The 72,089-nt window shown below is 38.9% G+C and overlaps 1 protein-coding gene and 1 pseudogene across 1 annotated transcript; both read left to right on the top strand.

Moving 5' to 3' along the window:
* Nucleotides 1-41,827: 41,827 nt before the first annotated feature.
* Nucleotides 41,828-43,825, top strand: LOC127129014 (DNA-directed RNA polymerase subunit beta''). The gene has a single exon (XM_051058346.1). It carries the CDS (start codon nucleotides 41,884-41,886, stop codon nucleotides 43,408-43,410), a length of 1,527 nt encoding a protein of 508 aa, XP_050914303.1. The 5' UTR covers nucleotides 41,828-41,883; the 3' UTR covers nucleotides 43,411-43,825.
* On the top strand, nucleotides 43,485-44,599 carry LOC127101301 (DNA-directed RNA polymerase subunit beta''-like; annotated as a pseudogene).
* The last annotated feature ends 27,490 nt before the right edge of the window (nucleotides 44,600-72,089 follow it).

Below are 72,089 nucleotides of genomic sequence, written 5' to 3'. Positions count from 1 at the left end.
GAATGTCATTTAGAGAAACTTTTCTCTTGGAATCATTTTGATATGGTGAAAATTGTAGGAGATAGGGTCTAGGGAGACCCAATTTTGATCACATGAATCCATCTGGCCAACCACCATCAACCTACTTGCTAACCTTCAATTCTTTCGGATTTCTTGGCTCATGGTAGATCATATATGCATAAGATGATGAATTTTGAAGTTTCCCTTAAGAAATTTGATCAATTGGTGAGATAGCTTGTTGGAGAAGTTACTCAAGATACCTAGTCAAACTAGGGTTTCCAAGGCCAATCACCCTCAAACTCTTGAAGAAAACTTGATCAATATGAAATGTAGTAATCAATGGAACTCATATATGATGCTCATAACCATTCTTGGATCAATTAATGGTTGTGCTCTTTGTCATGAGGGTCTCAAACCCTAGATATGAACTTGGAGATCATGCCTTACCTACAAAGGAGTTAGGCAAATGCAAAGACATATTTTTGTATTTTGGTTAGTAAATGATGATATACAAGTATGATACAATCACATAGTGCTTGGTGATCTCTCCTAAAGCAAACCAAATGAAATAGGGGTAATGGGGATGCCAAGGTATGATCCCAATGCTAATGCATATGATGAAATTGCATGAGGGATCTTAGGGTCAAAATTGGGGTCTTACAGCTGCCCCTATTTAAGGACATTCTAACTGAGGAGGCGAAGGTTAAAATCTTCATGTCGACTCACTAGAATGGGCTTAAATAACAACATATAGAAACAAATTTTGGTCCCTAAGATACCTCATGATGCATATGATATGAATGCAAAAGTTAATTCCTTGTGGGGAAATATTGTCACAGAGGAAAAGAAATCAGAGAGACCAAAAGTCTGCAGGAGTATAATGTATTCCGTAAGGAAAACTCACTAGGGAGACAGATACTCTGGCGGAAAAAGGAGTTATACGTAGGCCAGGCTATGGCTTAAACTGTTGGGGGACTAGAGGAATTCCATACAAACATGGAAAAGACTAAGCCTGGGAACAACAACATATGCAGGGGATACGAGTAAGTCAGGATAAAATTGAAATACTTGAATCATGAAGGGGAAGCGGTTTCACTAAGGAAATGCGCACTCAACTCAATTGGGGAAGACATAACCTTCAACACAGGAGGAGCAAAAATCTATTATCTACTACATGTTACTGGGTGAGGAGATAATAAAGATATGACAGAGAGGACATCCATCATCGATTAGGATGAAGATATCAAGGATGACTCACTGAGAAAAGCTAGGAGGGAGTATTTATTACCGGCTACTGGGTAAGAATAACCTTGTTGGGGAAAACTACAGCAAAAATAGGATTTACAACTACCAATTACTGGGCAGAAGACCAAAGGTGAGAATATCCGTCATCAGTTAAGATGAACATATAAAGGATAGACTTGCCTGGGACTGTCAAGGAGGATACCCGGCATCGGTAAAGATGAACATATCAAGGATAAACCAACTGAACAACAAGTAGGAAATACATCTATTGGATGCTGGATAGAAGACCATCAAATAGAAAATCCGTCACCGGTTAGGATGAACATATCAAGGATAGACTCTGTGAGGGGAGAAAATAGGAATTACATCTATCAGTTACTGGATAGAATACCATCGAAGAGAAAATCCATCACCGGTTAGGATGAACATATCAAGGATAAACTATGCGGGAAAATGTAAGGTTTACAACTACCGGTTACTGGGTAGGATATGTTGGTGTAAGCCCTAGAGGCCAAAACTTTTGGTACTTGTATCGAATTATTTATTAATAATAAAAGGCATTTTCTTTATGATGGTTGATTAATAAAGTCCCTAGAATAGATAGTCCGTTTAATGTATTAAGTGTGACTTAATCAAGAGAACACATTAAACATAAGGGCATTGTTCTTAAAGTATCCGTAGTCGAGCTTTAATGTGAAGTGGGATAACATTAAAGCATTAAGACTATTATGTTTGTAGACTGATGATCACATCTCATGGATCATGGATAAAGAGTTATCAAGTCTTAAACATAGGTATGAATATTAGGAGTAATATTTATACCGGATTGACCCGCTATGAGAATACTATATAGAAAGTTATGCAAAGTGTCATAAGTTATTCTCATGGTGATAATAGTGTATACCACTCTTCGACCTGAAACCACTATGGATCCTAGATTTAGAGTCGAGTGCTTTATTGCTGATCCAACGTTGTCCGTAACTGGATAACCATAAAGACAGTTGATGGGTACTCCACGAAGCATGCTGAGGGACATGAGTGTCCTAGATGGAATTTGCCAATCCTGCGTAACAGGATAAATGTCTATGGGCCCAATATTGAACTGGACAAGGGTGACACGGTCTATACCTTGTGCTCAATATAGACATAAGGGCAAAGGGGTAATTATACACATAATTATTATCACAGGAGGTTTTGTCAGATCACATGACATTTTCGTGACTTGGGTAGCAGTGATGTGTTTCTAGATACCGCTCACTGTTTATTATGTTAAATGCGTGATTTAATATAATTGCCAACACCGTGAAAACCTATAGGGTCACACACAAAGGACGGATTGATGAGAGATAGAGTAACTAAGGAACACCGTAAGGTACGATGCACTTAAGTGGGAGACGAAATATGGTAAGGTACCAAATACTTAAGTGATTTTGGGCATATTATAAGATATGGACCAAAATACACTTAAGTGGGCTTTTTAGCTTGAAGCCCACACAAGTGGTTCTATAAATAGAACCCCTTGGGTAGAAGCATTGTCACTCCACTCCACTCAGAATGAAATTCAAGTAGAGACTTGGAATTTTGTTTCCCTCTTTCTCTCACTTAAAGCCTTCATTCATAACAGCTAGCACTGCGATTGAAGGAATCTGTTCGTGTGGACTGAGTAGAGACGTTGTCATCGTTCAACGTTCATGATCGCCCCGTGGATTTGTATCAAAGGATGATCAAAGGGAGTGTACTAGGGTTTAAACCTGCCAGACATGTTCTACCAGAGGTTCCCATAATCATCGTCCCATCTTTCGAATATTATCGGAGGAACGAATACTCGTATTCCAAAGATATTCTCAAGAGAGACTCTTATGAGTGTAGTATCACGTAACAATCGCATCAGATCTGACATCTGAACGACCTCCGCACTACGTCCTAAAAAATAGGCCAAGATGGGCTTGGTAAACTACGGTCCTTGGCTTCTAAGGCACATGATTGAAAGAATAATGCCTAACCACAAATAACTTGTGTGACATTATTAATCCAACATGACCTCCACCAAGTGAATGGACTCGCAAGTCAACTGGCTAAGGAATACTCCACACCAGTCAACAAGACTATGCCATTCTCCTATCCTAGAGTGCACTCGAGTTCGGGTATAGAACTCATCTCACAGAGATCACCAAAGCAAACAACAATTGTATATCAAGCAATTCAAATATTACAATCAATACAGTTATCCCAAATTGTACAAAAATATGTCAAATAACAAATAAACAAATATCATACAACAAGGGTGAAAAGTAGGCAAAACCACCAAGGAAGGTCTAATGTTCGATCCCCAGCAGAGTCGCCACTTTTCTGTAGCGGTGTATTCGTCGCTATATGATTTATTGATTAAACCATAAGCAAAGCATACAAAGAAATCGAGTCGCCACTGCACTTTTATTTATCCAAAGGATTGGCTAAAAAGCGAACAAAAGCCTAAGAAGTTTTACACATAGAAAACTAATGAAAAGATCAGAGAATCTGGGTAAGGGGTAAATTACGCAATGGGAAGGTGTTAGGCACCCAAAACGTCCTAGGTACTCCTAGGGAGCCCTTTTCACACTTGTTGTATAAGAAAAAGTTTATTTGTTTATGACATATTGTGCAAACATGATTGGGAAGATGAGAAAAGAATGTACAAGTTATTATTTTTGTGTTTGAACGGATGAACCCGTTGCCTACGTACCTTTCCATGAAAAGGTAAAGGATCAAAACGCCGTAGTTCGGCTAAAAGATTTCCAAAATATGAGTGGGTTCATTTTAAAACAAGAGCACTAAGGCTTTTCATTATCAACGGGAGAAAACTCAACCAAGACCAACAATCCACCATGCAAGGATAGCTTCAACATACTAGTGAGGGGTTAACCTTATAATAAGTATGGAAGACTTACAATCAACTTACTAAGGATGTGGTGAGATTTACATCAACCACTATGAGAATTGAAACCTATGGCTGATGTATGAAAACATATCAACAATGGACAAAGCCACCAAAACAATTGAATGGGTGAAGTTAATTGATTATGAGTATTCACAAAAGGATGGTCTAAGTATGATTAGTATTCAATTCAGAAAGAAGTGTTATGAAAATGAAGTTTGAAAAGTCAAGGACTTAAGGTCCAGGTTTCTAATTTGAAAAGAAATGAAAATGTTTGCACAATAGTTCAAAGTTTTGAATTAAGAATGTGAAAAGGGAGTTTTTTGGAAACAAAAGGATGTGGATGAAGGAGTGTAAAAATTCCTAGAAGTTCACCTCTTGAGATCATATAGAAGATGATTCAAGTGTGTCCTTTGGAATAAGCAATAATGCAAGTAAGCAAATAAAAAGCAAGGTGATATCGGATGCCAATCAATGGACTTACACCAATCTCACAAACAAAGGTGGATACCGGATACCAATCAATGGATTTACACCGATCTCCTAAAACAAAACAATGATACCGGATGCCAATCAATGGACTTATACCAATCTCACAAACAAAAAGCGGATATCGGATACCAATCAATGGATTTACACCAATCTCCTAAAACAAAACAATGATACCGGATGCCAATAAATGGACTTATACCAGTCTCACAAACAAAACAAAACATGGATATCAGATGCCAATCTATCTGGGCTTATACCAATCTCCAAAGGATGATCATAGGAGTACAAATGCCAACAACATGGACTTACAATTGCATCCTCACATACAACAAACAAACAAAAGTACTAAGCAAAGAGGACATAAGTGGCCAATGAAATGGTCTTACACTCAATCCCTTCCAAATCATAGGAACAATAGCCAATGAATGGACTTACAGTTGATTCCTCAATGGACAAACAAAGATGTCACAGAGATATGAAATGATGATCATGCAATAATGAATAATTAATGACGATAAATGCACAAAGGCAAACAAGCAAACATGTACAGATGAACCAAATAGCAATCAATGATTCAGTTAGCACACACTATATACAAGCAATTAGGCTCATGCAAGGGTTAGACTTTAAGTCAACTGGAATGGGGTAAGTGGTGCTCTTAACCTTAACATTGAGAGTTAAGGTGAAGCAGATGAAAGGATATGAGGGGTGTGCCTCATGGCTCTTATCCCTGGTTAGGGAAAGCTTCAAATGATAGAAGATGTGGGAGTTCAGAAAGTTGGAACTCTCTCCACAAGTTAATGACTCTATAGATCTTGGGTTAAGATCCACAATGCCTCAACATGTAATGTGAGCAAAGGGATGACACACAGAATAGTAGGAGATGGACTACACATCTCTTTTATCTACCAATTTCCTTATCAAAAGGACTTTTCCTGCTTGGGGACAAAGATAAACAATCACAAACATTGCCTCTTAAGGAGGACTTCAGACAGGTGCCTGGCCACATAACAAGCCAGGTCTTCCAAACTACATGAAGAAGAGAAATTATACCTAATTGGTTAAGAAACCAAGCAAAAGCAAGTTCAAAATGAACTTAAGCAACTAAGGTACCTGAAAATAATCCAACTCAATCAGTACTCAATTCAAAAAGTCAAACATATAATCCAACAGTCAACAGACAATGCACAATCAAACAAGTAAGGCCACAATGTGCAAGGCACAAGCTTAACTCAAATGAGCTAAAAGCATCCTGCAAAACAATTCAATGTTAGTCAATAACAATCAAATAAACCAACTCAAGCAATGTGAATTAATCTCCTTAAGGCCATGTGCTTTTTAACCTGAAAACAAGCTCAAACATGAGAAGCAAACCACTAGGACAAGGCCTAGGGTCAAAGAAGGAGAAATAATCCAAAACAGAACATGAAAATTGACAAGAATCAAGATTAATCAATAAAGAACACAATCCAAGTGGTCTCATGTCAATATCATTCATCAAATTCATTTCATAAAGAAATCATGTCAAAGCATGCAAGTTGAAAGCTCATTGAAGCAACAGAATGAACAAAGGCATATTAATTAAAAAATGGCTCAATAAATCTCCAGAAAAATCAAGGCTAAACAGCACACATCAAATGATCAACACACCAAAAATCAAGGCATTTGGAGAAGTTTAAGCATGCCAAAGAAATTCCATAAGGCAATGTAAGCATAAACAAGCTCAAAGGAGGCACAACTTGATACATCAACTTAAGGCAATCCTAAAACAGAGAGGACAAATGATAAATGACTCAATCCAAAGCCAAGACAAACTTCAATGTGTCTAGAAAACATGTGTAAAATTTCAAGTTCATATGATAAACATCAAGCATTTCACAAATCATCTAAGTTCAACACTCATCAAAAGTTCAAACATGACTAACCAGCAAAGAAAATCTCAAACAAATCAGAAATGGATCCAAAAATTCCACAAAAATTCATGATCAATCCTGACATCCAGAATTAGCATCATGCAAAAAATCACATCATTTGGCATTTGTTTGACATGGTAAATAAAATTAGCAAATCAAGCAAGCAAAGGTGTGACACACATTCTGCACCAAAGGTTTGAATCGTCACAAGAGGTAACGATTCTATCACTGATCATGCCCATTCGTAAGGATCACTAAATGGAGAAATTTTTAAATTCTGTTGCGCCTTGGATGGCAATTTTCCAACAGTGGTATCAGAGCCACTTACGAAACCATGAATCTGATATCTGTTTTTTTATGTAATAATATGATTAAAACAGAATGAATCAAAGGTTAAATTGAGATCGATCAAGTTACATATATGTGATATATATGATCTTGATGCAAAATACATTATATATGATATAGTGTTCTCGTTTCGTTCATTCAAACCCTCGATGATTGTTTTCCTTTGAGCGATCAATGGTCGTTTGCTTCTTGATCCGACATTAGTATGGTGAAGCAATGACGTGTTGATCAATCATACTGAATTAACAATCGAGATGTGTTTGACGGTCTGGAATTGGTGCATCAGGGTTAGTGACGGCACAAGGGTTGTGTTGTTAGAGAGTTATGCGATTGGGATTTGAACGCACAAGAGTTATGCTTCCTAAACACTTTTTGGAACAGTGTTAACCGGTTAACGCGTATGGTTAACCGGTTAACGCAATGCGAAATTAAAATTTTTAAGTTTTCAAACAGTGTTAACCGGTTAACGCATTTGGTTAACCGGTTAACGCAAGGCGGAAAACAGTTTTCCAAGACATTTTCAAACAGTGTTAACCGGTTAACGCATTTGGTTAACCGGTTAACGCAAGGCAGAAAACATTTTTTTTTTAATTTCAAACAGTGTTAACCGGTTAACGCATATGGTTAACCGGTTAACGCATATGGTTAACCGGTTAACGCAAGGAAATTTTCACCCATTCGGCTAACTCAGTGCTTTAAAAGTGTCAAGTGTTGATACGAAAAGCGACATTGATTTTAAATGAATTGTTCATTAAAATGTGATGATCGGTCGTCGAAATTTAATTTGATTTTAATTAATTAAAGGAATTAATAATAATAATAATAATAAAGTGTTTATTATTGTCTTGTGGTGATCGGTTATGGCCTTAGTTTTCCTTTGTTTTGTTTTGGGTTTTTAAAATACGACCTGCGTGTCGTGCCTCTCTCTTAATCTCCCAAATGTAACTTCTTTTCTCATCTCACTCCCTCATATGTAAAACGAGTTTCTTTCATGTAATGTATTGATATGAAGAAAGCAAAGAAGTCAGTGTCAAAGGAGGACAACCTTGAAGATCTTGCTTGGAGAAGCTTAGATCGTTGTAGGTTAGCTTAGGTTCTCTCATTGGCTTGGGAGAACAATTGCGCTAGGGGCCATAACTGTTTCATTTTTTTTGTATGTATGTTGATGCATGTGAATGTATGTTGATGCATGTGAGAGACGGTTTATATGATAAACAAGCCGGTGAGATCAGAAAAATTGCAATTCCCTCAAAATAAATATTAAGTTTATGCTTTCCAAGTTTTAACACTCATCAAGACTAATAATGGATAATGTAGGTTTCGCCTACGCGAGGTGCATGATCTATATATTAGTAAGGTGCGATGGGATAATTGTAATATCCAACTGTTAAAACAATGGGTCAAACTTAACTAAACAAATTATAATAAGATTATATATATGTTTAGAAGCAAGAGTTGGGAATAATCCATATGATGGATTGGAATAAGGAGTTATTCACCCAACTGAAATTTTCAAGAGTTGTATGAGATACAAATTGAAGGAGTTCCTACCTAAATAACCTAGTTTTGTGTAATTCGCCTACGCGGACTTAGAACGAAGTGAAATATGGATCTCGACCCACTAGAAAATCTTCCAACGGGATTTTCCGAATCAAATGATGAGGGTCATTTGTTTTGAGTAAAATAGTGGGAGCATATTTAATTAAAGGCCTAATTGAATATGTCAATGATACTTATATTTTCATTAATCCTTATGTAGATTACCATGACAGCAAACACCTCTAACAATATCCTGCGATCAATCCTTGATAAGGAAAAATTGTCTAGGACAAATTTTCTGGATTGGCACCGAAACCTGAGGATTGTCCTCAAACATGATAAAAAGTTGTATGTCTTGGAGACACCTGTTCCTGAAGAGGAACCTCCTAGTTCTGCACCTAAGGCAGAAAGAGATGCTTATAAGAAGCATGTCGATGATGCCAATGAAACTGCTTGTCTCATGCTGGCTACCATGAACTCAGAATTGCAAAAGCAACATGAGAACATGTCAGCGTTCGATATGGTCGAACACCTGAAGTTGCTCTATCAAGAGCAAGCAAGGCATGAGAGGTTTGAAGTTTCAAAAGCCCTTTTTCAAAGCAAGTTAGCTGAGGGAGCCCCTGTAGGTCCCCATGTACTCAAGATGATTGGGTATGTGGAAAACCTTGAGAGATTGGGTTTTCCCCTCGAAAAGGAACTTGCAACTGATTTGATCTTGCAATCGTTGCCAGATAGTTTCAGTCAATTTGTCCTAAATTTCAATATGATTGATATGGACAAATCTCTTCCTGAACTGCTCGCCATGTTAAGAACTGCCGAGCAGAATCTGAAGTCAAAAGGGAAGTCCATTCTGATGATCGGAAATGGAAAGAGACAGAACAAAAGGCCCACTAAGCAGAGTGATAAGGGGAAGGGCAAGGAAGTTGCCAATCCCAGACCCACTGCTGCTTTGAAACCTAGTGGAGGCATAGCAAAAGAAGGCACCTGCTTCCATTGCGGTAAGACCGGACACTGGAAGAGGAACTGCCCAAAGTACCTGGAAGATAAGAAGAATGAAGTAGAGACTTCAACTTCAGGTATTTTTGTTATTAATTTATCTACTTCTGCATCATGGGTATTAGATACTGGATGCAGTTCTCACATTTGTACAAATGTGCAGGAACTAAAAGGGAGTAGAGATTTGGCAAAAGGTAAAGTCGACCTACGAGTTGGCTATGAAGCAAAGGTTGCTGCTTTAGCCGTAGGAATTTTTGTATTGACTTTACCTAGTGGTTTAATAATTCAGTTAGAGAACTGTTATTATGTACCTGCAATTAGCAGGAATATTATTTCCATTGCTTGTTTGGACAAGTTTGGTTTTTCATTTATAATAAAGAACAATTGTTGCTCAATTTATTTGAATGATATATTCTATGCTACTGCACAAATGAACAATTGACTATATGTCCTTGATCTTGAAATGCCTATTAATAACATTAATACAAAAGGGTGAAACCTAACGAGTTAAAACCAACTAGGTAAGAATATTAAAACTCTTCGATCAGATCGAAGTGGTGAGTATTTAATCCTAAAGTTTGATGACCATCTGAAAGAGTGTGGGATCCTATCCCAACTTACTCCTCCTGGCACATCCCAATGGAAGGGTGTACCTGAGAGAAGAAATCGAACCCTGTTGGACATGGTCCGATCCATGATGAGTCACACCAATCTTCCAAACTCCTTTTGAGGATATACACCATTGACATCAGCTTACACACTTAGCCGTGTTCCATCCAAAAGGTTGAAAAGACACCATATGAGATATGGAGTCGTAAGAGACCACATATGTCTTACATGAAGATTTGGGGTTGCGAAGTTTATGTGAAACGACAAATTTCAACTAAGCTTGAGCCCAAATCTGACAAATGCTTATTTGTGGGGTATCCTAAAGAAACAAGAGGATATTATTTCTACAATCCTTCTGAGGGCAAAGTGTTTGTCGCTCGAACTTGAGTTTTCCTAGAAAGGGATTTTATTTCCAAAGGAATCAGTGGGAGGAAAGTAGAACTTGAAGAAATTCAATAATCACAAAGTATTGATACACCTATGGAGGAATTAGAGCAGGAAACACAAGTAGTTGTGTAAGAGCAACCTGCTCAAGTAGAACAAGACCAGCGTAGGTCAGGCAGGATACGTCACCTACCTGAGATATATGGATATCTGATCTAGGTGATGTATTACTCATGGATCAAGATGAGCCTGTGACCTACTCATGGAATCTTCGTTCTGATGAAACAGTAAAACTGTATGGATTCATCAAGAACGAAGATGAGCCTTATGTCTACAAGAAGGTTAGTGGGAGCATGATCGTATTCCTGGTATTATATGTAGATGACATATTACTCATTGGAATCGATATCCCTACCCTGCAACAAGTAAAGTCTTGGTTGGGGAAATGCTTTTCTATGAAGGACCTGGATGAAGCAGCCTATCAGAATCTATAGAGATAGATCATGAAATGCTTGGCCTAAGTCAGAGTACATAGACAAAGTGCTGAGACGCTTTAATATGAATGATTCCAATTTGGTTATGTGTTTTGCTTAAATGGTGGCACTGTGAGCTTGAAAAGTTCAACGCAAGATGCAGTTGTTGATTCTACAACTGAGGTCGAGTATATTGCTGCCTTAAGTGCAGCAAAGGAAGCTGTTTGGATAAATAAACTTGGCATAGTCCCTAGCATTGTGGATCCCATTGGTCTCTATTATGATAACAATGGTGTTATCGCACAAGCTAAGGAGCCTAGATCTCACCAACGATCCAAACACATACTTAGACGTTGTGTGAAAATATGTAAAGTACCTACACTTGACAATGTTGCTAACCCACTGACAAAGCCTATTGCGCAGCAGAAGCATGATGGCCATACTAGATCAATGGGCATACGGGGTATGCCTGATTGGCTCTAGTGCTAGTGGGAGATTGTTGGTGTAAGCCCTAGAGGCCAATACTTTTGGTACTTGTATCGAATTATTTATTAATAATAAAATTCATTTTCTTTATTATGGTTGATTAATAAAGTCCCTAGAATAGATAGTCCGTTTAATGTATTAAGTGTGACTTAATCATGAGAACACATTAAACATAAGGGCATTGTTCTTAAAGTATCCGTAGTCGAGCTTTAATGTGAAGTGGGATAACATTAAAGCATTAAGACTATTATGTTTGTAGATTGATGATCACATCTCATGGATCATGGATAAAGAGTTATCAAGTCTTAAACATAGGTATGAATATTAGGAGTAATATTTATACCGGATTGGCCCGCTATGAGAATACTATATAGAAAGTTATGCAAAGTGTCATAAGTTATTCTCATGGTGATAATAGTGTATACCACTCTTCGACCTGAAACCACTATGGATCCTAGATGTAGAGTCGAGTGCTTTATTGCTGATCCAACATTGTCCGTAACTAGATAACCATAAAGACAGTTGATGGGTACTCCACGAAGCATGCTGAGGGACATGAGTGTCCTAGATGGAATTTGCCAATCCTGCGTAACAGGATAAATGTCTATGGGCCCAATATTGAACTGGACAAGGGTGACACGGTCTATACCTTGTGTTCAATATAGACATAAGGGCAAAGGGGTAATTATACACATAATTATTATCACAGGAGGTTTTGTCAGATCACATGACATTTTCGTGACTTGGGTAGCAGTGATGTGTTGCTTGATAACGCTCACTATTTATTATGTTAAATGCGTGATTTAATATAATTGCCAACGCCGCGAAAACCTATAGGGTCACACACAAAGGACGGATTGATGAGAGATAGAGTAACTAAGGAACACCGTAAGGTACGGTGCACTTAAGTGGGAGACGAAATATGGTAAGGTACCAAATACTTAAGTGATTTTGGGCATATTATAAGATATGGGCCAAAATACACTTAAGTGGGCTTTTTAGCTTGAAGCCCACACAAGTGGTTCTATAGATAGAACCCCTTGGGTAGAAGCATTGTCACTCCACTCCACTCAGAATGAAATTCAAGTAGAGACTTGGAATTTTGTTTCCCTTTTTCTCTCACTCAAAGCCTTCATTCATAACAGCTAGCACTACGATTGAAGGAATCCGTTCGTGTGGACTGAGTAGAGACGTTGTCATCGTTCAACGTTCATGATCGCCCCGTGGATCTGTATCAAAGGTTTTGATCATTATCAGAGATCTGCACCAAAGGTTTGAATCGCCACAAGAGGTAACGATTCTATCACTGATCATGCCCATCCATAAGGATCACTAAATGGAGAAATTTTTAAATTTTGCTGCGCCTTGGATGGCAATTCTCCAACAGGATACCATAAAGAGAAGGAAAACCGTCATCGGTTAGGATGAACATATCAAGGATTAACTCTCTCGGGAATACAATAGGGATTACAACTACCTTTTAACTGGGTAGAACACCAAAGATGAGAATATCCATCATCGGTTAGGATGAACATATCAAGGATAAACTCAGGAAGGGGAGAGAAAGATATCCATCACCGGTTAGGATGAACATATCAAGGATATACTTCCTGGGGAATCTGAAACAAATGAATCCATTTTGGATATCAACCAAGTGGTATGATTCAACATATACTGACGTAGACGCTTAGCAGCCCAAGCCAATGCGCAACAAGTTTTCTCAAGCATAGAATACTGAGTCTCACAGTCAGTGAATTTCTTACTGAGGTAGTAAATTGCAAATTCTTTCTTTCCAGTCTCATCTTGCTGACCAAGAACACAACCCATATTGTCTTCAAGCACAATCAAATACATGATCAACGGTCTTCCTTCAACAGGTGGAGACAAAATTGGAGGTTCAAGGAAATATTCCTTGATACTGTCAAAAGCTTTTTGGCAGTCTTCGGTCCAATCACAAGACTGATCTTTCCAAAGAAGCTTGAATATAGGCGCACATGTGGCAGTCATGTGGGAAATGAATCTGGAGATATAATTCAAGCGGCCGAGAAAACCTCTGACTTGCTTCTTAGTTTTGGGCGCAGGCATCTCTTGTATTGCTTTGCCTTGGCAGGATCAACTTCAATACCTCTCTCACTGATAATAAGCCCAACAACTTACCATAACGAATACCAAAAGTACACTTGTTGGGATTCAAGCGGAGCTTATATTTCCTCAAACGCTTGAAAAGCTTCAACAAATGCTCAACATGTTCCTCTTCATTAATTGATTTAGCAATCATGTCATCGACATATACTTCAATCTCTTTATGCATCATATCATGAAAAAGAGTAGTCATTGCTCTTTGGTAAGTTGCACTAGCATTCTTTAGACCGAAAGGCATCACTCTATAACAGAATGTTCCCCAAGTTGTAACGAATATGGTCTTCTCCATATCTTCGGGTGCCATCTTGATCTGATTATATCCAGAAAATCCATCCATAAATGAAAAGACTTTGAACTTAGCAGTATTGTCTACCAACATATCAATGTGTGGCAGAGGGAAATCATCTTTCGGACTGGCTTTATTCAAATCTCTATAATCGACACACATGCAGACTTTTTCATTTTTCTTTGGCACAGGAACAATATTGGCCACCCATTACGGATACTCAACGGTCACGAGGAAACCAGTGTCAATCTGCTTATGCACTTCCTCTTTGATCTTCACAACCATGTCAAGATGCGTTCTTCTCAACTCTGCTTGACTGGCGGGCATTTTGGATTCAACGACAATCTATGCTCCACAATCTCAAAATCCAAACCAGACATGTCTTGATAAGACCAAACAAACATATCTGAATACTCTCGAAGAAGATCAATCAACCCCTTCTTGAAATCTGGACACAGGCGAGACCCAATCTTGACTTCCTTCATATCATCCTCGGAACCCAAGTTGACTAACACAATTTGCTCTTCGAACGGCTGAATGGTCTTTTCATCTTGCTCAAGAAGACGAGATAATTCATCACTCACTTCTACATCACTTTCCTCCTCGGCTTCAAACACAGGGAATTCAAAATTTGGAGAAGGAGAATGATCATTGTATTCAATGGGGTTAGGAACCAACCTGCATAATGATTTGATATTTTTATTTTAGAGAAGTGAATTTGTGACCAAATATTATGCAGATGGATAATTATATTGTTTATTTATGTTTTTTTTGGGAATACCATTTTCAGAATAAAGCAAAAAGTAAAAACAAAACATCATAGATGTGGATGAATATAATTAATTTTATTAATGATCAATTTGAAAATGCCCAACCATGTTCACTTCTCCCTTAGGCATGGGAGAAGGATTTTTAAAACATATAAACGCAATTACTTAGATCGATGCAAAATAACAGGAATATCAACAGCAGTCCAATTATTGCAAGCCTTTCCATGTGTCACAAAATTGGTGCAGTCTTCCTCTTCGTCATCCTCTAGCACAGCAACTAAGTGTTATTCATTGCCATGAATGAACCCTCCGCTACGGAAGCTAAGTTGCATATCTTCAGACCTTGCAGCTGATGAACCTTTCTGGAACCCCAAACCGGTTCTGCCTTTGTTATCGGAGACCTCTACCATGCGCCCCCACTGATCAACATCGCCTCTTTCCATAATCTTCTTAGCATCTTTCAATGAGGACATTGGTGCCCCAACTCTCTTTTCAGCAGCAATAGATAAGACTTGGAACGGAGTTCCAACCTCATCTTCAACTTCAACATAAGAGAAAGATGATAGGTGGCTAACTAACATCGCCTTTTCCCCACCAACGATCACAAGCTTGCCATTCTTCACAAATTTGAGCTTCTGATGCAATATGGAAGTAACAACTCCTGCCTCATGAACCCATGGCCTTCCCAACAAGAAACTGTAGACCGGGTGTATATCCATTACTTGAAAAGTAATCTAAAAATCACTTGGACCTATCTTAACTGGAAGGTCCACTTCACCAATAACCGTTTTGCGCGAACCTTCAAAAGCTTTGATGATTACACCGCTATACCTCATAGGCGCTCCTTGATATGATAGCTTTGACATAATTGACTTCGGCAGCACATTCAGTGACGATCTGGTGTCAACAAGCACATTTGACAAAGCATCCTCTTTGCAATTCATGGAAATGTGTAAAGCCATATTATGATTTCTTCCCTCCTTAGGGACTTCTTCATCACAAAATCTAAGATTATTGCAAGTGATGTTAGCCACGATATGATCGAATTGATCCACTGTAACATCATGTTCTACAAAAGCTTGTTCCAGAACTCTTTGCAGTGCTTCTCTGTATGCTTCAGAAATCATGAGCAGAGACAACACTGAGATTTTCGAGGGATTTTGGAGCAACTGCTCCACCATATTAAACTGACTCCTTTTGATTAACCGAAGTACCTCATCATCATTGTTAGCCTTCAAATCGCTGGATTCACCAGACTTACCCTTTGAAGCCCCAACTGGATCTACAACAGGCACTTCTACCTTCTTTTCAACAACTGATTCTTCTTTATCTTTTGGGAACACCGGCCCAAACACTCGACCACTGCGGGTCACCTTGGTAACATCAGCAATGCTCACCACAGAGCTAGTCGTAGGTAACTGGATCTCTTGGCCAGCTTCTATCATTGTAGCATTATACTGATACGTAACAACTTTATCAGATAAATATGGGACTAGGCCCGCTAACTGTATAACCAACGACGATACTGATCTATTGCTGATTGTTACTGTTGATGCTGTCGTACTGGATTACCAATCTCTCTGGTTGTTTGAAAATGGGCACTATGACATTTACATTGTCATCTGCATGACGGGTTTGAACAATCTGAATCATGCCTTCATCCATCAGTCGCTGGATGTCCCTTTTCACAACCTCGCAACCCCTCGGGTTAAAACTACAGATAACACAACTTCCATGGTCGTGTTCACAATCACTTACCAAACAAACATCCCTATGCATCTGCACCAAGGATCTCCGAATAAAACGCACATCAAAAACCTTACACTCGCCAGGATAACCATCCACCGTATTCATAAAAGAGTTCCCATGGGTGGGTAACGAATTTGCTTTCACATTCGGCGCACGGTCCTCGAAGGACACCATTCCACTCTTCATCAGCTTCTGAACCTCATACTTGACCGGATAATAATTCTCGATATCATGTCCGGGTGCTCCTTGATGAAAAGCACAACGGAGCTCAGGCTTGTACCACCAAGGGAGTGGTTCTGGAATTTGCGGCGAGTTTCTCGGTTGGATTAAGTTCTTGAGAACTAAAGAGGGATACAATTATGCATAAGACATAGGAATTGGGTCGAAAGAGACCTTCTTCCTCTCAAATTTTTGTTGATGATGATTATTGATGGTATTGTTGTTGTTGTAGGTGTTTGCTCGTTGTTGCGGCTGTTGTTGTTGACGTTGTGATTGTTGAATTGGTGTTGATTATTGATTAGAAAATACAGTGATAACTGAAGATACTTGATGATGATGTTGACGGGATGGTGGATTCCTTCTGATCTAAGGCCTTCTCTGCCTCCCACTGCTTATCGCATTTGCTTCATTGTCCTTTTTCTTCCCAAAATTGCTGTCATATCTCTTACTCGATGATGCTTCATATTTCGACAAACATCCCTCTCGGACTCCTTCCTCAAGCCTCATCCCCATGTTTACCATCTCGGTAAAGTCACTGGGGGCACTAGCAATCATACGTTCATAATAGAATGAACTCAGAGTTTTCAGAAAGACCTTTGTCATCTCTTTTTCCTCCAAAGGAGGAGTGATCTGGGCAGCCAATTCCCTATATCTCTGCGCATATTCTTTAAACGTCTCCTTATCCCTCTGAGACATAGACCTCCGCTGGTCTCTATCAGGTGCCATATCCAAGTTGTACTTATATTTCTTGACAAAAGTCTCTCCCAGGTCATTGAAAGTGCGAATGCTTGCACTATCCAACCCCATATACCAACGGAGTGCAATACCGGTCAAACTATCTTGGAAGTAGTGAATCAACAGTTGATCATTGTCGGTCTGAGTAGACATCTTACGAGCATACATCACTAGATGACTGAGCGGACAAGTGTTCCCTTTATACTTTTCAAAGTCATGCACTTTTAACTTCACCGGGATCTTGACGTTGGGAACTAAACACACCTCAATAACACTCTTTCCAAAAAAATCCTTACCCCTTAGCGTCTTCAATTTCTTGCGCAACTAAAGAAACTGATTTTTCATTTCATCCATTTTCTCGTAGACATCCGGACCCTCAGACGGCTCGGAGTGATAAATGGTGTCCTCTACATGAGGTAAGGTGTGCATAACGGGAGATGGCACAGACATGACCGGGCTAGATGTCGGCATGGAAGAAAAAGTAGGAGCAAAGCCTTCAGGCATAAAGTTGGACGACATTTGCCACGGGAATCCGGCAGTCATAGTGGGCAAAAAATGAGTGGTAGCATCAGGCATGGTAGAGGTAGCCACCTCTGAAATAACTGTCCTCTAAGGAGGAGGAGTTGCGGGTGTTGGAGAAGATTGTCTCCGAGCAGCAAGAACTGACTCCATCATGGCAGTTAGGCGGGTGATCTCGTCCTCCAGCTCTCTATTCTCTTGCTCTAGATGCTCCATAATTCTCAGATGATTGACGCGGGTGTTCTACCGATGAGTCAGCTTGGCTAAAGCACAGAAGAAACACCAATGAGACATCTGGCAAAAGAGAAACGTGCTTATACAAATGATGCATGAAATGCAATGCTTGATTATTTATTTTTGTTTTCAAGGAACTTACTATATCATTTGCAAATATATATATATATATATATATATATATATATATATATATATATATATATATATATATATATATATATATATATATATATATATATATATATATATATATCAACAATTGCAATAATTTTTATATGACCAAAAATCTCTTTTCATTTATATAATTGGAAGGATTACACTGAGTACAGTTTCAGAAACCAAACGAAAAATACAAGAGAAAAAGAGACTAGTCATCCTAAGGATCCCTAACAACAATGTCAGAAGACCTAGCTGAAGGCGCATACTTCCTTCGAATGCAACGGATCTCGGTCTCAAAAGAAGCTTTCACCTGAGTTTTCTCGAGGACAAGCTGATCAACAATCTTCTTCCAAGCAACGGAAGGCTGAGGCGTGCTAGAAGATGAAACCTTTGGCACTCTCTGTCTCTTTGTCACTCGGTCTTCAAGTAGCTCAATAAGTGCATCTTTGTCCTTCGACTCCAACTGCAACTTTTCATGCTTCTTGCTTAAAGCATGAAAACGCTCTTCCCACATGTCCTTCTCTTGCTTCATCTTGATGAGCGCGTCTTCCAACTCCTCTACATCTTGATTAGGGAGAGTTAATGGCTCAACCACAACCATAGACATAGGTCTTTCATAAGGATAAGGCATTTTCAACTCCAAAGCTCTCTTCTTCACCCAAAGAGTGTAAGCTTCCAAAGCTACACAATTGCACGAACCAAGCTCGGATCTTCCTTTTCTATGCACATTATGCCAAGCATGCACAATCTTATGCTTCAAATGTTGGGGATCTTTACCCTCTTGATAGAAAAGACCTTCTAACAAAGTGTTATTAGGTTTGTCTCTCAAGGGGAACCCAAGTTGACGACGAGCCAAAGCAGGGTTGTAGTTAATTCCTCCTTGTGTACCAATGAGAGGCACACTAGAGAATTCACCACAACTATCAATAATGTCCAAACTTCCCAAAGAAGGATCATACCAAACTATATCATCATTAGTGAGAGACATAAGTCTCTGAGACCACCGTAGACATTGTTTGTTCTCCACAAAAGCAGGTGTCTGAGGCAAGTGCGAAATAAACCACTTGTACAGAAGAGGTACGCAACAGACAATGGTTCCACCACCCTTAGAATTCCTTAGATGCAAAGAGAAATACATATCACCCAACAAAGTAGGCACAATATTCCCAATCAAGAAAAGTCTAATGGCGTTAACATCAACAAAACCGTCAATGTTAGGGAACAAAGCTAATCCATATATGAGAAACACAAAGATAGCTTCAAAAGCATCCACACTACCGGCTTGAGCAAAAGCAGTAGCTTCCTTGATGAGGAAATCAGATGGCAACCCAAACAACCCTCCTTTCTTCACCCAATGAGCCTCTATCTCAGACTTCTTCAAGTGAATAGCTTCAGCAATAAGGTTAGATTGGGGAATCTCTTCCAATCCACTAAAAGGTAGTCTACTAGAAACAGGTATCCCCAAGAGATAAGAATACTCCTCCAATGTAGGCACAAGCTGAAAATCTGGGAAAGTAAAATAGCGGTAGAGAGGATCATAGAACTACACTAATACACTCAAAAGTCCTTCAACCACATCAGCAGACAAGATAGACAAAAGCTTCCCATGACGTTGTTTGAAGTCCAAGGGATCTAATACAAAAGATGGTAGCTTTCTTAACTCTTTCAAGTCGGGACATATGAAACTGTACTTCTTAGTGTTCCTTCATCCATAATCCATGGTCTGAATATATTTGCAAATAATACCTCAGTTCCTTGAAATTTTTCGTGTGTTGAATGTTATGATGTGCATGAATGCATGAATGCAACAATCACAAATAAGGGATCACACACAAGGCAAGCAAACAAAGGTCAAGGGATGAATCAAGTCATCGTCCAGATCAATCATCCATTTTGGTGGATTATGGTTTACACCTTATCAACACCCAACTTCCATTGATATTGACAAGACTTGATTGGATCAACCAAGAATCAAGGGTTTGTTGTAAGTCACGAGCATGGAGTCTGGGTAAGAACCATCCCAAAGGAGTAAACTAAGGATAAAAACCTGTAGATCATGTTTTAAAAAGTTCCCAGAGTCTTAATTCCATCTATCAAATATTACAGGTTATGATGTGTAGTGGGGTATTCGTTACCATTAGAGATATTGACTAAACCCAAGGTAAATCATACAAGTCGAGTCGCCACCGCACTTCTATTTATCCAAAGGAATGGTTAGAAAGCGAACAAAAACCTAAAAGTTTTATCGAATCAAAAACTAGTAAAAATGAGAGATCTGGGTAAGGGGGTTGGTTATGCAATGGGAAGGTGTTAGGCACCCAAAACATCCTAGGTACTCCTAGGGAGCCCTTTTCACATTTGTTGCAAAGGTTATTGTTTTGTGAAAAATTATTTGTGCAAACATGATTGAAGGGATGAGAAAAGCGTGTATGTTTATCTAATGTACTACTTACTAAAAGAAGGGTCAAAAGAAAATGACTCGCACGGACGTCGCATCCACTGCATACGTATCTCATATGAATTTGAGAATCAGAGTCTTCGTAGCTCGGCTACCTATGGGTTAAAGAGGAGTGTGCTCACTAAGACATCGCGTCTTATGCCTACGTATCTCATTTGGGATGAAAATCAGAGCAAAACATAGTTCGACCAACTACGGGGTAAGGGTTGTGTTTTGGGGGGATCGACGTTACTACGCAATCTACCGGATGCTCGACCTTTGGAGAATTACTCGCCTGTAGTAGAAGGAGATAACGTGTTCTTAGGAGAAGAAAAATCAATGAGTTTGGGGTGTTTAGGGATGCTCATGCAAAAAGGCAGTCCTAGATGAAGGAACCGCGCTACCTTAAATGACATGCCACGAGAGGCTATACGAAACCTAAGAAATCGGTAACATGCGAGAAAAGTAAAGGGATCGAGAGATCTACCATACGGATAAAGATCCGAAGTAACAACAATGAGATAAATAAGAAACCCAAAGACTCTTCCAAGCTAAACACCATCAAAGAAAGCGAGTAAGTACAGGTAATTGGAATAGACCTCCAGGTGGTACCCCATAAATAAAGTGGAACACCATGCAAGTTATCCCTACAAGAGTATGTGAGCCCTCACAAAATAAAACTCAACGAACAGGTTAGAGAAACAAGATAGGGTAATCAAGAGTTGCCCCCAAATCAAAATGTAACCACATGAATCATGCCATTAAAATTCACAAAAAAGCTCACAAAAAGCAACCAAGGGTAGGAGGCCTATACCTCTTGTCAAACACATGCATCAAAAGGGTATCAAATTCACCCATAATACCTCATACATTCAGAGCATTCAAATTAAAAGCATAAAGTAATGGGAATAAGGCAAACCTGACTGGAGAGATTGAATGAAATTGAATTGCCCGGTTGGGTTTGCAAAGCAATCTGAGGGTTTATATGAGATGGAATTGGCTCTTTGCAGATGAGTTCCCTTCAGTCTCTAGAGGTTGCTCTGAACTCTGTTAGCTCTTCTCTCACTATCTTTTTCCCTACCAGGGTAATAAGAATAGAATTACTTTTGTTTCACTGAAACTCTGAATTTATAACCTGATTTTTGTGGACCTGTGGGCTCAAATGAGAGAGGCCCAAGTCCAAAATTTTTCTGTTATATTTTATTTATTTATTTATTTTCGTTTTTCGTTTTTTTTTAAACACGTGGGCTTCGCCTAGCGAGCATGACAGTTCAAGAAATTCCTCTGAGCGTAGGTGATTCTGGTGGCTTTTCTTGGGACTCGCTAGGCGACCCATTCTGCTCGCCTAGCGAGCATGACAACTCATGAACAAACTTTTGCTCCTTCACGATTAACGTTTTGACTGACGAATAGACCCCATTTGAATCTGTTGGAAGTATCTCAAGCCATTCCCTTGTGTTGACTGATCATCTAAATGAAACCCACAAAGTGTCTTGGATGATACTCAAGCTTCAAACAAAAGATGTTAGTGACACATTTTTGTGCTTTTGGTTAGTAAACAAAAGTAAGAGAAACAATGATGTATAATTCAAGCATGCTTGGTGATCTCAAACCAATCACAAGGAGTCCCACCCAAAGGCAAAGGGAACCAAGATGCTAAAGATCCTTGAGGCAATGCAAATGCAATGTTATGATGCCATGAGGGATCTTAGGGTCAAAATTGGGGTCTTACAGATGCCCCTATTTAAGGTCATTCTAGTCGGAGAAGTGAAGGTTAAAATCTTCGTCTCGACTGGGTAGAATGGGCTTAAATAATAACAAAGAGACGAATTTTGGTCCCTAAGAGACCTCATGATGCAAATGTAGGTATGAAAAATGGTAGCACTCTGTGGAGATATGTGTCCACAAAAGCAAAGAAATCAGAAGCCACTGATAATCCATATGAGCAATTCACTCCATGGGACCAAGACCCTGGGGACTCTCCTGGGGATAGAAAAGGGATAAAAATGCACGAGCAGGTCACGACTCAAAGCGTGGGGAACAAAATTCCAAAGGGAACAAATCCAATGGAAAGACTCAAGTTGACTCGAAGATGCATGTATTGGGGAATATGCCAATACAGCAAAAAACTATCCATAGCGGATACTTCGGATAAAATCCGGATGAAAAGAGTCCACTAAGGGACTTCGCTGGGGATGTCCACAAGGACACTCCTGGGGAAGCAGCGGGACGAGGTATTACCGGTTACTGGGTAATAAGCTCAAGGAGACATGTGGTCTGAACACCGACGAAAGGGCGAGAGATACAACATGCTCGGGAAGAATGAATATCTAAGACCGGCATAAGGGTGAGAGATATCAAAACTTCAAAACGTCTGAGGAAAACCTAAAAGGTATACTTCAACTCAAGGATTCTGACTCCACAGGGGACAAAAAGTCATAATAGGGAGCAGAGAGGAAGGAACACCAGGGATACTGGTTACTGGGCATATAATAGGTGACCAACCAAGGCGTGAATTGGGGAATATTCCCAAAACACTCATCATCCAAAAGAGGGCTAAAAGCAAACTCGATTACATGATGGATATTCGACTCCACAAAGGGGATACGAATCTTACTCAACTGGGGAAGAACAAAAGGCTTCAGACCCGAGAGTGCATGAGAGTCTCAAGAAACCGATCTAGGATCAAACTAGATAGGCACACCAAATCAAGACTTGTCCCAGTGAGGATATAACTCAATGGGGAAACCCATCCCAATATATGTGTTGGGAAGGAACAAAAACAATCAACATCCACGAGGATATAACCCGGTGGGGAATATGGAAGAAAGGATATATGCTTTCTGCCTATGGAGTTGACTCTATATGGAGAGATCAGACACACACATCTGCTCGGGGAAGTATATCACCAAATAGCAGGAGACAGCAAACAATGATATATGGCAAAGAATGCAACATGAATATTTGAATGTTATAATTATGCATGAATATGCGTGGTTTATGTATGATGTATGCTGACAGACAGACATATCTAACACAACCAGGTCCAGGAATCAACCACCCGGTACTACATCTCAAGAGAGAAAGCCAAGTTCACCGGGGAGTATCCAATCTGCTGGGGATCAGAGATACCAGGAAGCAAAGAACTCTGCAAGGGATGCATCATCAATCATTCCAGCTGGGGACGAGAGTTATCACAGACAAGGTCCACCACACCAACAACTCTACTGGGGAATTTATCCGAGGAGATAAAGGATTTATCGGGATCAACCACCAAATACCGCTCTTGCCCAAAAAGATCCGAGCTGCTGAGGAAGAAAGATTGCTACTCTGCTGAAGGGAAGAGAGGTGACTTTCAACAAGCAATCCACTTGGTAAGATAAACCACAAAAGGTTCCGGAGGGAGGAGATACAGTCATGCCAGGAATATGGACAAAAATCTTACCCTGTTAGGGATCGTACCACCCTTGGGAGAGCACTGAGGATCTCCTAAGTATCCTTTCGTCATTGTGAATGTTCACTTTGTTTAAAAACAAATTATAAAAAAATTGATCGTTTAAAACAATGATATTTTCTTAATCAAAACATGCAAAACATTTGTTGAATAGAAACAGATAAGAGTGCCAATAATTGGATAAAAGTCTCAAATTTATTTGATAGAATGGTAGTCTGCGAATGGCAAGACTCCATAGATCTTTAGAAATTTGAAATTGGTGATATATATTGGAAAAGGGCTACATTGAACATAATGACCATTTCTCCACCAATTCTGAATCCGATGTATTTGAAGCTTTGGCTGATAATGAGCAAGGATCTCTGACGGACGACAGTTGTAGAACAAAGTCTTGTCAGGATGCAGTTACTTGCCAAATCCCTAATTTTTGCCTAGATTGCCCCAGGATGAGGTACTCAATCTAGCGGGATACATATATCATTATTATATATTTTTTGTGTCTCTAACTTTTGCCTGGATCACCCTTTCGGGTTTTCAATCCACCGAGACGCTCATTTTTGCCTAAGCCGCCCTTTCGGGTTTTCAACTTAGCGAGCTATTCAGTTTTTATTTTTTTAGGCGAAGTATTTCTTGACTGCATCTGAATTCACAGGACGAGTGAAATCCTCCCCATCCATAGTTGTAAGTACCAAAGCACCGCCTGAAAAGGCTCTCTTAACAACATACGGACCCTCATAGTTCGGAGTCCACTTGCCTCTGGAATCGGGCGCGAAAGACAAAACTTTCTTTAGCACAAGGTCACCTTCTCGAAACACACGAGGCTTGACCTTCTTATCAAAAGATTTCTTCATCCTCTACTGATATAACTGACCGTGGCACATGGCAGACAATCTCTTCTCTTCAATCAAGTTCAGCTGGTCATAACGACTTTGAACCCATTCAACATCAGTCAACTTGGCCTCCATCAAGATTCTCATTGATGGGATATCCACCTCTACTGGGAGTACAACCTCCGATCTTGACTTAGCGATCATATCGTTAACGTACACCTCAATCTCCTTATGCATCATGTCATGGAACAAGGTAGTCATAGCTCGTTGATACGTGGCTCCGGCGTTCTTCAAACTGAAGGGCATCACTCGATAACAGAATGTTCCCCAAGGTGTGATGAATGTTGTCTTCTCCATATCCTCGGGTGCCATTTTAATCTGATTATATCCGGAAAATCCATCCATAAACGAGAAGACCTTGAATTTAGCTGTATTGTCTACCAACATATCAATGTGTGGTAGAGGGAAATCATCTTTCAGACTAGCTTTATTCAAGTCTCTATAGTCCATACACATCCGGACTTTTCCGTCTTTCTTAGGCACGGGCACAATATTGGCCACCCATTAAGGATATGTAGAAGTCACCAGAAACCCCGCATCAATTTGCTTCTGAACTTCCTCTTTGATCTTCACTGCCATATCAGGATGAGTTCTTCTGAGTTTCTGCTTCACAGGCATGCACTCAGGCTTTAGAGGTAGGAAATGTTGCACAATATCAGTATCTAGACCAGGCATGTCTTCATATGACCAGGCAAAGACGTCAACATATTCACGTAGCAACTTAATCTACCCCTTCTTAACAGATTCTTCCAGAAGTGCCCCAATCTTTACCTCTCGTACACAATCTTCAGACCCCAAGTTGACTGTTTCCAGATTCTCAAGATGCGGCTGAATGATCTTCTCTTCATGCTCAAGTAGCCGGGTGATCTCATCAGGAATCTCTTCAACATCATCTTTCTCTGCCTTGAATACAGGGAATTCAAAATTGGGAGATGGTGTTGGGTCATTATGTTCAATGTGTTTAGAAATCAACCTGCATAATGATTTTGGATATGAAAAGCTTTAGAATTCAAACAAGGCAAATCATTATGCAGATGAAAAGATTGATTTTATTCTATTTTTAGGGTTTTATGTGATCACCAATTTCATGCAAAAAGCAAAAAGGGAAAATAATTGGAAAAACAAACATTTAACATGAATTTATTGAATGAAAATATCATTGCACTTATGCACCAACGATGTCATCACTCCTCCTTTTGGCATGGGAGAAGGGTTTTCAAACAAAGTGATTATTACGTTGACTTATGGACAACCGTCGGAATATCCACAGTGACCCAATTGTTGTAGACCCCTCCAGGGATGATGAAATTGCCAGAATCCTCTACATCTTCTTCCAAGACAGCAGCAGCCTCCTCATCTAGACCGGTATGGATGAAACCTCCACTCTTGAATAACCCTTGCTTGTTGAAAGTACCAGAAGAAAAACCTATGCCAGCCCGGGACTCGTTGTCTTCTAACTCAATCATTTTTCCTAAACCAGTGGTTGCACCACGCTCAATGGCCAGCTTTGCATCTTTGTCGGAAGCAAATGAAGGAGTTCTCTTCTCAATAGGCTCAGCTATAGATAAAGCTTGGAAAGGAGTTCCAATTTCAACCTCAGCATCTATATAAGAGAAGGAAGACAAATGGCTAACCAGGAGAGCCCTTTCTCCCCTTACCACCACCAGCTTCTTGTTTTTCACGAATTTCAATTTCTGGTGTAGGGTGGATGTCACGGCGCCTGTCTCGTGACTCCATGGCCTGCCTAAGAGACAACTATACGATGGGTGAATGTCCATAACCTGGAGGTAATCTGGAAATCACTTGGTCCGATCTTAATTGGGAGATCAACTTCCCCAATCACAGTTTTGCGAGACCCATCGAAAGCCTTCACAACTACTTCACTCTGCCTCATGGGAGGCCCTTGATATGATAGCTTTGAGAGAGTGGACTTTGGCAATACGTTCAATGATGACCCGGTGTCCACCAGCACATTGGACATGGCATCGTCTTTGCAATTCATAGATATGTGTAAAGCCAAGTTGTGGTCTCTTCCCTCCTCAGGGAGATCAGAGTCGCAAAAACTCAGGTTGTTGCAAGTAGTAATGTTTGCAACAATGCTATCGAATTTCTCCAAGGTGACATCGTGATCTACATATGCCACATCCAACACCTTCTATAGAGCCTCTCGGTGTGGTTCTGAATTTAAGAGTAAAGATAACACAAATATTTTGGATGGCGTTTGTAGAAGTTGGTCTACAACATTGTACTCGCTCCTTTTGATGAGTCTCAACATCTCATCACAGTCTTCTTTCACATTGCCACTCGGGGCAACAGAAGTAGGAGTTTTCAGTATGGAGGAGGGCTTAATAGCAAGTGCCGGATTCGGAGAATTCACAGCGTTCCCGATCGGGCGTTCAACAAAATCAACATTAATTTGAGGCTTCGGCGGTGCTGAAAATACACGGCCACTACGGGTCAAACCGCTAACATCGGCAATATTCACAACAGAAGAAGAGGGCAAGGACACCTCTTTCCCATTCTCTACTGCTACAGCGTTGTAGCGATAGGGAACTGCCTTTTCAGAAGAGTAAGGCACAGGACCAGCAGGCCTAATGATCGGAGCGGGAGAGGCCTTCTGCTTGCTACCATTGTACTTGATGATAACAGGCTCGGGTATCCGGAACACTGGGGAGATCACATTGACCTCAGGCTCATTTTCATCAACATTCTTGTTTTGAAGGATCTCAATTACTCCTTCGTCCAGCATTTCTTGAACATCCTTGCGCACCTGGCAACAACCCAATCGGTTAACAGAGCAGACTCAGCATTTATCATGGTCATGCTCATAATGACTATAGTCACACAACAACCGATGCATCTGGACCAGAGACTGTTGAATATGACTGACATATTTGACCTTGTATTTTCCAGGGAAACCCTGGACCATGTTGACAGATTTCCCATGTTTGGGCAATGGGTTCTTCTTCACATTAGGGCCTACGTCCTCAAAACATAGAATACCACACCTCACAAGGTCTTTAACATTGGTCTTCAAAGGGTAACAATTCTCCACGTCGTGGCCGGGAGCACCAGAATGGTAAACACAATGTAACTCAGGCTTATACCACCACTAAGGGTTAGCAGGTATAGCCGGTGGGTCTCTCGGAGTAATCAGCTTCCTTTCTATCAAAGAGGGATATAACTCTGCATACGTCATAGGAATAGGATCGAAGGTGACCCTTTTCCTCTCGTAACTCGTGCTGGTTTGATTACTGTTTCGAGGCTGGTAGGCCTGCTGTTGCGGACGATGCTGTTGTGGCTGATATTGCGGATGTGGTTGCTGATTGTTACTATGTTGCTGATACTGTTGATTGTCTCTGAAAACAGGTGTTATATGAGCCACCTGGTGCTGGTTACTGGCGGGACGCACAGTCTTCCTCCTCAAAGAGGGTCTTCTTGGTTTCTCATGGGAGATCACAACATGTGCCTCTCCATCTTTCTTCTTTGTAAACGCCCCATAACGTTTGGCAGAAGAGCCTTCTTCCCTGGTTAACCGTCCTTCACGGACCCCTTCTTCTAGACGCATCCCCATATTCACCATCTCGGTGAAGTTAGAAGAAGTGCTAGCAATCATCCGCTCATAATAAAAAGAACTTAAAGTCTTCAAAAAGATCTTAGTCATCTCTTTCTCCTCTAGCGGAGGCACGATCTGTGATGCCACCTCTCGCCACCTCTGGGCGTACTCCTTAAATGTTTCTTTATCCTTCTGGGACATGGCTCTCAATTGATCTCTATCAGGAGCCATATCCCCGTTGTACTTGTACTGCTTGACGAAGGCTTCGCCGAGATCATTGAAGGATCGGATGTTCGCGCTGTCTAAACCCATGTACCAACGCAAAGCGGCACCGGACAGACTGTCCTGAAAGTAGTGGATGAGTAGTTGGTCATTATCGGTTTGAGTCGACATCTTCCTGGCATACATGACCAGGTGGCTGAGAGGACAAGTATTTCCTTTGTACTTTTCAAAATCAGGGACCTTGAATTTCACAGGGATCTTCAGATTTGGAACCAAGCAGAGTTCGGCAGCAGACTTGCTGAAAAGATCCTTCCCTCTAAGAGTTTTCAATTCCTTGCGAAGCTCAAGAAATTGATCGTTCATAACATCCATCTTCTCATAAACATCTGGACCCTCAGACGGCTCAGAATGATAGATGGTGTCGTCTACCCTGGGCAAAGTATGCACGACAGGAGGAGGAACGGCAAGGTCGGGCTAGATGCCGGCAGAGAAGCAAAGGTAGGAACAGGACCCTCAATCATGAAATTGGGAGGCAACCCCCACGGGAACCCGGTTGGCATGGCTGTTGGAACAAAGTGTGCATTGGCAGCAGGCACAGTAGAAGAGACAATCTTGGAGATAACTATCCTCTGGGGAGGAGTTGAAGGTGTCGGAGAAGACTGGCTTTGGGCAGCCATGAGTGACTCCATTAGGGCAGTCAATCTGGCCACTTCCTCTTTCAGCTCGCGGTTCTCTTGCTCTAAGTGATCCATCAATCTCGAAATGTTGGCTCTAGTGTAGTACCGGTGAGTCAGCTTGTGGATAAATAAATGAAGGACACAGAGTTAGACCATAGGTCAAAGGACCGGAAACAAAACCTGCTTATGCATATGATGCATGCAATGCTTGTGCATATGATTTGTTTTTCATTTCAAAGGAACTTTAGAGTTTTATTTGCAAATTTTGGAAATATTAAGCATTTTATCACATATGGAAATATCTCATCAAATAATATCAGGGAAAAGAAGTGCAGCATCGTCAATCATATGCAAGAGAAAAGGAAAATAATCATCCTATGGATCCCTAGAAACAATCATCTAAAGCTCGGGACACAGGAAGATAAGATGCACGAAGCCTCTTCACCTCCCTCCCGTAGGCTGCCTCCATATCGGCCTTCTCTTTGGCGAGTCGATCATACCTCCTCTTCCAGAACTTAGAAGACTGAGGAAGTAGAGAAGTCCATACATCATCAGGGTCATCAATAACCTGATGCTCAAGAAACTCAATCAACGCATCCTTCTCCTTAATCTGCTGAAGCAACTCTTCACGTTCGCGGATCCAGGCACGTGAACGGTCTTCGTCTCTCAACTCCTCTACTCCTTGATTAGGGAGGGTTGAAGGCCCAACCATAATCATAGGTGTAGGTCTCGGATACTCGTAAGGCATGATATACTCAGACACCCTCTTCCTAACCCAAACAGTGTAAGGCTCCAAAGCGATGCAATTCTTAGGACCCAAATCTTTCCTTCCTTTCCTATGAATCTTGCGCGAAGCGCGGACCATCCTAGCTTTCAAGCCTTGGGGATCTTTACCATCCTGAAAGAATACACCCTCTAACAGAATGTTATTGGGTTTATCCTTTAAGGGGAACCCAAGCTGCCGGCGTGCCAAAACAGGATTGTAGTTAATCCCACCACATGTACCAAGAAGAGGTACATTGGAGAATTCGCCACAAGAGTCAATAATCTACACACCATCATACACACGGTTATACCAAGAGATATCATCATTAGTGAGAGACATAAATCTCGTGGACCGCCGTAGACATTCCTTGTTCTCCTTGAAAGCGATCGTCTGAGGTAAGTGAGAAATAAACCACTTATACAACAGAGGCAAACAACACACAATGGTGCCACCACCCTTTGCATTCCTCATATTCAAAGAGAAATAGGTATCGCCCAACAGAGTCGGAACGGGATTAAGAGTAGAGAAAATCCTAATAGCGTTCACATCCACAAACTTGTCGATGTTGGGGAACAATACCAATCCATAGATGAGAAGTACAAATATGGCTTCAAAGGCATCCTCACTCATGGCCTTCCCATACATAGTAGCTTGAGTAATGAGGAACTCAGAAGGGAGACCTTGAATTCCACCTTTGGTAGTCATATCAGCACCAACCAGAGATTCATCTATGTGTAACATGTCAGCTATCTCTTGAGAAGTAGGAATACTCTCCAAGCCACTGAACGGCAACTGGTCTAGAATAGGTATACCCACAAGGTAAGCATACTCCTCAAGGGTAGGCAAAATCTGGAAATCCGGAAACGTGAAGCAACGGTACAAGGGATCATAAAACTGCACCAATACACTCACCAATCCTTCATCCACCTGAGTAGTCAGAAGAGGAAGAAGCTTCCCAAAACGAGCTTTGAAACCCAAGGGATCTAATATATAGGATTTCAGATTCCTTAACTCTTTCAAATCTGGTTGCCTGAAGTTGTACTTCTTTGTATTCCTTCTTTGTCTTTCCATGTCTGAAAATTTTGCAAATAAACCCCTTAAGTTCCTTGAAAATTTTCTTATTTATTGATGATATGGATGCAAATGGGTGCATGAATGCATGAATGCAACAATCACACTCAAGGATCAAGCAAAGCACACCAAACAAAGGTCATGGGATGGATCATGTTATCCTTAATATCAATCATCCATTTTGGTGGATTATGGTTTACACCTTATCAACACCCAAGTTTCATTGATATTAAGGATTCATGAATGGATCAACCATGAATCAAGGGTTTGTTGTAAGTCACGAGCATGGAGTTAGGTTAAGAACCATCCAAAGGGAGTGTACTAAGGTTTAAACCTGCCAAACATGTTCTACAAAAGGTTCCCATAGTCATCATCCCATCTTTTGGATATTATCGGAGAAACGACTACTCGTATTCCAAAAATATTCTCAAGAGAGACTCTTATGAGTGTAGTATCACGTAACAATCGTATCAAATCTTACACTTGAATGACTTTCGCACTACATCCTACGAATAGGCCAAGATGGGTTTGGTAAACTAAGGTCCTTGGCTTCTAAGGTCTATATTGGAAAAAGTAATGTCTAACCACAACTACTTGTGTGACATTATTGATCCCAACATGATCTCCACCAAGTGAATGGGCTTGCAAGTCAACTTGCTAAGGAATAACTCCACACAAGTCAACAAGACTATGCCATTCTCCTATCCTAAGTGCACTCGAGTTCGGGTATAGAACTCATCTCACGAAGATCACCAAGCATACAAGGAATTAATATCAAGCAAATCAATCATTACATACAATACAGTAATCCCAAATTGCACAAAAATATGTCACATAACAATACAACACAACAAATATGAAAAGTAGGCAAAACCCACTAGGAAAATGATCCCCAGCAGAGTTGCCACTTTTCTGTAGCGGGATATTCGTTACCATTAGAGATATTGACTAAATCCAAGGTAAATCATACAAGTCGAGTCGCCACCGCACTTCTATTTATCCAAAGGAATGGTTAGAAAGCGACCAAAAACCTAAAAGTTTTATCGAATCAAAAACTAGTAAAAATGTCAGAGATTTGGGTAAGGGGGTTGGTTATGCAATGGGAAGGTGTTAGGCACCCAAAACATCCTAGGTACTCCTAGGGAGCCCTTTTCACATTTGTTGCAAAGGCTGTTGTTTTGTGAAAAATTATTTTTGCAAACATGATTGAAGGGATGAGAAAAGCGTGTATGTTTATCTAATGTACTACTTACTAAAAGAAGGGTCAAAAGAAAATGACTCGCACGGACGTCGCATCCACTGCATACGTATCTCATATGAATCTGAGAATCAGAGTCTTCGTAGCTCGGCTACCTATGGGTTAAAGAGGAGTGTGCTCGCTAAGACATCGCGTCTTATGCCTACGTATCTCATCTGGGATGAAAATCAGAGCAAAACGTAGTTCGACCAACTACGGGGTAAGGGTTGTGTTTTGGGGTGAACGACGTTACTACGCAATCTACCGGATTCTCGACCTTTGGAGACTTACTTGCCTGTAGTAGAAGGAGATAACGTGTTCTTAGGAGAAGAAAAATCAATGAGTTTGGGGTGTTTAGGGATGCTCATGAAAAAAGGCAGTCCTAGATGAAGGAACCGCGCTACCTTAAATGGCATGCCACGAGAGGCTATACGAAACCTAAGAAATCGGTAACATGCGGGAAAAGTAAAGGGATCGAGAGATCTACCGTACGGATAAAGATCCGAAGTAACAGCAATTAGATAAATAAGAAACCCAAAGACTATTCCAAGCTAAACACCATCAAAGAAAGCGAGTCAGTACAGGTAATCGGAATAAACCTCCAGGTGGTACCCCACAAATAAAGTGGAACACCAAGCAAGCTATCCTTGCAAGAGTATGTGAGCCCTCACAAAACAAAACTCAACAAACAGGTTAGAGAAACAAGATAGGGAAATCAAGAGTTGCCCCCAAATCAAAATGTAACCACATGAATCATGCCATTAAAATTCACAAAAAAGCTCACAAAAAGCAACCAAGGGTAGGAGGCCTAAACCTCTTATCAAACACATGCATCAAAAGGGTATCAAATTCACCCATAATACCTCATACATTCAGAGCACTCAAATTAAAAGCATAAAGTAATGGGAATAAGGTAAACCTGACTGGAGAGATCGAATGAAATTGAATTGCCCAGTTGGGTTTGCAAAGCAATCTGAGGGTTTATATGAGATGGAATTGGCTCTTTGCAGATGAGTTCCCTTCAGTCTCTGGAGGTTGCTCTGAACTCTGTTAGCTCTTCTCCCACTATCTTTTTCCCTGCCAGGGTAATAGGAATAGAATTACTTTTGTTTCACTGAAACTCTGAATTTATAACTTGATTTTTGTGGACCTGTGGGCTCAAATGAGAGAGGCCCAAGTCCAAAAAAATTCTGTTATATTTTATTTATTTATTTATTTATTTTTGTTTTTTTGCTTTTTTTCGTTTTTTTTTTTAAACACGTGGGCTTCGCCTAGCGAGCATGATAGTTCAAGAAATTCCTCTGAGCGTAGGTGATTCTGGTGGCTTTTCTTGGGACTCGTTAGGCGACCCATTCTGCTCGCCTAGCGAGCATGACAGCTCATGAACAAACTTTTTCTCCTTCACGATTAACGTTTTTACTGACGAATAGACCCCATTTGAACCTGTTGGAAGTATCTCAAGCCATTCCCTTGTGTTGACTGATCATCTAAATAGAACCCACAAAGTGTCTTGGATGATACTCAAGCTTCAAACAAAAGATGTTAGTGACACATTTTTGTGCTTTTGGTTAGTAAACAAAAGTAAGAGAAACAATGATGTATAATTCAAGCATGCTTGGTGATCTCAAACCAATCACAAGGAGTCCCACCCAAAGGCAAAGGGAACCAATATGCTAAAGATCCTTGAGGCAATGCAAATGCAATGTTATGATGCCATGAGGGATCTTATGGTCAAAATTGGGGTCTTACATGATGACTGACTCATCGACCCATAATATTCTCAAGAGAAACTCGTCTGAGTGTAGTATCGTGTAACAATTGTTATCAAGTCTACACTTGAACAAAATCCACACTACGTCCTAAATAGGCCAAGAGGGGTTAAATGTTCTAAAGTCCTCAGCTTCTCGTACCCAAATCAAAGATAGTAATGCCTAACCACAAATACTTGTGTGACATTTCTAAATCCAAAAGAGTCTCCACTGAGCAGATGGATCTCAAGCCAACTTGTTAAGGCCTACTCCACACAAGTCGAACATGACTATACCATCCTCCTATCTTAATTGCACTCAAGTTTGGGTTAGAACTTATCTCACCACTCAGAGATCACCAAGCACAATAAGCAAATTATATCACACATACATATATACAAACATCACACATATACAAATATATACACACAAAAAGTAGGTTAAACCCACTGGAGACTACTCCCCAGCAGAGTCGCCACTTAATTTCTATAGCGGTAAATTCATGATCATCAAGCTATGGATAAGCTAGACATCAAATAACAAGAGTCGCCACCGCGCTTTTATTGTTTCCAAGGGAAAAGGGAAAAAGTACGAACAAAACCCAAAAGTAAGAAGTTTTCAAATCAAAACTAATAAAATGTCATAGATTACAGGTAAGGGGGTTGGTTACAAAGAGGGAAGGTGTTAGCACCCAAAGTGTCCTAGGTACTCCTAGGAAGTCCTTTTTCTGTGCATATGTATTTGGTACAAAAGTGATGTTTACAAACAAATAGAATGGGGGGATGAGAAAAGAATTCAATTAATTATATTTTTGTGTTTGACAAGACCTTCGGACTTGTGCCTACGTACCAACATAAAAATGAGGGATCAAAACCTCATAGTTCGTGATACAAATTTCAAAGTGGATGCATTGCTTTTATCAAAAATTAAGTTTGAAGGGCACAAAGGCCTGAAAATGGTTTGAATGAGTCAGTTCTTTTTGGCTTTTTTGAAAGTTTAAGTCAAGTATAATTAAGTTTATTTACAAGTTTGATTTAAGAAAAGAAGTTTGAAAATGCAATGGCATAAGGCCAAAGTTTCTATCTTTTTTCAAAGTGGTCAAAGTTTAGAACAAAAAAAGTGCAAACAAAGAAAGTTTTTAAAAGGGGGGGAGAGATTCTTGAAATTAAAGAAATAGGGAGAAGATGAAGAGACTAATCCTATGCACAAAATTAAAAGTTAAGAGTTGAAAACATCTGACCGATGGGTAGCAATCCACTAGGCAAGAATACCATATAGAAACCCCAAATTCCCTTGGACATTTAGAATTAACCAACACACAAATGCACAATTATATCAATCTTGAAGAGAAAAGGCATCAAATAAAGATAGCCACATCCAAGTTTTAACCACTCCATGATCTTTTTCAAATTAGCCCATGTAACAGATGAATTCCACAAGTCACGGGTTCAAAATAATAGCTTCATAATGATCATGTCGCAGAGGAACTCAAAGGGATCTAGAATGATGTATCAGATGAAGTTCCAAATTGCCAGCACTTGGTTTCACACAAAAAAGTTGGCATTGGCCAAGTCCTTTAGCATAGGAAGGTTGCCTAGATTCTAAGTCCAATTGTCCAAGATCAAGCCAACAGTCCATACAAAAGTTTTTTAGGGTTTTTGTTCTTATTATGTACATTAATGGTCAAAGACCACAAAAACAAGCAAAGTATACACAAACAAGATATATCACACAATATGGTCCAAATGGACAAAGTGAAAATTGCATTAACATAAACAATTAGAATGATATGAATAATGGAAAATGAATAAAGGCTGAAATTAAATGACATTAAAGTAAATGGATTGAAATTAAAAGTTAGTTGTTAATGAGTTAGAAGTTAATATTGTTTTGCTTTTGCTTTCAGTTTTAAGTCATTCTTTGGAGAACACTCAACCCACTTATCACAAGCATGGACCCTTGAGCCAAGACAACTTCCAAAGGAAGGAAAAAAGGGCAAGTTTCCACACAATACCATGAAAGAGGGGAGACTTACAATCTCACTAACTAGAATGTTATGCCTTTTGTGTCACAAATTTAGCGCTATGTTAAGTAATCGTAATTAGACTTATGTAGAAGTCACAACTATTTGAGGTCGGGCAATAGAATTTTGGTGTTAATGCATGTTAGAGACATAGTATAATGGATTATGCTCATGAAACATACCACACACAAAAAGAATACGCAAAAGAGGTGGTCTAATCTCATCCATACTTATGTTGATCTTTCAATCAACTAGCCTTAGGACTTTGAGATATCATAGACCAAATTAGATGAATGCATAAAGAATGGGGATGAGATGAAGAGGGAGGTGAATGGATCAAAACTCAAATTGTTCAAAGGAGGACGTTTACCAAATTAATATCATCCATTCATTTTGGGAGATGGAATGTACATTCCATCAATCCCCTAAATCCAATGATATTAACTTGACAAAGTCAAATCAACCTTGACCAAGGCCCAACAACAAGAGTCAAACTCAAACAAGTCATCACAATTGGTCAACACAATTAATTGGCATTTATTCAAATTAAAAAAAAAGACTAAAATAATACATTTAAATTAAATATGGTTTGTCAAATTCCTAAAACCTTATCAAAACACCAAAGAAATGTCCATGAGATTTATCATAGGTCAAACAAGGTCAAAGGACCTTGGAGAAAAAATTTCAAAATTTTTAAAGACTTCAAAGTATTTTTAAACAATTAAAAATAATCAAAAAATCAATTAAATCATGAAAAATATTAATAATGATCCAAAAATCAACTTTAACTCAAAATATGAAAGAGGAAATTATTTGAAAATTTTTGGTGAAACTCTCACATTTTTTGGATCAATATTAAAATCAATATGAGTTAATGAAAATAAAAGGAATAAAACGAAAATCAGAAAATGTGAAAAAATGTGAGCCACTTGATCTCCCTCATTAATTGAGGTGGCATATCAAGTGGCCTAAAACGCTCGTTCCACCAAACACACGAGTCAACGCGATGTAGGGATGGTAATCATAATGGATGCGTGAGATTAAAACATTTCAACTGGATCATGTGGTCGGAGACGTGCCAACACACGATCGGAGCTGTAACTCCGGTCTTCTTCTCCGATGGACCTCACCGGACTAGTCCGCCATCAACCATCACCAAAATAAGAAAGGAGGACATGATCTGGAAAAAAAATGGCGTAGAGCACGAATCTGACCTCAATTTCAACTAACTCCAAATATATAAAAAGATATGAGGAGTTGAATTTTGAGGTGTGTCAACTGAGTTGCTTCGATTTGACCTCTAAGAAACTTAATCTTCTTGCCTACATTGGTAGGACTTCAGAAAACCAAAGATCCAAGAGAATTGAGTAGAATTGAGTGAGAATCGAAGAGATGAAGTTTTTTGAAAATTACCTTCAATATTGTGCAGTTCTTGATATGGCTTGCTCCAAACACGATCTAATCACACTTGAGAAACTAGCAGGAAGTGTTAGAGAGGTTGCAAGGCTTTGGATCCTGGAGTTCTTGAATCTCCAACAGTTGAGATTCAAACTCAAATTTCAAATTGAAATTTCTCAGGTTTTCCTTTAGAATGAGAGGGTTTCAATGGGGGGAAAAGCTGGCGCGTAAAGTCTTGTTTAAATAAGCACAGAGGTCATGTATTTATAGCATGAATGAATGATATTTGCACACTTTAAAAATCTGTCCAAAATTAGTAATGTTGATGGCACGAGTGCATGGGCATGTACAGGCCCATGATGCAATGCAAAAAGGTCCAAAATAATTCCAATTGAGGTCTGAATGAAGCTTGAATGGCAAGGCATTATGAACTAAAATTTGTGCAATTGATTCTTTCCAATGATGCAGCCCTGTTAAAGCCATGCGCAGACATGTCAAGCCATATACCTCAATATTCCACCTTACTTAACTTTTTACGTGAGCTTCAAATGAGAAAAGTGTCTTCATCAAAGTTGTATCTCTTTCAAAGACCTTAAAAATGGTCACCAATTTCATGTCATTTGGGTTTAGAATGATAGAGTTATGAATTTTTGAAGTTTGGAAAAATCACTAGTTCAATGGTATAGGTCAAAAATGACCTATATTCTAACCTCATATCACATGCTCATAAAAGTTGAATTAGCTCTCACTCCAAACATCAAAGTTTAAGTAGACATCTTGAATTTTATTGTGCAACTTGGAAATGTTCATCTCATAAAAATTGAGCAAGTTATGGCCTTGGGAAGTTGACTTTCAAATTAGGGTTTAGACAAAATGACCTATGATGTTTCAACATAGAAAATGATTTTCCAATCAAAACTAGGTCTAGGTATCAACATGAAAGTTGTTTGGAATGTAATTTAGAGAAATGTATCTCTTGGAATCATTTTCATATGGTGAAAATTGTAGGAGATAGGGTCTAGGGAGACCCAATTTTGATCAGATGAATCCATCTGGCCAACCACCATCAACCAACTTGTTTACCTTCAATTATTTGGGCTTTCTTGGCTCTTGGTAGATCATATATGCATAATATGATGAATTTTGAAGTGTCCCTTGAGAAATTTGATCAATTGGTGAGATAGCATGTTGGAGAAGTTACTCAAGATACCCAGTCAAACTAGGGTTTCCAAGGCAAATCACCCTCAAACTCTTGAAGAAAACTTGATCAATATGACATGTAGTAATCAATGGAACTCATATATGATGCTCATAACCATTATTGGATCAATTCATGGTTGTGCTCTTTGTCATGAGGGTCTCAAACCCTATATATGAACTTGGAGATCATGCCTTACCTACAAAGGAGTTAGGCAAATGCAAAGACATATTTTTGTATTTTGGTTAGTAAATGATGATATACAAGTATGATACAATCACATAGTGCTTGGTGATCTCTCCCAAAACAAACCCAATGAAAGAGGGGTAAGGAGGATGCCAAGGTATGATCCCAATGCTAATGCATATGATGAAATTGCATGAGGGATCTTAGGGTCAAAATTGGGGTCTTAGACTATGACTACTATTTTTATGACATGATGCATAAAGAGATTGAAGTCTATGTTGATGATATGATTTCCAAATCATGTGATGAAGAAGAGCATGTTGAGCATTTGTTGAAGATATTCCACCATTTGAGGAAATATAAACTCCGCTTGAATCCCAATAAGTATACTTTTGGGGTTCGTTCTGGTAAGTTGTTGGGCTTTATTGTCAGTGAGAAGGGTATTGAAGTTAATCTTGTCAAGGTCAAAGCCATACAAGAGATGCTTACGCCCAAAATTATGAAGCAAGTTAGAGGTTTTCTCAGCCGCTTGAACTATATCTCAATATTAATATCGCATATGACTGCCACATGTGCACCTACATTCAAGCTTCTTCGCAAAGATCAATCATGTGATTGGATCGAGGATTGCTAGAAAGCTTTTGAAAGTATCAAAGAGTATCTGCTTGAGCCTCTGATTCTGTCTCTGCCTGTTGAAAGAAGACCGTTGATCATGTATTTGGCTGTGCTTGATGAGAGTATGGATTGTGTTCTTGGTCAGCAAGATGAATTTGGAAAGAAAGAGTATGCAATTTACTACCTCAGTAAGAAGTTCACCGACTGTGAGACTCAGTATTCTATGCTTGAAAAGACATGATGTGCCTTGGCTTGGGCTGCTTAGCGTCTGTGCCAATATATGTTAAATCATACTACTTGGTCGATATCCAAAATGGATCCAATCAAATACATTTTGGAGAAGCCTGCTTTAACTAAGAGAATTTCCCGTTGGCAGATGTTGTTATCTGAGTATGATATTGAATACCGATCTCAAAAAGCAATTAAAGGTAGTGTATTGGCAGACCATTTGACTCACCAACCAATTGAAGATTATAAGTCAGTGCAGTATGATTTTCCTGACGAAGAGATTTTGAACTTGAAGATGAAAGATTGTGATGAACCATTGCTTGAAGAAGCGCCAGAACCTGGTTCCCGTTGGGGCATGGTATTTGATGGAGCTATTAATTCGTATCGTAATGGCATTGGGGAAGTGATTATTACTCCTTAAGGCACTCAATTTCCGTTTACAACTAGAATGACCTTCAAGTGTACAAATAATATGGCTGAGTATGAAGCTTGCATTATGGGGTTGAAGAGACCATTGATCTCAAAGTAAAATACCTAGACGTCTATGGAGATTCAGCTTTGGTTGTGAATCAAATCAAAGGTGAATGGGAGATGAATCAACCCGGTTTGATACTATATACAGATTATGCGAGGAGGATCTCAACTTTCTTTACATAGGTTGAGGTTCATCATATCCCTCGAGATGAAAACCGGATGGCAGATGCTCTTGTAACATTGGCTTCCATGATTGTGGTGAAATTTTGGAATGAAGTTCCTAATTTGACTTTGATGCGTCTTGATAGGCCAGCTCATGTGTTTACTGTTGAAGAAGTCAAAGATGAAAAGTCGTGGTATTTTGATATCAAGAGTTTCCTCCAAAGTTAGAGTTACCCGCCTGGGGCGTCTTTGAAAGATAAGAAGACTTTGAGGAGATTAGATGGCAACTTCTACTTGAATGGTGATGTGCTTTATAAGAGAAACTTCACTATGGTTCTGCTCAGATGCATGGATAGACATGAAGCAAACCTGTTGATGACTGAAGTCCATGAAGGTTCCTTTGGTACGCATTCCAATGGACATGTTATGGCGAAGAAGATGTTGAGAGCAGGTTAATATTGGTTGACAATGGAATCTGACTGTTGCAAGTTTGTGAAGAAATCCCACAAGTGTCAAATTTATGCAAATAAGATTCATGTTCCCCTGACACTATTGAAGGTCATTTCCTCTCCATGGCCCTTCTCCATGTGGGGAATTGATATGATTGAGCCCAAAGCTTCGAACGGACATCGTTTCATTCTGGTGGCTATTAACTACTTCACAAAGTGGGTTGAAGCGGCATCCTATGCAAATGTGACCAAGAAAATAAGATTCATGTTGAAGCTGCAAATAAGAACATCAAGAAAATATTCAGAAGATGGTTGTAAGATATAAAGATTGGTATGAAATGCTCTCATTTGTTCTGCATGTGTAATGTACATCCATCCGCACTTCAACAAGGGAAACCCCTCTCTTACTTGTTTATGGCATAGAAGTTGTGCTCCCAATAGAGATTGAGATCCCGTCACTATGTGTGCTAATGGAAGCCAAGTTGACAAAAGTTGAATGGTGTCAGACCATATATGATCAGTTGAATTTGATTGAAGAAAAGAGATTGACTGCCATGTGTCATGGTTAGTTGTATCAGCAGAGAATGAAGAAAGTTTTTGATAAGAAGGTCAAGCCTCGTGTGTTTAGGGAAGGTGACCTCATGCTCAAGAAAATTTTATCATTCAAACCTGATGTTAGGGGCAATACCTAACATCTATTTCATTAGGAATTGATGATCTTTTAACAATACTTTCTAAAGGATGGCTAGTCCAAGATGCTGAACAACAAAGTTCCATTTTGGAAAAACATAATCATTATGGGAATGTCCATGCGGTAGAAAAATTACGCCAATCCATTGAAATATGGTATGCTACAAGCGAATATTTGCGACAACAAATGAATCCCAATTTTCGGATGCCTGGCCCCTTTAATCCAGTCCATATAATGTCTTTTTCAGGAGCTAGAGGAAATGCATCTCAAGTGCACCAATTAGTCGGAATGAGAGGATTAATGTCAGATCCACAAGGACAAATGATTGATTTACCCATTCAAAGCAATTTACGCGAAGGACTGTCTTTAACAGAATATATAATTTCTTGCTACGGAGCCCGTAAAGGGGTTGTAGATACTGCTGTACGAACATCAGATGCTGGATATCTTACACGTCGACTTGTTGAAGTGGTTCAACACATTGTTGTACGGCGAACAGATTGCGGTACCATCCGTGGGATTTCTGTAAACACCCGAAATGGAATGATGCCAGAAATAATTTTGATACAAACATTAATTGGTCGTGTAGTAGCCGAGAATATATATATAGGTTCACGGTGCATTGTCGTTAGAAATCAAGATATTGGAATTGGACTTATCAATCGATTCATAACTTTTCAAACACAACCAATATTTATTAGAACTCCCTTTACCTGTAGGAATACGTCTTGGATCTGCCGATTGTGTTATGGGCGGAGTCCTATTCATGGGGACCTGGTAGAATTGGGAGAAGCTGTAGGGATTATTGTTGGTCAATCTATTGGAGAACCGGGAACTCAACTAACATTAAGAACTTTTCATACTGATGGAGTATTCACAGGGGGTACTGCTGAATATGTGCGAGCCCCCTCGAATGGAAAGATAAAATTGAATGAGGATTTAGTTCACCCTACACGTACACGTCATGGATATCCTGCTTTTATATGTAATATAGACTTGTATGTAACTATTGAAAGTGACGATATTATACATAACATCATTATTCCACCAAAAAGTTTTCTATTAGTTCAAAATGATCAATATGTAAAATCAGAACAAGTGATTGCGGAGATCCGCGCGGGAACATATACTTTTAATTTGAAAGAGAGGGTTCGAAAACATATTTATTCTGACTCAGAAGGGGAAATGCATTGGAGTACCGATGTGTACCATGCATCAGAATTTATGTATAATAATGTACATATCTTACCAAAAACAAGTCATTTATGGATATTGTCAGGAAAGTCGTGCCGGTCTAATACAATCCAGTTTTTACTTCGCAAGGATCAAGATCAAATTACCATGGATTCACTTTCGAATGGAAAAACCAATATTTCGAATCTTTTAGAAAGGAATGATCAAGTAAAACATAAATTATTTCGTTTCAATACTTTTGGTACAAAAGAAAAGGGGATTAGCGATTATTCAATATTTAATCAAATCATATGTACGGATCATTCGTATCCCGCTATTTTTCACGATACTTTTTATTTCTTGGAGAAAAGGCGAAGAAATCGATTTCTTATTCCATTTCCATTCCAATCGATTCAAGAACGAAAGAACGAACGAATGTCCCCTTCCGGTGTCTCCATTGAAATACCTATCAATGGTATTTTTCATAGAAATAGTATTTTTGCTTATTTCGATGATCCTCAATACAGACGACATAGTTAGTCGACATAGTTAGTTCAGGAATTACTAAATATAGAACTATAGGAATTCATTTCATTTTTCAAAAAGAAGATTTCATTGAGTATCGAGGAATCAAAGAATTAAAGCCAAAATCTCAAATTCAAGTAGATCGATTTTTTTTATTCCCGAAGAAGTGCATATTTTACCCAAATCTTCTTCCCTAATGGTACAGAATAATAGTCTTGTTGGAATAGGAACACCAATCATTTTCAATATAAGAAGTCGAGTAGGCGGATTGGTCCGATTAGACAAGAAAAAAAAATCGAATTAAGAATATTTTCTGGAAATATCCATTTTCCCGGAGAGATGGATAAGATATCCCGACACAGTGTCATCTTGATACCACCCAGAACGGTAAAAAAAATGCAATAAATAAAAAAAAAAAAAAAATTGGATCTATGTCCAATGGATCGCAACTACCAAAAAAAAGTATTTTGTTTTGGTTCGACCTGTCATTTTATATGAAATACCGGACAGTAACAATTTTGTAAAACTTTTTCCCCAAGATCTATTCCAGGAAAAGGATAATCTGGAACTAAAAGTTGTCAATTATATTCTTTATGGAAATGGAAAATCCATTCGGGGAATTTCCGACACAAGGATTCAATTAGTTCAGACTTGTTTAGTCTTCAATTGGGATGACGGCAAAAACAGTTCTTCGATTGAGGAGGCCCCCGCTTCCTTTATTGAAGTACGTACAAATGGTTTGATTGAGTATTTTCTAATAATTGACTTAGTAAAATCGAATACTTCATATATTAGAAAAAGAAATGAACCATCTGGTTTCGGATTGGTTGGGGACAATAAATCGGGTGACTTATTCATTATGTATCACATTCAACAATCACTTAGCCAAAATGTATCACATTCAAAATCTCGTGACTTTTCATTAATCCACATTCATTCATGATTAAATTCATATTCATTATGAATGCAGGAATACTTGTTTCTTTTCAGTGAACCACCAATAAGTCATGTCTCTATTAGCTCTAGCAATATTATATTAGATGATAACTTCACCCCTAAACTTTCTGATTTTGGTCTTCTTACTGGTGGAAGTTCTATCGTGATGACACAAGATTGCACGGGGCAGGAAAATTGTAAGATTATAATCCAATTTGGAGTGCTCATCCTTAAACTTGTCACCGGTCAGTCTTCAGGAAGGTTCTGATTTAATTGAATGGATTCAAGAATCCCGATTTTTCAGTTCCATAGATAAGATGTTAGATCCTGATCTTGGAAACTATTATGACGGTACAGAACTTAAAAGTCTTCTAGCTGTGGAAAAATTATGTATCAAATCATGGGACAAACTTCATATACAATTCCTCAATTATTTCGGTATCTCCAAAAGGAGACTGATATTCCCCAACATTAGGTTTTGTTACTTGTGTTGTTTGAAAACCTTATGTTGTTAATTCCAATCATAATACAAATTTTAATAGAAACATTCCATACTCCATTCAATTACACTTCATTAAATCATTACATCCAAATATCCATACAACCTTCCATATGTAATTTAATCATTCTTTTTAAACTTGGTAATTAAGAAATAATCAAGTACATGTAATCAACTCCAATTTTAAAACACTTTTCCAGAAAAACCCTATAATCTAAGTCCCTTTTTCCACAAGTTTGGACAATGATAGATGTGCTGCCATTTTTGAAGCATGACAGTTTTGTGTACCAAGTTGAATTGGGGCTGCAAGCGGGCATCCGGTCAGATACTTATGGCCACTGCAGTTTTTCAACTTGTCTTTACCCTGCAGATTAACAATAAGCAAGCGTAATGGATAAAATAGTAATGGAATCATTGTAAACCTCACTCATTCAGCAACCCTAATTAACATAACAACAATTAATTCAATTCTAATTTAGCCATTTCAAACTAACTATAAAATATATGCAGTTAACAGTCCTAGTTTCCATTTGTTTTCTCCTAGTTAACACAACGTAATAACAGTCCCTAATTCAAGTAATGCAGGACATCCAATAAATATCTCATTTCATTTTTGCAATTCACTTTAGCACTTCATTTTAGTAACTAAATTTATAATTTTTTCTAACAACTAATTTTCCAAAAAACCACATACCTTAAAGATGACTTCAGCTTACGGCAGTTCGGCATCAAACCATCTCATAGCTACTATTCAGCCTCAATTCGACATCCAGCAAGCATCCAAGCAGTTCGTTAAACTCCCAGGAAACGCGCCCGATATTCTGTTCAGTCACCATAGCACAACATTGAAGTAATATCCACCATGCAAGTTTTAACATAGGAATGGCTTTCACTTTCCACCAAGACAATGTTAACATTGCAAATAACTCAACATAATAACAGAGATTTTATATTTTAACAATAGCAGCAATTAACCTTTCCTTGAACAGAATTTGATTACTGACATAGCAAACAATCATTTGAAACTAACCAATTAACTGATTTGACTTCTATTAACCCAAACCAAATAACACTAGTCGAGTTTACGCAAGCAGGGATCCCTTTTTCAATTTGATTAGAACAAGAACTAACATTAACAATAGTATAATAGAAATCAACTAATAGTAAAGAATAAGGATATTAAAACTTGCATTTGCCAAGTACTTGATCAGAACATATGACTTGTAGTAGAACTTGCACTAACAGGTCATCTTCGATCCACAAATAGCCATTCCATATAACTCCAATCCAACCATCACCTGCATTAGCCAATCATAGCAGTTAGAATAACTAACAAACCAACCTAACAACTAACAAAATGGAATTAATTCTAACAGACTTTCCACAATTCAAATTGATTGGTGAATTTCAATGTAATTTCATTTACATTTCATAACTGAATTCAATCCAAAACTATATAAAAGGTTTCTGCACTCACCATTTAAGCTTCAATCTTCAATCTGCGTTTTCCAATCTTCATTTTTCTTCAATCATTTCTGCTAGACTCTTCATACAATCTTCACTCTCCTCTTCATTCTGTAACTACTCCTTGCATCCTCCATTTCACCATCTCTGCAAAGCAAACACAAAAATCAATTTGCCATTGATTACTAGCATCAAGGAAGTACATATGCAAATTATTGTAGAAGAAGAAAAGTAGATTGAGGAAGAAGAGGGAGATTGAAGGATAAGGAAGGATAAAGAAATTCGTACCTACGGAGTCGACATCAATTCGGTAAGCGTTTCGAGCTAAGTGTTGCACATTCCCTCTGATTTTTCTAGCCGATTCTTGCGCTTCGAACAAATTCTAGAGTCGACTCAAAGTTTAACAAGATCTAAGGACGTTGAAACTGAGTTATGGCGTCCTCAATGCGACTTATTTCAAGAAGTGATTATCAAATTCTCATCAATCGAGGAACACGAATTCACGCTGAATGCTTGCGCTCGAATTTCGTTTGTTCTTCAGATTTGTATCGAAGCGCCAACGATGAAGATGAGGACAGACGCAAGCAAGAATTGTGGTCTTGATTTCACTTTGAACGTATGAACTAAGATGGGAATAGGATAACATGATCGAATGTTGTGGAAGATACGATGCGCATTTTGTGTTTAGGCTTTCCAAGTTTGAATGGGAAGATAAGGAGATTGAAGTTCAAAAGGGCGTCGGTAAGACCCCAATATTGACCTTAAGATCCCTCATGCTATCTCATCATATGCATTGACTTTGGGATCACACCTTGGCATCCTCCTTACCCCCTCATTCATTGGATTTACATTGGGAGAGATCACCAAACACATTTGATTGTATCATACTTTTTTTTCATTATTTACTAACCAAAATACCAAAAATATGTCAATATATAGTTTGTTACTTGTGTAGGTAGTGTGTGCATCCACCAATGCCTCATCAAGCTCATACCTAGGATTTAAGACCCTCAATGCAAGGAGATTAATCAAGAGATGGTTCACACTGACTTTAGACAGCATATATGGGTCCCCATGATCTACACATATCATTTTGATCAAGAAATCATCAAGAGTTTGAAGGTTGTTTTCCTTTGAAGCCCTAATTCATCTGGGTATCTTGTATGACTTCCTCAACAAGTTTCTTTATCATTTGATCAAATATTTTAAGGGATACTTCATATTACATCATCTTACACATATATGATCCTCCAAGAGTCCCAAAAATCAATAGAATGTCAAGCTAGCAAGATGGTTCATGTTGGTTGACCAGAGAAAGTCAACTAGTCAAAACTAAGGTTCCCTAGTCCCTATCTCCTACAATATTTGTCATATGAAAATGATTATAAGAGAAAGGTTACTCATAATGACATTACAAACAAATTTCATGTTGAAGTCTAGATCTAGTTTTGCTTGGAAAGTCGTTTTTCTAGTGAAAGATTATAGGTTATTTTGTCTGTACCCTAGTTAGGAGGTCAACTTCCCAAGATCATAACTGGCTCATTTTTTATGAGATGAAATTCATTCAAATTTCCTGATCAAATTCAAGATGTATTCTTCAACTTTTATGTTTTGAAGAAATTCAAATTCAACTTTCAAATGCATGTGCCAAGAGGAAACATTATAGGTTATTTTGGACCATTACCATTGAACAAGTGATTTTCCTCAACTTCTAAAATGCATAACTCCTTCGTGCCAAATTCAAATGAGGTCAAATTTGTGACCGAAATGAAGATGTTTGAAAGAGCTACAATTTTGATGAAGTAAAAATTTGACATGTACTTAGAAAAGTTTCATTTATGTTTGATTTTCCAAACTTCCACCTCAAAATTCATAATGATCCAAGCTTCAAATAGAAAAGTGTTCAACATGAAAGTTGTTCCCCTTAATCTCAAATTTCCAAAAAATCCAACATCATCTCATTTGGATCAATATTGAAGGACTTGCGTATGAGTGTAATGCATGGTACCATTTGGAAGTTTATCATGTTCAATTTCATTTCAACATTGCATGGCTTAATGCATTGCTTCCAGCACCACATGTGCATGACTTTAGACCTTTTCCTTTCATTATTTGGGCTTTGTACACCGCCATGCAAGCTTATGACGCAATTTCTATTTTTGGATTTCAAATGAAAATGTGTAGAAAGCATTTGAATTGGCTATAAATACGAGTGCAGTGAGCTCAGAACTTCATCAATACCTTGCCTAAGCTTTGTCAAGACAACTCAAACCCCTCACTCCATAAAATTGCTTGAAGATTTCTTTGAAATCGAGTTTGAATTTCACCTTCTGTTTTGAAATTCAAACTCCAATAATTCATTTCCCTTTCCATCTCAATTGATCACTGCAAGCAAGAGGAAGAGGAATCAAGAAAATTCAAATCAAGATCAAGCAAATTTGAAGCAACTCGAAGGTGAAAATTCAGAAATTTCATATCTTCGATTCTCTCTCAATTCTTCACTATTCTTTGTGATTTTGGGTTTGCTGAAGTCCTACCAATGCAGACAACACGATTGAGTTGCTCTGAGGTCAAATCGAAGCAACTCAGATCATGAACCTCAAATTTTAAATCCACGTATCTTTCAATATACTTGGAATTGGAAGAAATGGAGGTCAGATTCATGCTCTTGAGCATTTTCTCTTTAAATTAGTGTACTCACTTTTCATTTTTCTTGAAGTTTTGGTTGGACCAGTCTGGTGGTCCTCACCGGAGAAGATGACCGGAGCTAAGGCTCTGGTGGTGTGTTGGCATGACCTGAACCATCTGATCTTGGTCCAATGTTTTAATCCTGACCTTTGTTTTGGTTGACTCATGTTACCACACATTTGACTAACGTGTTTGATGGAAGCGCATGCTTGGCCATCAGATCTGCCACCTCAATTAATGAGGGAGATCTGATGGCCCTTGTTTTTTTGAATTTCTTTTTATTTTCTGATTTTTCATTTAATCCCTTTATTTTGTTTAATTCATATTAATTTCATTATTAATCCAAAAAATATGGGACTTTAACCAAAAATCTTTAAATATTTTTTTCTTTTATTTTCGGAATTAAAATTATTTTTTGGATTAATTTTAATATTTTTCATGAATTAAATATTTTTGTGCATTTTTTTAACTATTTAAAATAACTTCTGACTTTTCAAAAATCATGAAATTTTTTGTCTAAGGTCCTTTGACCTTGTTTGACCTAGAATAAATCTCTTGGCCATTTATTTGGTGTTTTGAAGAGGTTTTAGGTTTTGACCAAACTAATTTGTATTTTTCTGCATTTTTAATTTGATTTTGAATTGATTAATTGTGTAAAAATTATGTTGAGCCATTTTTATGGTCTCATATGTTTGACTATTTTCTTGGGCCTTGGTCAAGGTTGATTTGACTTTTATTTGATTAAAATCATTGGATTTAGGGGATTGATGAAATGTACATTTCATCTCCCAAAATGAATGAATAATTTTCATTTGATAAAACTCTTCCCATGACCAATTTGTGTTTCTCACGTCTCCCCTGCCTCTTCATCTTCATCCCCATTCTTTCCCATCCTTTTCATTGACCAATGAAGTATCAATATTTTGAGGCTAATTGGTTCATCAATGACCTTGTGTCAGATGAACCAATACAAGTATGGATGAGATGGGTTCATCCCTTGTGATATTTTCTTTTAGTGTGTGGTATGTTTTAGGAGTTTCGTTCATTATACCAAATCTTTAATATGCATTAACACCTAAATTTTTATTGCCCGACTTCAGATAGTTGTGACTTCTACATAAGTCCAATTACGATTGCTTAACATAAAGCTAAATTTGATCCTAAAGGCATAGCATTCTACTAAGTGAGATTGTAAGTCTCCCATCTTTCATGGTATTATGTGGAAACTTGGCCTTTTTTCCTTCCTATGGAAGATGTCTTGATTCAAGGATATATACTTGTGAATAGATGGTTGAGTGTTCTCCAAAGAATGACATAATCATTTGAAAAGCAAAACACTACTAACATTCAATTAACCTTGACTAACATTTGACTAACTCTTATTAATATTGTTTTACTTTCAAGCAATTTACTTTATGCATTTTAATTTCTAACCATTTACCATTCATTTCCATTTACATATCATTTAACTTGTTTATGTTTATGTCATTTTCACTTTGCTCATTTGAGCCATATATTGTGATTGTATATATATGTTTGTTTGTTTTGTGTGTGTTTGTGGTCTTAGGACCTTAAAATACCTAATAAACAACAAAAACACTAAAAAATGTTTGGTGGACAGTTGAGCTTGATCTGAACTTTTGGACTTAGGATTATGCAACATTCCATATGCAAAAGGACTTGGCCAATGCCAACATTTTGAGACCAAGTTATTGTGATTTGAGCCTTCATCTGATGCAAGTATTGGGATCTATTTGAACTTATCTGCTACTTGGCCTTGATGCAACTGTTATTTTGATCTTATGTTTGATGCATTATTCTGAGTTGATCAAGGAGTATTTCATCTGATATATGAGAATACAAAGAAGAATGCTAGCTATGGGATTTGCTTGCTTGGATGTGGACATCTTTATTTGATACCTTGATCTTCATGATGTCTGATATTGCTAATTATTTGTTGATTATTGCTTGATTCAAAGTCCAAAGGGAATGTGGGTTTTCTATATGACATTCTTGTCTGTTGGATTGTATCCCATTGGTCAGATCTTTTGAACTCTTAACTTTTAATTTTATGCTTAGGATTAGTCTCTTCATCGCCTCCCACTTCTTAAATTTCAAGATCTCTCCCCCTTTTTAAAGATCTTCTTTGCTTGTGATTTCAAACTTAGACTTTGTTTAAATGATTAGAAACTTTGGCCTTATGCCAATGAATTTTCAAACCTTTTTTCTTAAATCAAACTTGTAAATAAATCAAATCATATTGACTTAAATTTTCAAAAGACAAAAAGAATTAACACCCATTTAAACTTTTGGGCCCTTTGTGCCTCTTTTAACTTAAATTTTGATTAAAAGTAATCTACTCATTTTGAAATTGATACCACGAACTACGAGGTTTTGATCCCTCATTTTTATGTTGGTACATGGACACAAGTCCGAAGGTCTTATCAAACACAAAAATATAACCAATAAATTATTTTCTCATCCCCACACTCTATTTTTCCTCAAACATATTTCATTCCGAAACACATACACTCAGAAAAAAAGGCTCCCAAAGAGTACCTATGACACTTTGGGTGTTAACACCTTCCCTCTGTGTAACCAACCCCCTTACCTGTAATCTCTGGAATTTTATTAGTTTTGATTTGAAAACTTCTTATCTTTGGGTTTTTTTCGTACTCTTCCCGTTTCTTTTGGAAACAATAAAAGCGTGGTGCCGACTCTGGTTTTATTGATGTTTACCGATACAGAAATTAATTGGCGACTCTGCTGGGGAGTAGTCCCCAGTGGGTTTAGCCTACTTTTTTATATGTATATATTTGTATATTTTATGTTTGTATACTTGTTTGTACGGTATACTATGCTTGTTGTGCTTGGTGATCTCTGAGTGGTAAGAGAAGTTCTAACCTGAACTTGAGTGCAATTAAGATAGGAGGATGATATAGTCATGTTCAACTTGTGTGAAGTAGTCCTTAACAAGTTGGCTTTAGACCCATATACTTAGTGGAGTGGAGTTACTAATGTCACACAAGTTATTTGTGGTTAGACATTACTCTCTCTAATTTGGGGTCTGAGAAGTTGAGGATCGTAGAACATTTAACCCAACTTGGCCTATTTAGGACATAGTGTAGAGACTGTTCAGGTGTAAACCTGATAATAGTTATCACGCGATACTACACTCAGACGAGTTTCTCTTGAGAATACTATGGGTTAATGTATCAGTCATCCTAACCAATAATAGATGGGATTAAGACTCTGGGAACTTTTTATAACATGATCTACAAGTTTTTATCCTTAGTGCACTCCTTTGGGATGGTTCTTAACCTGACTCTGTGCTCGTGACTCACAACAAACCCTTTGATTATTGGTTGATCCGATCAAGTCTTGTCAATATTGTAGCGGTGTATTCGTCACCATTGGAAATATTAACTAAATCCAAGGTAAATCATACAAAGTCGAGTCGCCACCGCACTTTTATTTATCCAAAGGAATGGTTAGAAAGCGAACAAAAACCTATAAAGTTTTACAAACAAAACTAGTAAAAGAAGGTCAGAGATCTGGGTAAGGGGGTTGGTTATGTCATGGGAAGGTGTTAGGCACCCACAATATCCTAGATACTCCTAGGGAGCCCTTTTCACGCTTGTTGCAAAGGTTATTGTTTATGAAATTATTTTGTGCAAACATGATTGAAGAGATGAGAAAAGAATATACAAGTTTATTTACATTTTGTGTTTGGATGGATGAACCCATTGCCTACGTACCCTCTCATGAAAGATAAGGATCAAAACCCCGTAGTTCGGGTAAAAAATTTCAAAACAGTGAGTGGATTGATTGGTCCAAAATCCTTAAGGTCTTTTGTTATTAAAGGGAGAAAACTCGACCTGAACAACCACAAGTCCACCATGTGAGAATGGCTTCGACATATTAGTGAGGGGTTAACCCTATAATAAGCATGGAAGTCTTACAATTCAATCACTAAGGACAAAGGTGAGTATTATATCTACCACAAAGATAACTCAAACCTAATAGCTAAAGGTTATGAAAAATTTGATTAAGAAGTGGGCATGGAGCCACAAAGAAACATTTGAGTGGGTTGCATTAACCAATTAGAAGTATATACAAAATGGTCAAAGTTGACTTAAAGATTCAATTCAAAATGAGTATTATGAAAAGAAAGTTAGAAAATCAAAGGCATAAGGCCTAGGTTTCTAATGTTGAAAACAAGTCAAAATGTTTGCACAAAAGTTTTTGGTTTTTTGGGTTAAGGATGGAAAAGGATCAAGGTTAAGCATGCAAGAGGTGAGGGTTAAAGGAATAAATCCATAATAGGAGTTCCTTTCTCAAGATCATAGAGATGATCCAAGTAAGTTCCTTTGGAATTAGGCAACACAAGGTAAAAGCAATAAGCAAGTCTCATGAGAGAACCACAGAAAGAGGAAACAGAATGCCAATCAATGGACTTACATCCAACTCCTAACAACAAAACTGGAAACAAAATGCCAATAGATGGACTTAGATCCGACTCCACAAGAACAAACAGGAAACAAAATGCCAATAGATGGACTTATATCTAACTCCTCAAAACAAAACAGGAAACAGAATGCCAATAGATGGACTTATATCTAACTCCTCAAAACAAACAGGAAACAGAATGCCAATAGATGGACTTATATCTAACTCCTCAAAACAAACAAATGAGCAAAAGCAAACACATGCAAAGCAATCAAGCAAACAATGCATCACACACTATACACAAACAAGAGGCTCAATCAAGTAGGTGGGCTTTAGTCAAGAGGGGTCATATCAACCTCGACAAACAAGCCAAACTGTATCAGGTAATTTGTGAGCTCTTAACCACTAACATTGAGAGTTAGGGTGAAGCTGATGAAAATGGAAATGAGGATGAGACCTCATGCTCTTAACCCTGGCCTGGGTGAGCTTATGACAAAGAAAGTGTGGGGGTCTAGAATGTGGGATCCTATTCCACTTGACAGACACTATACTGAGATCTTAGGTGTTTGTTCAAGAGCATCAGCACGTAGTGCGGGCATAATGAACGACTCACTGAATAACAGGGGATTGATTGCTAATCCCTTCTATCTGTCAATTGCCTCTTCACTTAGGAGGACTTATCAAGTAACATGCCTCATTTAGAGGTCTTTGGCACAAATGTAAACAATCACAAACAGAGCCTCATAAGGAGGACTTCAGCCAAATGCCTGCCAAAAAGGTGACAGGACTTCCAGACTACATGGAGTAAGAGAGTAGCTACCTAAGTGGCGTATCAACCACAATCCAAAGCTCAAGCAAGAGCAAAGCTAGCAACTAATGTACCTGTACAAAAGTTAAACAGTTAATATCTCAGACAAAAAACAAACAGGCAAACAGTCCAATTGTTACACAAGTCAATGAGCTAGGATCAAGCAATCAAATGAAGCAATGAGCTCAATCCTATCAGTTAGAATCCTACAAAACAGCAAGAATTAGTATTCAAAAGCATTTGTATCTCACAAAGTGAGACCAAACCAATCATCAATGCTAAATGTCCAAACCTGAAACACAAAGCACAATTAGTTTATGTACAAAACACTAGTACAAAGACTAGGTTCAAAACCAAACCAAATGATCAAAACAGAAGTCAATCTTTTGCACAAAGCAATTTCAAACATTTCATAAGATGTCCTCAAAAGTACCAAGATTAATTCATAAGGTAAAGGCATCAAATGATCAATATAAAGCAAAGGCAAGCAAAGGTGCACAAAGATGGACATCCAAGTTAGAAAATCCAAATCAAAACAGAAAAGCATCCAATGATCATGAAATGTTTTATGCAAGTTTATCATGTTATGAATGAACATCATACAAAACATTAAATCCATAAGAGCTCAAATGATAGGTAAACAAAAATGCACAAATTGAATACCAAAAATGTGACACAAATTGTCACAACATATCTTCATGTGTCCAAAACAGTGACAACATATGATAAAAATCTCAAACCAAAGCTCAAAAATCATATCACATGTGAGGATCAAGCATGTCAAATTTCAGATCAATTGGATCAACACAAAGCATTTCACAAAGCATTTATCATGACATATCAATTTGACATCATGTTCAATCAAAAATCACAAAGTAAAAATCCAAAAACAAACAATTCATGAAATAAATCCTATAAAAAACTAGAGATCAAGACAAACATGTGGAAAAAAAATTGGGATTAATTTGAAGCATTTTTCAATTTTTAATGATATTTTTAAAATGAAGGAATAAAATGGATTAAATATGAAATGAGAGGGAAACAAGAAATTCAAAAATGAAAATCAGCATATGCATTCAGCAGGATTCGAACACATGTTAGCAAGGTTGATAAAGGCGCTCATAAAATAAATCAGAAACATGCAAAATGCCACGATCGAACTCTCACGCTAAAGGATCCAGAAGAAAACAAATTAAATTCACAAAAGCACAACATGCTAGGATCGAAATCAGGCGCCTATGGTTAAGAAATGATAAAAACAAGCAAAATTCAAAAATGCATAAGCTGATATTCGAACTCGCGCGCCTGGACTTGAACGCTTTCATCAAAACACTGTGCATCAAGTACAAACCCTAGGCAAAAGACCAGACGACGGCGCACGGTTGTTACAACCGTCTTCTCCGGCCAGCCAGGCGGAGGAGACTCAATTTTTTTTCCAGAAATGGACGTATCATACATTGTTGAAAAGCTCTTTCAATGACGACCAAGAATATCACGTTCATTTAGCCTAAAACCTCATGGATTGAACGGATCGAGCGAAAACATTTTGAACATCAAAATTTAAAGTTCATATATCATACTCGTTTCTCAACCAAATTCAAAAATAATTATATCAGCATTCTCAGTGTAACAAGCTCCACATGATCATGGCAATGAATTGGCAAAACGAGAGGTTCGAATTTTCACTTACTTGAACTTGCAGTGATTGGATTCGTGCGCTACGGCTCTCAAACTTTCCAGATCTTCTCCTCTAACCTTGACTTGAAGCTTGATGCAAGAATTACCAGTTGGAAACACCTAGATCCAGCTCAATTTTCAAGTTCCATTACTATGTTCAAGCTCTTGGCATGCACGAATCTGGACTGAATTGACAAAAGTAATCGTTGATTCTTGCTCCAAACTATACCAGGATCATGAATCTACAAAGAAACTTGGTGTTTGTGTGGAGAATTGAGAGATTCGAAGAGAGAGAAAAAATGGAGGGAATGTGAATTTTGAGATCTGAAATTGTTCTCCCCTGAAAAACAGTTATGATTTAGCTTTTATATCACCTGTTAATCACACTAAAATTATAATTAAGCATTGGTTAATACATGATTAGTGAGAAATAAGGTGAATTGCAAAATTGTAAGTGTGCTTAGCATGGCCTTCCCACACGTGAACAGTGCCCATGCAAGGTTCAATTCCACTTAAAATCATTCAATAAACATCATGGAATGGTTAAATGGCTTGTATGATCATCTAATTTTGAATTATCAATTTTCCCTCCAAAATGCACATGTATGGACAAATGATCACATAAGCTTCTTTCATGCAAGGCAATGGTTAATTTGAAATCTCTTGGTCACAAGGAGCATTTTGCAAAAAGAGTGGCCCAATTTGGAGTTTTGAATCAAAAGTTATGGCATTTTGAACTTCCATGCATACTTTGTGATCATTTGGCCATAACTTCTCAACCAATTATCAGATGGACATGATATAGGACTTTTTGAAAAGAGGAGAGAAAGATCTTCAACTTTCATGTTCACCAAAAATTCATTTGAAGCTTCTTTGATGTTGGAAAGTCAAGTTGAATGTGGACCAAAAACTTGCCATTTTTGGAAACTTGAAATTACAGGTCACTTTCCATTTCGGGAAACTTTTGCAATGACTTCAAAATCTTCAAGATAGATGTTTGACATGATAAATAGGCCTTGTTTAAACATGAATGAGATGTCTCAAATCATTTCCCACACCTCAAAGCCCTCAGTTGACTGCACAGTTGATTATATTGGTCCGCAGATGACCTTGACATGCCTTATTAATTTGAGCCATTACCACTTGGGGAAATGGCTTCAAAATGAACCCTAGCTCATATAAGCTCAATATAATGATCATGTGGTCCTCCTCTCAAGGAAAATACCATCAGCTCTTGTACAAAGGATGCTCTTGAATTGCTCGACCTGTGCTTACTTAGACTGCAAAACAAAATGTTAATGACATATTTTTATGCTTTTGGTTAGTGATTAAAACAAGAAAAGCAATGATATATAATGCAAACATGCCTGGTGATCTCAAACCACTCACAGGAGGTCCCAACCAAAGGGAAATGAAGCCAAGATGCTTAAATGATCCTTGAGGCTATGCAATGCTATGCTATGATGCCATGAGGGATCTTAGGGACAAAATTGAGGTCTTATAGATGCCCCTATTTAAGATCATTCTAGTCTGAGAAGTGAAGCTTAAAATCTTCGTCTCGACGAGGTAGAATGAGCTTAAATAACAACAAAGAGTCAAATTTTGGTCCCTGAGAGACCTCATGATGCAAATGTATGTATGCAAAACAAACTATCTCTGTGGGGATATGTGTCCACAAAGAAGAAAAGAAATCAGGAGAAATGAAAATCCATAGGAGTAATTCACTCACTGATGGAACAGAGACTCTAACGGGACTCTTACGGGGATAAGAAAAAGAAAAATGCATGAGCAGGACACGACTTCAAGCTGGGGACTTTACTGGGGAAAGAAAAAACTTTTCCAAAGGGAAACACATCCGATGGAAAGACTCAAGCTGACTCAAAGATGCATGTATTAGGGAAAACGCCAACACAACAAAACTATCCACAAATGATACATCGGATAAAAATCCGGACTCGGGTCGGGGAAAGAGCTGACAAGACAACTCTGCCGGGAAAATGCATGTATTGGGGAGTTTGCTAACACAGCAAAAGGTGAATCACAATAACAAATCCGCTGGGGAAATCTAAAAAGACTTTCCAGGGGAAGCAAAAGGATGAGATGTTACCGGTTAGTGGGTAACAAGCTCGGGAAGAATGCATATCTAAGACCGGTGTACGGGTGAGAGATATCAATCGACCAAATCATCTGAGGAAGACCTGACAAAGGTATGTTTCAACTCAGAGAAATTTGACTCCACAGGGGACCGAGGTCATAATAGGGAGCAGAAAGGAAGGAACACCAGGGATAACGGGTAGTAGGTATATAATAGGTGACCGACCGAGGCGTGAATTGGTGTGTGTTCCAAAACACTCATCATCCTGGAAGAGAGCAAAAGCAAACTTGTTAAAGGATGGACATTCGACTCCGCAAAGGGAAAACGAATCTTACTCAACTAAAGAAAGACAAAACTTCGACTGAAGAGTGCATGAGATATATTATCTATTGCCGTCATAACGTAGATAATATACTCGCATGGAAGATTATCCGTAACCGGGTTGTAGGTTGTTAAAGGATATATCGACCGAAATCGTGAATTGGTTTGTATTCCAAAACACTCATCATCCTGGAAGAGAGCAAAAACAAACTTGTTAAAGGATGGACATTCGATTCCATAAGGAATACAAATCTTACTCGACTGAGGAAGAACAAAAGACTTCAACTGAAGAGTGCATGAGATATATTATCTATTGCCGTCATAACGTAGATAATATACTCGCATGGAAGATTATCCGTAACCGGGTTGTAGGTTGTCAAAGGATAATCGACCGAAAAGAAAGGCATCGAGATACCGAACTAGGTACATAATGATGGCCAATCAAGGGAGAAACACTCGTTACCAGCAACAACAGGGTAGACGAGAGATGACTCACTGGGGATAAATTGCACAAACAAGGCAACTATCCAAACAAAAATGGGGTAGAATGAATATTCGATTCCGCAAAGGAACACGAATCTTACTCAATTGGGGAAACACAACAGGCTTCGACTGATGAGTGCATGAGATATATTATCTATTGCCATCATAACGTAGATAATATACTCGCATGGAAGATTATCCGTAACCGGGTTATAGGTTGTTAAAGGATAATCGACCGAAAAGAAAGGCATCGAGATACCGAACTAGGTATGTAAAGATGACCAATCAAAGGGAACAACAAACATTACCGGCAAACGGTAAATGAAGGAGGACCCGCTGGGGATAAAATTGCTTACTCGGAGCAATTATCCACAAGAAGGAGGGAATATCAAGACCGGATAATGGATAATGATAACCGTCAAAGAGGGGATTACATCTACCGGTTACTGGGTAGAAAACCGCGGAAAAGTAACCGTCATCAACTAGGATGAACATAAGGGTTAACTCTGCAAAGGGGAGAAAATAGGGTTTACAACTACCGGTTAGTAGGTAGAAAACCGCAGACTCTGATGGGGAGAAAAAGATGTAGGATTTACAACTACCGGTTACTGGGTAGAAGACCGCAGACTCAGCTGGGAAACAGATATTAGGGTTTATAACTACCGGCTACTGGGTAGAAAACCACAACAATAGGACTTATAACTACCGGTTAGTAGGTAGAAGGCCACAAATTCCGCTGGGGGAATAAGATGAATGAGTGCCGGTTAGTGAGCAACTATTCATTTACCACAGGGAAGCATAAGAGACAGTCACAAGGAGCCAATTTAGGATCAAACCAAAAAGGCAAACTAAATCAAGACTCGTCCTAGTGAGGAGATAACTCAAATAGGGAAACCCATCCCAATATATGTGTTGGGAGGAAACGGAAACATCCTCCATCCACGAGGATATAACTCAGTGGGGAGTGCCGAAGGAAAGGATAAACACTTTCTACTTAAGGGGCTGACTCTATATGGAGAGATCAGACACACCAACATTTGCTTGGGGAGATCTACTGGGGAGATCTATATCACCAATTAGCAGGAGATAACAATCAAAAGATATATGGCAACAAATGCAACATGAATATCTGAATGTAATGATTATGCATATATGCATGATTTATGTATGATGAATGCTGACAAAATAGACATGTCTAACACACATAGGTCCAGGAATCAACCACCCGGTAATAACCCTCAAGAGGGAAGCCAAAAATCACCAGAGAGCAAAGAGCAATCCACCGGAGACCGGATACCAGGGAACAACAACATCTCTGCAGGGGAGGAAAACATAAGAGGCTTCGGAGGGATCATCAGTCATAACCGGAGAAAAGAGTTCATTGCACAGGCAGAAACGGCCACAAAAACAACTCTGCTGGCGACTTCACTGCGGAAGAGATGAGAGGAAACCGGTGATCAAACACCGAGTACCAAACCCACCAAGGAGATCACATCCTGCTGAGGAGATAGAATCTCCGCCCTGCTGCTGAAAGGGAGAGTGGTGATCATCTCAACAAACATACCACTCAGGGATGAACCAACACAGATAAAGTTCACCACACCAACCACTCTGGTGGGGATATATCCGAAGGAAATCTGAGGATCAACCACCAAATACCGAATCTTCCAGAGAGTATCACACTTGCTGGTGAGGAAAGATTGCTGCTCTGCTAGAGAGATGAAGGTTTAAATCTTCAACAAGCGCTCTGCTTGGGAACTTCCCCACAATAGTGTTCAAACAACACTCTACTAGGGATGAACCACGAAAGTGTTCAAACAACACTCTACTGGGGGTGAACCACAATAGGGGCCTGGAGGAGGAAGATACAGCGATGCAAGGGATATAAACAAATGCCTTACCCTGTTGGGAATCATACCACCCTTGGGAGAGCACTGAGGATCTCTTAAGTATCTTTTATCATTGTGAATGTTCACTTTGTTTAAAAACAAGTTATGAAAAAATTATTTTTCAAAACAATGATATTTTATCAATTAAAACATGAAAAACATTTTTTGAATAGAAACAAATAAGAGTGCAAATAATTGGATAAAAGCTCAAATTTATTTGATGGAATGGTAGCCTGCAAATGGCAAGACTCCATAGATCTGTACAAGTTTGAAATTGGTGATATATATTGGAAAAGGGCTACATTGAACATAATGACCATTTCTCCACCAATTCCGAATTCGATGTATTCGAAGCTTCAGTTGACGACGAATGAAGAATTTCTGGCGGATGACAGATGTAGGACACATTATTGTCAGGATGCAGTTACTTGCCAAATCCCTAATTTTTGCCTAGATCGCCCCAGGGTGAGGTACTCAATCTAGCGGGATGCAAATATTCATTTTTTTTTCATGTCTCTAACTTTTGCCTGGATCTCCCTTTCGGGTTCTCCACCGAGACACTCATTTTTGCCTAAGCCGCCCTTTCGGGTTTTCAACTTAGCGAGCTATTCTGTTTTTATTTTAGGCAAAGTATTTCTTGACTGCATCTGAATTCACAGGACGAGTGAAATCCTCCCCATCCATAGTTGTAAGCATCAAAGCACCGCCTGAAAAGGCTCTCTTGACAACATATGGACCCTCGTAGTTTGCAGTCCACTTGCCCTTGGAACCGGGCGCGAAAGGCAAGACTTTCTTGAGCACAAGGTCACCTTCTCGGAACACACGAGGCTTGACCTTCTTATCAAAAGCTTTCTTCATTCTCTGTTGATATAACTGACCATGGCACATGGCAGTCAATCGCTTCTCTTCAATCAAATTCAGTTGGTCGTAACGACTCTGAACCCATTCAGCATCAGTCAACTTGGCCTCCATCAAGACTCTCATTGATGGGATCTCCACCTCTACTGGGAGCACGACCTCCATGCCATAAACAAGAGAGAAAGGGGTTGCCCCTGTTGAAGTGCGGACAAAAGTACGATATCCATGCAAAGCGAATGGCAGCATCTCATGCCAATCTTTGTACGTGACAACCATTTTCTGGATAATCTTCTTGATATTCTTGTTAGCAGCTTCAACAGCCCCATTCATCTTGGGTCTGTAAGGAGAAGAGTTATGGTGTGCAATCTTGAACTCACTGCACAACTCTTCCATCATTTTATTGTTCAGATTAGATCCATTATCAGTAATGATCTTATCAGGCACACCATAACGGCATATGAGCTGATTCTTGATAAATTTCACGACCACTTGCCTGGTCACGTTTGCATACGATGCAGCTTCAACCCATTTGGTGAAGTAATCAATTGCTACGAGAATAAACTTGTGTCCGTTGGACGCTTTCGGTTCAATCATGCCAATCATGTCAATTCCCCACATGGAGAAGGGCCATGGTGATGAAATCACATTCAGAAGTGTCGGAGGAATATGAATCTTGTCTGCATAAATCTGACACTTGTGGCATCTCTTCACGTATTCACAGCAGTCAGACTCCATTGTCAGCCAATAGTAGCCTGCTCTCAACATCTTTCTAGCCATGGCATGTCCATTGGAATGAGTACCAAATGAACCCTCATGGACCTTAGTCATTAACAGGTCTGCTTCGTGTCTATCCACGCATCTGAGCAGAACCATATCAAAATTTCTCTTATACAACACTTCGCCATTGAGGTAGAAACTACCTGACAATCTTCTCAAATTTTTCCTGTCTTTCACAGATGCCCCAGGCGGGTAAACCTGGTTCTGGAGGAAACACTTGATGTCATAATACCATGGCTTATCATCTTTTACTTCTTCAACTGCAAATACATGAGCTGGTCTATCCAAGCGCATCACGGTAATATTGGGAACTTCATTCCAATACTTGACCACAATAATTGAAGCAAGCGTAGCAAGAGCGTCTGCCATTCGATTATCATCTCGAGGAATATGATGAAAGTCAACTTCTGTAAAGAACGTTGAAATCCTCCTCGCATAATCTCTGTATGGAATAAGACCAGGCTGATTCGTTTCCCATTCACCCTTGATCTGATTGACAACGAGGGCCGAATCACCATACACATCGAGATGCTTGATCCTCAGATCAATGCACTCTTCCAATCCCATAATACAGGCCTCATACTCAGCCATATTATTCATGCATTTGAAAGTTAGCCTTGCTGTCAGAGGAATATGTGTGCCATGAGGAGTAATGATTACTGCCCCAATACCATTTCCGTACTGATTTACAGCGCCATCAAATACCATACTCCATCTGGAACTAGGCTCTGGCCCTTCATCGAGTGTAGGCTCATCACAATCTTTCATCTTCAAATACAGAATCTCCTCGTCTGGGAAGTCGTACTGAACAGACTGATGATCTTCAATAGGCTGGTGTGCTAAGTGGTCAGCCAAGATACTACCTTTAATGGCTTTCTGAGCTCGATACTCGATATCATACTCAGATAACAACATCTGCCAACGGGTAATCCTCCCGGTTAAAGCAGGCTTCTCAAAGATATACTTGATCGGATCCATTCTGGATATCAACCAAGTTGTATGATTTATCATATACTGGCGCAAACGCTTAGCAGACCAAGCCAAGGCACATCATGTCTTCTCAAGCATTGAGTATCAAGACTCACAATCAGTGAACTTCTTACTCAGGTAGTAAATAACATACTCTTTCTTCCCGAATTCGTCTTGTTGACCAAGAACACAACCCATCGAGTCTTCAAGGACTGTCAGATACATGATCAAAGGTCTTCCTTCCACAGGCGGAGACAAGATTGGAGGTTCAGACAGATACTCTTTGATACTGTCGAAAGCTTTCTGGCAATCCTCGGTCCAATCATGAGACTGATCTTTCCGGAGGAGCTTGAATACTGGCGCACATGTGGCAGTCATGTGAGATATAAATCTGGAAATATAGTTCAAGCGGCCAAGAAAACCTCGAACTTGCTTCTCAGTTTTGGGCGTAGGCATCTCTTGTATTGCTTTGACCTTTGCAGGATCAACCTCAATACCTCTTTCGCTGACAATAAAGCCCAATAACTTGCCATAACGGACTCCAAATGTACATTTGTTGGGATTCAGACGAAGCTTGAACTTCCTCAAACGCTGAAAAAGCTTCAACAAATGCTCTACATGTTCAACTTCCATTCTAGACTTAGCAATCATATCATCAACATAGACCTCAATCTTCTTGTGCATCATATCATGAAACAAGGTAGTCATAGCTCATTGATACGTGGCTTCGACGTTCTTCAAACCGAAGGGCATCACTTGATAACAGAATGTTCCCCAAGGTGTGATGAATGTTGTCTTCTCCATATCCTCGGGTGCCATCTTGATCTGATTATATCCGGAAAATCCGTCCATAAAGGAGAAGATATTGAATTTAGTTGTATTGTCTACCAACATGTCAATGTGTGGTAGAGGGAAATCATCCTTCAGACTAGCTTTATTCAAATCACGGTAATCCACACACATTCGGACTTTTCCGTCTTTCTTAGGCACGGGCACAATATTGGCCACCCATTAAGGATACGTAGAAGTCACCAGAAACCCCGCATCAATTTGCTTATGAACTTCCTCCTTGATCTTCACTGCCATATCAGGATGAGTTCTTCTGAGCTTCTGCTTCACAGGCACGCACTCAGGCTTCAAAGGCAGGAAATGTTGCACAATATTTGTATTAAGACTTGGCATGTCTTCATACGACCAAGCGAAGATATCAGAATATTTTCGTAGCAATTCGATCAACCCCTTCTTAATAGACTCTTCCAGGAGTGCCCCAATCTTCACCATTCGAACACAATCTTCAGACCCCAAGTTGACTATTTCCATATTCTCGAGATGCGGCTGAATGATCTTCTTTTCGTGCTCAAGAAGACGGGTAATCTCGTCAGGAATCTCTTCAACATCATCTTCCTCTGCCTCGAATACAGGGAATTCAAAATTGGGAGATGGCGTTGGATCATTATGTTCAATGGGTTTAGAAATCAACCTACATAATGATTTTGGATATGAAAAGTTTTTTAGAAATCAAACAAGGCAATCATTATGCAGATGAAAAGATTACTTTTATTCTTGTTTAGGGTTTTTTGTGATCACCAATTTCATGCAAAAAGCAAAAAGTGAAAATAATTGGAAAAAAAACATTTAACATGAATTTATTGAATGAAAATATCATTGTATTAAATGTTGCCAACAATGTCATCACTTCTCCTTTTGGCATAGGAGAAGGGTTTTCAAATAAAGTGATTATTACTTTGACTTATGGATAATTGTAGGAACATCCACAGCGACCCAATTGTTGCAGATCCCACCAGGGATGACAAAATTGTCAGAATCCTCTGCATCCTCTTCCAAGACAGCAACAGCTTCTTCACCTTGACCAGTGTGGATGAAACCTCCACTCTTGAACAACCCTTTCTCGTTGAAGACCCCAGAAGAAAAGCCAATGTCAGCCCGGGACTTATTGTCTTCAAGCTCAATCATCTTTCCTAGACCAGCAACTGCACCACATTTAATGGCCAGTTTCGCATCTCGATAGGAAGAAAACGAAGGAGTTCTCTTCTCAACAGGCTCAGCTATAGATAAAGCTTGGAAAGGAGTTCCAACTTCATCCTTAGCACCTATGTATGAGAAGGAAGACAAGTGGCTATCAAAGCACTCAGTCTGGCGACTTCCTCCTTGAGTTCACGGTTCTCTTACTCTAGATGATCCATCAATCTGGAAGAGTTGGCTCTGGTGTAGTACCGGTGAGTTAGCTTGTCTTCAAAATAAATGAAGAGCAACAGAGTTAGACCACAAGACCAGAGGCTGAGAACAACACCTGCTTATGCAAATGATGCATGCAATACTCGTGCATATGATTTGTTTTTATTTCGAAGGAACTATAGGGTTTTATTTGCAAATTTTGAAATATTAATCATTTTATCGCATATGGAAATATCTCATTGAATATATCTGAGAAAATAAGTAAAGCATTGTCAATCATTACAAGAGAAAAGGAAAATAATCATCCTATGGATCCCTAGAAGCTCGGGACACCGGGAGATAAGCTGTATGAAGCCTCTTCACCTCTCTCTCATAGGCTGCTTCCATATCCGCTTTATCCTTGGCGAGTCGGCCATACCTCCTTTTCAAGAACTTGGAAGACTGAGGAAGTAGAGAAATCCACGCATCGTCAGGATCGTCAATGACCTGATGCTCGAGGAACTCAATCAGAGCGTCTTTCTCCTTAATCTGTTGAAGCAACTCTTCTCTTTCACGGATCCAGGCACATGAAAGGTCTTCGTCTCTCAACTCCTCAACTCCTTGGTTAGGGAGGGTTGAAGGCCCAACCACAACCAAAGGTGTAGGTCTTGGATATTCATAAGGCATGAGATACTCAGATGCTCTCTTCCTTACCCAAGCAGTGTATGGCTCCAAAGCAATGCAATTCTTAGGACCCAATTCATTCCTGCCTTTCCTATGGATCTTACGCCAAGCGCGAGCCATTCTGCCCTTCAAGCCTTGGGGATCTTTACCCTCCTGAAAGAACATACCTTCTAACAGAATGTTATTAGGTTTATCCTTTAGGGGGAACCCAAGCTGACGACGTGCTAACACAGGGTTGTAGCTAATCCCACCACATGTACCAAGAAGAGGCACATTGGAGAATTCACCACAAGAGTCGATAATTTGGACACCGTCATATGCACGGTTATACCAAGAGATATCATCATTAGTGAGAGACATAAGTCTCGTGGACCACCGTAGACATCCCTTGTTCTCCTTGAAAGCGAGCGTCTGAGGTAAGTGAGAAATAAACCACTTATACAACAGAGGCAAACAACACACAATAACGCCACCACCCTTTGCATTCCTCAGATGCAAAGAAAAATAGGTATCACCCAACAGAGTCGGAACGAGATTAAGAGCAGAGAAGATCCTAATAGCGTTCACATCCACAAATTTGTCGATGTTGGGGAACAATACCAATCCATATATGAGAAGTACAAATATGGCTTCAAAGGCATCCTCACTCATGGCCTTCCCATAAACAGTAGCTTGAGCGATGAGGAACTCAGAAGGGAGACCTTGAATTCCACCTTTGGTAGTCATATGAGCACGAATCAGGGATTCATCTATGTGCAACAGGTCAGCTATCTCTTGAGAAGTAGGAATACTCTCCAAGCCACTGAACGTTACCTGATCCAGAATAGGTATACCCACCAGATAAGCATACTCCTCAAGGGTAGGCAACAGCTGAAAATCCGGAAAAGAGAAGCAATGGTACAGAGGATCATAAAACTGCGCCAACGTGCTCATGAACCCTTCATCAACCTGAGTAGTCAGAAGAGGAAGAAGTTTCCCATAACGAGCTTTGAAACCCAATGGATCTAGTACATAGGATGTTAGATTCCTTAACTCTTTCAGATCGGGTTGTCTGAAGCTGTACTTCTTGGTATTTCTTCTTTGTCTTTCCATTTGTCTTAAAATTTTGCAAATAAACCCCTTAAGTTCCTTGAAAACTTTCTTTTTATCTGATGATATGGATGCAGATGAATGCATGAATGCATGAATGCAACAATCACACTCAAGGATCAAGCAAAGCACACCAGACAAAGGTCATGGGATGGCTCATATTATCCTTAATATCAATCATCCATTTTGGTGGATTATGGTTTTCACCTTATCAACACCCAAGTTCCATTGATATTAACGATATATGAACAGATCAACCATGAATCACGGGTTTGTTGTGAGTCACGAGCATGGAGTCTCGGTTAAGAACCACCCAAAGGGAGTGTACTAGGGTTTAAACCTGCCAGACATGTTCTACAAGAGGTTCCCATAGTCATCATCCCATCTTTCGGATATTATCGGAGAAACGACTACTCGTATTCCAAAAATATCCTCAAGAGAGACTCTTATGAGTGTAGTATCGCGTAACAATCATATCAAATCTTACATTTGAATAACCTCCGCACTACGTCCTAAAAATAGGCCAAGATAGACTTGGTAAACTAAGGTCCTTGGCTTCTATGGTCTATATTGAAAGAATAATGTCTAACCACAACTTACTCGTGTGACATTATTGATCCAACATGACCTCCACCAAGTGAACGGAATCGCAAGTCAACTTGCTAAGGAATAACTCCACACAAGTCAACGAGACTATGCCATTCTCCTATCATAAGTGCACTCGAGTTCGGGTACAGAACTCATCTCACAGAGATCACCAAGCAAACAAGCAATTGATATATCAAGCAAATCAAGCATTACAAACAATACAGTAATCCCAAATTGCACAAAAATATGTCATAACAATATGATACAACAAGTGTGAAAAGTTGGCAAAACCCACCAGGGAGGCTTTATTTCCACAGCAGAGTCGCCACTTTTCTATAGCGGTGTATTCGTCACCATTGGAAATATTAACTAAATCCAAGGTAAATCATACAAAGTCGAGTCGCCGCCGCACTTCTATTTATCCAAAGGAATGGTTAGAAAGCGAACAAAAACCTATAAAGTTTTACAAACAAAACTAGTAAAAGAAGGTCAGAGATCTGGGTAAGGGGGTTGGTTATGTCATGGGAAGGTGTTAGGCACCCACAACATCCTAGGTACTCCTAGGGAGCCCTTTTCACGCTTGTTGCAAAGGTTATTGTTTATGAAATTATTTTGTGCAAACATGATTGAAGAGATGAGAAAAGAATATACAAGTTTATTTACATTTTGTGTTTGGATGGATGAACCCATTGCCTACGTACCCTCTCATGAAAGATAAGGATCAAAACCCCGTAGTTCGGGTAAAAAATTTCAAAACAGTGAGTGGATTGATTGGTCCAAAAGCCTTAAGGTCTTTTGTTATCAAAGGGAGAAAACTCAACCTGAACAACCACAAGTCCACCATGTGAGAATAGCTTCGACATACTAGTGAGGGGTTAACCCTATAATAAGCATGGAAGTCTTACAATTCAATCACTAAGGACAAAGGTGAGTATTATATCTACCACAAAGATAACTCAAACCTAATAGCTAAAGGTTATGAAAAATTTGATTAAGAAGTGGGCATGGAGCCACAAAGAAACATTTGAGTGGGTTGCATTAACCAATTAGAAGTATATACAAAATGGTCAAAGTTGACTTAAAGATTCAATTCAAAATGAGTATTATGAAAAGAAAGTTAGAAAATCAAAGGCATAAGGCCTAGGTTTCTAATGTTGAAAACAAGTGAAAATGTTTGCACAAAAGTTTTTGGTTTTTTGGGTTAAGGATGGAAAAGGATCAAGGTTAAGCATGCAAGAGGTGAGAGTTAAAGGAATAAAGCCACAATAGGAGTTCCTTTCTCAAGATCATAGAGATGATCCAAGTATGTTCCTTTGGAATTAGGCAACACAAGGTAAAAGCAATAAGCAAGTCTCATGAGAGAACCACAGAAAGAGGAAACAGAATGCCAATCAATGGACTTACATCCAACTCCTAACAACAAAACTGGAAACAAAATGCCAATAGATGGACTTAGATCCGACTCCACAAGAACAAACAGGAAACAGAATGCCAATAGATGGACTTATATCTAACTCCTCAAAACAAAACAGGAAACAGAATGCCAATAGATGGATTTATATCTAACTCCTCAAAACAAACAGGAAACAGAATGCCAATAGATGGACTTATATCTAACTCCTCAAAACAAACAAATGAGCAAAAGCAAACACATGCAAAGCAATCAAGCAAACAATGCATCACACACTATACACAAACAAGAGGCTCAATCAAGTAGGTGGGCTTTAGTCAAGAGGGGTCATATCAACCTCGACAAACAAGCCAAACTGTATAAGGTAATCTGTGAGCTCTTAACCACTAACATTGAGAGTTAGGGTGAAGCTGATGAAAATGGAAATGAGGATGAGACCTCATGCTCTTAACCCTGGCCTGGGTGAGCTTATGACAAAGAAAGTGTGGGGGTCCAGAATGTGGGATCCTATTCCACTTGACAGACACTATACAAAGATCTTGGGTGTTTGTTCAAGAGCATCAGCACGTAGTGCGAGCATAATGAACGACTCACTGAATAACAGGGCATTGATTGCTAATCCCGTCTATCTGTCAATTTCCTCTTCACTTAGGAGGACTTATCAAGTAACATGCCTCATTTAGAGGTCTTTGGCACAAATGTAAACAATCACAAACAGAGCCTCATAAGGAGGACTTCAGCCAAATGCCTGCCAAAAAGGTGACAGGACTTCCAGACTATATGGAGTAAGAGAGTAGCTACCTAAGTGGCGTATCAACCATAATCCAAAGCTCAAGCAAGAGCAAAGCTAGCAACTAATGTACCTGTACAAAAGTTAAACAGTTAATATCTCAGACAGAAAACAAACAGGGAAACAGTCCAATTGTTACACAAGTCAATGAGCAAGGATCAAGCAATCAAATGAAGCAATGAGCTCAAGCCTATCACTTAGAATCCTACAAAACAACAAGAGTTAGTATTCAAAAGCATTTGTATCTCACAAAGTGAGACCAAACCAATCATCAATGCTAAATGTCCAAACCTGAAACACAAAGCACAATTAGTTTATGTACAAAACACTAGTACAAAGACTAGGTTCAAAACCAAACCAAATGATCAAAACAGAAGTCAATCATTTGCACAAAGCAAGTTCAAACATGTCATAAGATGTCCTCAAAAGGACCAAGATCAATTCATAAGGTAAAGTCATCAAATGATCAATGTAAAGCAAAGGCAAGCAAAGGTGCACAAAGTTGGACATCCAAGTTAGAAAATCCAAATCAAAACAGAAAAGCATCCGATGATCATGAAATTTTTTATGCAAGTTTATCATGTTATTAATGAACATCATGCAAAACATTAAATCCAGAAGAGCTCAAATGATAGGTAAATAAAAATGCACAAATTGAATACAAAAAATGTGACACAAATTGTCACAACATATCTTCATGTGTCCAAAACAGTGACAACATATGATAAAAATCTCAAACCAAAGCTCAAAAATCATATCACATGTGCGGATCAAGCATGTCAAATTTCAGATCAATTGGATCAACACAAAGCATTTCACAAAGCATTTATCATGATATATCAATTTGACATCATGTTCAATCAAAAATCACAAAGTAAAAATCCAGAAACAAACAATTCATGAAGTAAATCCTATAAAAAACTAGAGATCAAGACAAACATGTGAAAAAAAAATTGGGATCAATTTGAAGCATTTTTCAATTTTTAATGATATTTTTAAAATGAAGGAATAAAATGGATTAAATATGAAATGAGAGGGAAACAAGAAATTCAAAAATGAAAATCAGCATATGCATTCAGCAGGATTCGAACACATGTTAGCAAGGTTGATAAAGGCGCTCATAAAATAAATCAGAAACATGCAAAATGCCAGGATCAAACTCTCACGCTAAAGGATCCAGAAGAAAACAAATTAAATTCACAAAAGCACAACATGCCAGGATCGAACTCAGGCGCCTATGGTCAAGAAATGATAAAACAAGCAAAATTCAAAAATGCATAAGCTGAGATTCGAACTCGCGCGCGCCTGGACTTGAACGCTTTCATCAAAACGCTGCGCATCAAGTACAAACCCTAGGCAAAAGACCAGACGGCGGCGCACATTTGTTACAACCGTCTTCTCCGGCCAACCAGGCGGAGGAGACTCAATTTTTTTTCCAGAAATGGACGTATCATACATGGTTTGAAAGCTCTTTCAATGAGGATCAAGAATATCATGTTCATTTAGCCTAAAACCACATGGATTGAACGGATCGAGCGAAAACATTTTGAACATCAAAACTTAAATTTCATATAGCATACTCGTTTCTCAACCAAATTCAAAAATAATTATATCAGCATTCTCAGTGTAACAAGGTCTACATGATCATGGCAATGAATTGGCAAAACGAGAGGTTCGAATTTTCACTTACTTGAACTTGCAGTGATTGGATTCGTGCGCTACAGCTCTCAAACTTTCCAGATCTTCTCCTCTAACCTTGACTTGAAGCTTGATGCAAGAATTACCAGTTGGAAACACCTAGATCTAGCTCAATTTTCAAGTTCCATTACTATGTTCAAGCTCTTGGCATGCACGAATCTGGACTGAATTGACAAAAGTAATGGTTGATTCTTGCTCCAAACTATACCAGGATCATGAATCTACAAAGAAACTTGGTGTTTGTGTGGAGAATTGAGAGATTCGAAGAGAGAGAAAAAATGGAGGGAATGTGAATTTTGAGATCTGAAATTGTTCTCCCCTGAAAAACAGTTATGATTTAGCTTTT

The sequence above is a fragment of the Lathyrus oleraceus genome, chromosome 1, assembly GCF_024323335.1.
Source record: "Lathyrus oleraceus cultivar Zhongwan6 chromosome 1, CAAS_Psat_ZW6_1.0, whole genome shotgun sequence".
Classification (NCBI taxonomy): domain Eukaryota; kingdom Viridiplantae; phylum Streptophyta; class Magnoliopsida; order Fabales; family Fabaceae; genus Lathyrus; species Lathyrus oleraceus.
This window is presented reverse-complemented; position numbering and strand designations above follow the sequence as displayed.

Bases quoted from the DNA above. Each gene is read 5' to 3' on its own strand.
- LOC127129014 (XM_051058346.1), top strand. From the start codon at position 41,884: ATGAATCCCAATTTTCGGATGCCTGGCCCCTTTAATCCAGTCCATATA.